At 39.9% G+C, this 55,543-nt stretch overlaps 4 protein-coding genes across 6 annotated transcripts in view; all 4 read left to right on the forward strand.

Annotated features, from left to right (window-relative positions):
• LOC114574043 (zinc finger protein 665-like) overlaps positions 1-2,162 on the forward strand; it is an 88,766-nt gene extending 86,604 nt beyond the window's left edge. For all 3 annotated transcript variants that reach the window (XM_028606334.1, XM_028606332.1, XM_028606333.1), the window contains one exon: positions 1-2,162. This exon is cut by the window's left edge and continues 261 nt beyond it. In XM_028606334.1, the coding sequence (XP_028462135.1) occupies positions 1-1,266 (1,266 nt within the window). In that variant the 3' untranslated portion in view covers positions 1,267-2,162.
• Positions 2,163-6,358: 4,196 nt separating this feature from the next.
• LOC114574086 (low affinity immunoglobulin gamma Fc region receptor II-like) lies at positions 6,359-9,151 on the forward strand. Its single transcript, XM_028606400.1, has 6 exons — positions 6,359-6,669; positions 6,926-6,961; positions 7,406-7,669; positions 7,749-7,991; positions 8,064-8,264; positions 8,394-9,151. Exons 1-6 carry the CDS (start codon positions 6,639-6,641, stop codon positions 8,501-8,503), a joined length of 885 nt encoding a protein of 294 aa, XP_028462201.1. The 5' UTR covers positions 6,359-6,638; the 3' UTR covers positions 8,504-9,151.
• Positions 9,152-15,551: 6,400 nt separating this feature from the next.
• On the forward strand, positions 15,552-26,899 carry LOC114545235 (hepatitis A virus cellular receptor 1-like). Its single transcript, XM_028563518.1, has 3 exons — positions 15,552-15,709; positions 25,791-26,168; positions 26,453-26,899. The coding sequence occupies exons 1-3, from the start codon at positions 15,664-15,666 to the stop codon at positions 26,662-26,664; spliced, it is 636 nt and encodes a 211-aa protein (XP_028419319.1). The 5' UTR covers positions 15,552-15,663; the 3' UTR covers positions 26,665-26,899.
• A 6,394-nt stretch (positions 26,900-33,293) lies between these two features.
• LOC114574081 (tyrosine-protein kinase-like otk) lies at positions 33,294-38,225 on the forward strand. Its single transcript, XM_028606395.1, has 4 exons — positions 33,294-33,473; positions 35,620-35,949; positions 37,323-37,679; positions 37,791-38,225. Exons 1-4 carry the CDS (start codon positions 33,425-33,427, stop codon positions 37,991-37,993), a joined length of 939 nt encoding a protein of 312 aa, XP_028462196.1. The 5' UTR covers positions 33,294-33,424; the 3' UTR covers positions 37,994-38,225.
• Positions 38,226-55,543: the final 17,318 nt, after the last annotated feature.

Below are 55,543 nucleotides of genomic sequence, written 5' to 3' on the forward strand. Positions count from 1 at the left end.
GAGAAGCCTTACAGCTGTGATCAATGTGGGGCAGCTTTCACACGACAGGATATCCTAAGACAACATCAACGCCTTCACACTGGAGAGAAACCTTACAGCTGTAATCAATGTGGGGCAGCTTTTACACAACGGAGTAGCCTAAAAAGCCATCAATGCATTCACACTGGACATAAGCCGTACATATGTGATCAATGTGGGGCAGCTTTCACACAACAGAGTCACCTAAAATTACATCAACCCGTTCACTCTGGAAATAAACCGTACAGCTGTGATCAGTGTGGGGCAGCTTTCACACAACAGGGTACCCTAAACAGACATCAACGCATTCACAAGGGAGAGATGTACAGATGTGATCAATGTGGGGCAGCTTTCACACAACAAAGTACCCTAAAAAGCCATCAACGCATTCACATTGGAGAGAAGCCTTACAGCTGTGATCAATGTGGGGCAGCTTTCACACGACGGGATACCCTAAGAAAACATCAACGCCTTCACACTGGAGAGAAACCTTACAGCTGTGATCAATGTGGGGCAGCTTTTACACAACGGAGTAGCCTAAAAAGCCATCAATGCATTCACACTGGACAGAAGCCGTACAGATGTGATCAATGTGGGGCAGCTTTCACACAACAGAGTCACCTAAAATTACATCAACCCGTTCACTCTGGAAATAAACCGTACAGCTGTGATCAGTGTGGGGCAGCTTTCACACAACAGGGTACCCTAAACAGACATCAACGCATTCACAAGGGAGAGATGTACAGCTGTGATCAATGTGGGGCAGCTTTTACACAACAGAGTACCCTAAAAAGCCATCAACGCATTCACACTGGAGAGAAGCCTTACAGCTGTGATCAATGTGGGGCAGCTTTCACACGACAGGATACCCTAAGGAAACATCAACGCCTTCACACTGGAGCGAAACCTTACAGCTGTGATCAATGTGGGGCAGCTTTTACACAACGGAGTAGCCTAAAAAGCCATCAATGCATTCACACTGGACAGAAGCCGTACAGATGTGATCAATGTGGGGCAGCTTTCGCACGACAGGATACCCTAACAAAACATCAACGCCTTCACACTGGAGTGAAACCTTACAGCTGTGATCAATGTGGGGCAGCTTTTACACAACGGAGTAGCCTAAAAAGCCATCAATGCATTCACACTGGACAGAAGCCGTACAGATGTGATCAATGTGGGGCAGCTTTCGCACGACAGGATACCCTAACAAAACATCAACGCCTTCACACTGGAGAGAAACCTTAAAGAACAATGTGGAAAAACTTCTCACACCAGTAATCTTAAGACACCACCAGCGCCTTCACACTGCCTCCTTGTCAACATGTTTCCGAGCCAAGCTGTTTCCTCCTGCCTCCTCCTCATGCCCTGATAGCTGTGTTGTTATATTCTGATCTTCTCTCCACATTGAGGGCTGACCAGCTGTAACTTTATCTTCTGAACAGCATGTATGTTATCCTGGCTACAACTACATATTACGCTACCTCCCTTTGAAGGGATTAATTCCGGTCACAATTAGCTTTTATTTCTGTAATAAAATATTTTGAGTTCAGCGTTCAACTGCTCGGGCTATGTAACTAACGTTGCAACGAAGGAGTATGTGGCTATAGCACTATATACTATTTATACATATTGGCAGGTAAACAGCAGACTCTAATACCATTGTTTTCAATTCATTCATTTTAATTTGTCTTAATTAATGTGTAGTGCCCTATCCATAGTTGTTATTCACTTGACAAATCAGTAAAGCTTAACTATATGATACACAACATACAAGAGGTTAGTTAATAAATATATTTATGGAACACTTTGAAATGCTGAATCTGATCCTGGGCAGTTGCATGGTCCATGAACTGCTCCATATTATCTTGACTGGACGTGGTCATTTAACCAATAACGCACATGCAAGTCCAGTTGTTTGCTTTTGGTTGTCTGGTTCAATGTCTCGTTGAACATAATTACAAACACACCGCATTCAAGTCTTAAATTTAATTTTAGAAGTGGTCTTAAAAAGTCTTAAATTTAACTTGTTTATACCTGTAGCCACCTTGTGTTTACTGTATGCTCTTATTGTAATCTACCAGCAATACCGTAGTACCTGTATTTGAAATAAATACCCCGTACATTTACAGGGTTCAAACTGACACAATGGTGGTGTTTGATAAATTCTGGTTTATTTACTTTATTATATAAAATGATTATACTTCTCAAACAGATGGAATTAGAAATAAAGGCCTGCCTCTAATAAAAGCCTGCTTCAAATACAAGCCTGGTACCTTCTGCAGTTCAGTTTCAAACATTGTGTCATTTATTAATATGCATTCGTGTCTAAATGACATATAAAAATATTTTCCTATTCTATTTTGTCTGGAAACGCTTCCAACACGCTCGCGTGAAAAATAGACGTCGGTTCTATGTGTCTCAGGCAGGCAGTGTGAAAGCTCTGACCTGTTAACATGGGAGCCGAAATATAAACGGACACGCCTCGCGGTTGGCACGCTCGCGCGACGCGTCCAGTGTGTAACCGGCCTAAAGGTTTCCTAAATGCCATGTGTATACATTTGATGTCAGTTTAATTGCGCGTTTTGTGTATGTTTGGACTTTTCCACGTTTATTCCACTTTGTTTAAATGACGAAGCGGTAGAGGCCTAATTCACATGTTTGGAGCTGGATACACCGTGATCCTTTTTTGTGGATCTACTGATCGCTGTGGATTACTTTTTTTTTGTGTGTTATTGGATTACTACAAAATATGGATCTTTTTTCTTAACGCGCGTTAACGTTTTATGGTGTGATTGCGCTTTGTTTCTGCGTTTGGAGAGACATTTCAACAGGGTAGGTCCAACACTGATTTTTGACATTTACATTTTAGTTGAATTTAAGTGTCGGGCCATTCCGCCACCGTCTGTCTGTGGCGTATCCAAGACAGCCGTGCTTCAATTGGATTTCATAAGGGTAAATTGTTACAATGCAATTGTTATCTGCTTTAAGAATAAACATTTTTGTTTTATTTATTATGTTTGTTTTGTCCATATGTGCTCGTGCTGTGTTCCCCAAGTGGTAGACCCGGTCTCAGCTGCTTCAATGATTTTTTCTTTCTTTTCTTTTTTTGCCTCTGGCTGAATGTCAAACTCCGCCTATGCCTCTAGAGGGCACTAGCAAAGATTCTAGAGTGAATGTGATTTCTGGCGCCAATACATAGCATACTCTTCAAATATCCTTTCGGTCCCGGTGATTTGAAATTACCCAGTGTGCTTTGTTGAATGGTCTCAATGTTTTATTGTTTTATTTCAGGTGAATACTAGTTTACTAGAGGAGTAACTTAGTATTTGAAGTAATGCAGTAATGCAGGAAGTGTGCATTTAGTTTCCATGCTTATTGTGTTTCCACAACGTTAGTGAGTAAATCTACTGAAATGTCCACCACACCATAACAGAGGAGTGCAGTACAGTACTTGAGTAAATGTCCTCAGTTCCAGTCCACCACTAACTGATTAATGAACTGAATGTGGATCTGTTGATTCCCCTCCTGACCTCCAGGTGGCGGCGTTCTATCATTTTAAACTTTAAACTGAAAAACCCGGACTGGGAGGAACCAAAACGTACCAAAAGTCTCGTTGTTTTACTGTGATCTCAGGCTGGCGGTGGAATAGTTGTGTTGTTTGTTAGCTGCCGAGCTTATTGGTGCATTTTAGGGGAAGAGCTCCACGTAAACCCGCTAAGGCTGGGATACCTGACCCGAGCCCGACGGGTTCGGGCCGGGCTCGGACGGTCACATCAGCGCGGTAGCCTAAGGCATTGGACATTTAAAATTTAAAACAGCTTATTATGTAATGGGCCTGTTTCACAAATGTTCGTTTTTGTGATTTTAAAGTAAATTTAAAATATTAACCTAACAGAAACACGTGCACATCAGGCAGACTGCATGCCGCAGAGCATTGAGCGCTCCGAGCGCAACGATGGAAGATGTTAAAAAGAAGTTGGCCTCAGGAGATTTTAAAACCACCGAAAATGAAGGAAAGTCTACTGTGTGGAAGTATTTGCACATAGTCTAGGCATATGCTAATTTTATTTCAATTATATGATTGGGCCTCTTGTGTGCGCCTGTGTTAACGAGTGCTTGTTGCCCCGTGTGCGCGCTCACAGTGCTGATGATCTCACTGTGCTGATGACCTCATCTGTTGACATTTCTGAGTGCCTTCCTTACAGCTGCTTAAAAAAAGCTTTCCACACAAACGCACGTAGCGTACATGTGTCATTAGTATGAGAAAAACATGAGATTTTAACGGTGTCAGGCCGGGGCGGGCTCGGACATATATCTCTTGATGTCTGTCGGGCTCGTGCCGGGTTCGGTCACGGTGCTGTCGGACGGGGCTTGGACAGAAAAATTCGGCCCAATCCCACCCCTAAAACCCCGCACACACTCAGGTGAACACTAACTGCTTAATGCAGACCTGATTGATTCTTGATGTGTAGTTTGATAGCGTGCAGCTACACAGTGTGCGTTTCCCAATCTTGTGTTCTTCTATTGACTTGTGTTCTTGTGTCCCTGTGAAACGTCATCTCGTGTTACCAAAGTACTGTCCCAATACACAAGTTCCCATTTCGCCAAGAACAGTTAAAATTCCCGGATGTATTCTTGACACGCCCATTTACCGAGGATACATCGGTTGGTAACTTGTATGAACTTCGCAGCACCTGTATCCCAACATTCATTTCAGCATTCAGTGATGGTTGGATTTCCAGTACATAGACAGCCCAAAAATGGGACAATTTTAACAATTTTCACCATCTTATTCATCACTAAATTCACTTCTGACAACATTTTAGGCGAGAAATGAACGGTTTAGATTTCAAATATAGGTAGTCTTGTGAAAATCTTTGCCGAATTGACAATTTGCTCCAAAGTTTTCGGAGTTTTCTGAGCTCCATAAATTGACGCGGCCGCCAGCTTACGCCTGCCGGGGCCGCTTGCTCGGCGCCCGGACAGTCTCACTCGGAGACCCCGCTGTAGGACCCCGGAGGTCTTTTAGACCGGTCCCGTAAATAAGAGGCTTTTATTTCGCCGTTTAAGATCGTTTGTTTAAATATCACAACACATGTCCATCATAAGATTAACGGGAACCTGTGTTAACTGTCTTTTTGTAGTTAAACTCAACAAGCGCGCACACACACACACACACACACACACACACACACACACGAGAGATATACCATAGATAGACTGTATATTATTAGTCTATGAGATACACCCGTTTCTTTTCGGGAGACTTGTTTAAATTATGCCATATGCTATAGCCTACATTATATTTTGTATTTAGTTCATATTTTTGGTGTATTTGTTTTCTGATTTATTAGAAGTTAAGTTTCAGTCTGTATGATAAATGCACAGTTGTACATAAAGTGGTAACATGCTATGACATGTTATGTAGACTAAAGGGGAGACACCAACCTTTATAATTTGAATTTCTAATTTCCATCTCCCTGGGCATATACAGTGCACTACAATAATATAGAAATGATAATTCCACATAACACTAATAGGAACACATAGGACACACCAGTGCATATGCCTATTTATTTTTTTAATTTAAACTTACTTAAACTTATACACTAATAATAGTAGGGATCGCGTTCCACTCTTTTGAATAAGTAAGGGGTGTTTGAGCTAAACCATAAACAATAAAATTAAAGCTCAATTTGTTTTATTTTTCAATATTATTGCAATAGTTGTAGCATTATGAGGTTTTATGAGATTGTTTTAATACAAAGTGGTTATATTGTTGTGGTTTTTATTTCTAGCTGGTATTTCAGAGCCCTGCAGGTAGCCTCTGTGCTGGGGGTGTTGAGCAATAACAGGAAGAAGGCATCGTCTCAAACTGTTAACAGCGTTTTCTGTGCTTGTGAACTTGCGAGTTAATTCTTCCAAGAACAACCAGCAAGAACGTTCTCCCCAAGAACACAAGTCCGTAGTTTGTATTCTTGGTATTGAGAAACGCACAGTGTCTTTCTTTGAGTCTCTTTTTGACCACATTTCCATGGTTAAACAAAGGCGAGCTGTCAGAGATGTAGGTACAAACCCCCCCCCCCAACCCCCTCCCTGTTCACTTCCTCTCAATGAAACCACGGCCATCTACAGGAAGATACAGCTTGAACATCATCATCAAGTCATTTCCTAATGAATCTATGACTAATTCAAATCAACATTGTGTATCTTGTATGTGAAAAGGTAACTTTCACCTCAGGAATTAAAACAATGACCACACACACACACACACACACACACACACACACACACACACACACACACACACACACACACACACACACGTGTTGAATCGTATTCATGTTCTTTTACATTCAGGTGTGGGTCGTTGCTTATTTTTCCTCTCAACATTTAGTCTTTCGTCTATCTTCACTTCATGTTGTGCTTTAGTGCCTTGTTTTAAAACTTAATTTAAAAATTATTTAATCTGCTTTATTGCAACAAAAACAAAAAAACTTTTTCTCAAACTGTGTGGAGAGGAAACCACAACGCTGGGCCACAGTCACAGAGGAAAGGGGGGGGGTCGGGTGTTACTTTATAACACATTTCAATAAGTCAGGTGTCAAAGTGTCAGGATGGAGGAAACATCTCTACTGTGGCTGCTCTGTAAGTAAACTGTGTGAGTTTTTAAAAACTGCTGAAAGAAATATAAAATAAAAAATTATGTTTTTTACAGCAATTGTCTTAATAATGCTCCTGAACGTAAACCTAACGAGTTTATGAGAAGAAATTATGCAAGTAATTTTGAAAGGTTGTGTAAATGCGTTTGCTGCCAGTTTTTAGTGCTCTTTTCATTAATTATTTAAACTGTGAATGTCTTGTATCACCAAGTCAAACTAACCCAAGGTTTATTTCTCTTCAGTTCTGATGTCACTGCTGAGCTGCACAACAAACCAAGGTCAGTAAAGTTTTTTTTTAAGATAGAACAGTTACACCCTCGGCGTGTTTAAGTGGCGTGGGGCAGTTTGCCCTTGCCTTATTCAGGAGCAGCATGAGTTGAAAAAACTGGTGCTTCTGTTGTTGCCTAGCAAGACTAACAAAAAGACACAACTGATCTGATCTGGGGTGTCTTTAACAAAAAAGATGGTGCACTGTGCACAGAAACTCTCCCAGAATACAAAGATGGTTAACCACATCCAAACTGGCTGAAACTCTGAGTAGCTTAAGTGTATAGATACTTGTTTTATATTAAGGTAGAAAACGAGAAAGATGAAAACATTATATACAATAAGGTAAAGATACTGGAGTGTCCTGGGAGCAAGCATAAATTACTGCAAGTGGGAATTGAAAATGTAAAAGATCATTAATTAGTTTTTTAACCACCAAACCCTCCTCCCTCCAGCCTCTCTGACTGTGAGTCCCAGCAGATCTCAGATGTTTGAAGGACAGTCTGTCTCTCTGAGCTGTGAGGAGGACGACAGCTCTGCTGGATGGACTCTGAGGAGGAACACAAGTGATAAAACCGGGACTCAGTGTGGAGATGGCTGGGGAAGACCTGCTGGTTCTTCCTGTAAAATCAGCTACATGGACCCATTGGACAGTGGAGTTTACTGGTGTGAGTCCAGAGAGGGAGCAACCAGTAACAGCATCACCATCACTGTCACTGGTAAGATCAGACTGTGGAGTCAGTATTGATGAAGCTGTGTGTGAATGGATGACATGCTGTAGTTTGTCTCTGTGTTGAGGTGGACCAGTGATCCTGCAGAGTCCTGTCCTCCCTGTGATGGAGGGAGAAGACCTCACTCTGACCTGTAGAACAAAGAGGTCCTCCAACCTCCCAGCTGGTTTCTATAAAGATGGCTCCTTCATCAGGACTGAGCCTGCAGGTCACATGACCATCCACCATGTTTCCAGGTCTGATGAAGGCCTCTACAAGTGCAACATCAGCAGTGTTGGAGAGTCTCCACCCAGCTGGGTCTCTGTCACAGGTGAGGAGGTTACCTTTGATTTCAGGAGTTCATTCATCCAGATATTCACCTGACAGCTGATTCTCTCTACAGAGAAACCAAAGACCACAAGCCCTCCTACGACCACAGGCCCTCCTACGAGCTCGCCACCGGCCCCTGAAACAACCTCAGCTCCACCCCCGGCCTCAGACTCCCTCCACCTTGTGATCAGACTGGTCTGCCACCTGGTGGTGTTCTGTCCGTACTGCATCTCCACTTTCATCATGGTGTCTTTATATCGACACAGAGCCACAGGTAACTCTCTGACTCATTCACTGACCTTACGATCGATTAATCAATCAATCTCAGACCACCACTCTGGTGTTGACCAGTTAACATCTGATCAATTATCTACATTTTCTTTCTAACCTGTTCTGACTGTAGGAAATGACCTGCCTGTCTCCGTGGTGATGACCCCACCCAGCCAGGCTGAGGAGGGATTGGATGAAGACTATGATGTCATCACTGCTGTCACCACGGAGCATCACTTCTGAACTGATCTGAAAAGAAGCTCAAATGTTTCAAGTCCTCATAAATCAGAAACAGTGGAGGCCTCAGAACTCTTCCCTGTGGATCTCCACATGTTCTAGTTCGACCTGTAGATGGAGGATGTTAACCTAAGACCAGATCAGTCCAGAGATTTGTGATCAAACTATTTTTAACTTTTAGTTTGCAGCTGATTTGACTGTTCCAAAACCAGTCTCTGAAAACGTAACCAGCTGAGTCGCAGAGACACCATCAGCTGGTTTTAGTCGAGCTGAAACGGGCCGCTTCAGAAGTAAAGGTTTCTTCTCGTTGCGAACTTTGCTCTTAACTGGACTTTAGTAGCAGATAGTTGTTCAGGTTCTGCTGTAAGTCGTGTTGTTGTTCAGGTCTTAGATGCCAAGTTTTTAATCTCTTCAGATCAAATAAAATGATGATCATCTTTTCTCTCTGTCCTTTGTTCCAATGTGATCATAACTTCACTTCTCTCATATCCAACAGCCTGTTTCCTTGTGTAGTATCTGGACTTCTAACGGACCTTTTATAAACTTTGTCTTAAGTTTTTGGTAACAAAGAAACTCGTATGAACTTTAGCATACATTCGCTGGACACTTCTCTGGAAACATCTGGAAAGAATTCGGGATTCCCTTGTTGGCTTGGTTCCAAAAGGATGATAGCCATTGGTCAAAGTATTGTTTCCTCCCCCATCTATGTTACACACATTATAGAATATATACCATGTTAAAACAAAGAAAGTCAGAGGACCACTGGAGAATGGGGAAAACAGGTCCTCTCCGAGCTCTGCAGGGCTTGTCAAATGATGCTGATTTCTTTGATGTAAATAAACCTTTATAATCAAGAAACAGTGTCGGGGGATTCCTTTCCACACAGCAACGCAGCATCGCTACCAATTACACCACACTTGCAGCTGACATGTGACATAGTCGTATATAAAGAGGAGGCTTTTACTGGCTGTCCGACTGCTGTTGATCCTCATCAACTTCGACATCACAATCCAACATGGCTGCTACGAGCATCAACAGTAGCGAAAGCTGTGTGAAAATACTGTTTTGTTAGCCCTCTTCTTTATATCTTGGTTGGTTGGCGCCTTGTTGAGTTACATTTTGCAGGTTTCCCCGGTAGGTCTGTTCAGTAACCCATGGCCACTGTTTAAGTGTTTAAACATTAACATTCACAACTAATACTAGACTTTCCTCTGAAACAACCTTTAATATCTGCATTCATTCAAAGAGTTACACACAGCTACAGTATAAGTTTAACTTATAGTATGAAAGTAGTGAAGCCAGGAGCTCAGGAGTCCTTTCATGAACTTGTAACCTTGGAACTAACACAGAGACACTGCCAATATAAAACCTGTCCTTTTCACAAGCCGCCACAAGATGGCGCCCTGGTGTAATGGCAGGAACCTGACGTTACAAGTGGTACTCCAACAGTGGAAAAAGAAAATAATGTGCTCTGAATACAATATAAATGTAACCGAGGGTTTCTTATGTTGTCTAGACTCTGGGTTGGCTGTAAAATAGAGACTTCCAATACTGGAACCCAGACGGCACTGAACGTCTCACTTTATTCAACCACAACACAGACCAAACCAAACCCATGCCACACTGTATCCACTTCTGTTTTTCCCATCACAATAAAACCTCTATGTTTACTGTAACTTCCTATTAACCTTCAACTGAGAGGTTACACAATAAAATACCATACATAAATAAATAAAACCATTAGCATATAAAAGTAGTTCAGGATTCAAATGTAACAAAATATTTATTTTTCCCACAATATATACTATGAGTTTTAGGCACATTATTGTGTAGGTAAGTGATCACCTTCAATCATGTTTCTGTTCATTATTATATTACATTAAATACGTTGATTTATTTTATTCAACCAGCACACTCATTATCTTTGTGTGATGTCTTCCTATAAAGACGTGAGATTAGCATGTAGCAGCAGGTGGCTTTACTTTTCACCATGTTTGATGTACAACCGGTATCCCAGCATTCTTAGCGATCAGGTGCTACAGCAGAACTAAGTTGCAAAAATACTAGCTACTGCTTCAGAGCAAAGCGGCAAAAAGACTTGATTCCACTCATCAAAAACTATTTCATTTTACGAACAACTACACAATTTACATAGATTTCATTTTTATTTATACCCAGGAGGAATTAACAGAATCAATATATCAACAATCCACGCAACTAACTTTATGGATTGTGTGTGTGTGTGTGTGTGTGTGTGTGTGTGTGTGTGTGTGTGTGTGTGTGTGTGTGAGAGAGTGAGTACTAAAAGGTGGTACATAATCTTGGTAAGCAATTTGACATCATTGTAGTAAATATTTTCAGTGCATCACAAAGTGTGCTTGTTAAAGGTACAATATGTAACATTTCTGCATTAAAATGTCTAAAAATTACCATACCTATGTTAAATATTTCTTTTGAGTTGTGTTCTTACACTATCCCAAATGTTTCCACCAAATTTCAACCCTAGAGAAATCTGTTATTTTATTTTTGACACGGAGACGTTTCCTTTAGTCGCCTATCAGTGGCGTCATATAACCTTTCACTGTGTAGTTACTCATAACTTCCGTCAAAACACGGGCACCCAGATGTTTGAGAGTAATTGTAAATCTTACAATATCACAGAAGGAAATACTTGTAACCGTAATACTGCTTTTTTTGCCAAATGGCATCATTTTGTGATTAATTACAGGCCACTTTGAAACACAGTAATAGCCTACAGCAGAGACCTTTTTATTGATACATTTCAATATCGATCCAGCTTAATCTTACTACTGCTGGTCTACAAGTAGCTAACATTAATTCTAATGCTTGGTGGGTATCATTATAGTAGGGTGACCAGACATCCCGGTATGACCGGGACAGTCCCGATTCTGAGTTGCGTGTCCCAAGTCGGGACGCTAAAATGTCCACTTTACACCAACCACTATGACATTGTCCCGGTTGTCAGCAATTACATAGCCGACATCGTCTTATTATAGCCCGAACATTAACTAAACCCATGTAGTTGAAGCCTCCAGCGTATAATTTTAAAAATGTTTGTGTGTGTGTGTGTGTGTGTGTAAATTAATCGTAGCGGTCTGCTTCGCATAATCTGTGCAGCCAGCGTTACAATGTATACTGGTAAACATTGTTGCAATGCTTCTTTAAGTACATTAAACCATGTTAGGACTGATCAACCCACAGCCGCTTGGCTGCCCTGCTGAAAATGTGAAGCAGAAAAGCTTATTGTCAGATAATGTCCATAATAATTGGACTTTGGATTAGATTTTTTGACAGTTTTCAGTGGTTATGAGGAGCAATGTGAGAAATAAATTTGGTAATCATTGATCATTGTTTAGGTACTGTCAGGATCCGGCTGAGACTTATTGCCTTTGTGCCACTCTTGTGGCCTTTTCGTGTTTTTTGTTGTGCTTTGTACTTTGTTCCATGTTCTGTCTTATTGTGGTAGTCTTGTTTGTCTGTTTTGCTCTGTTCCCCGTTTTATTTTGAAAGTCTGGTTTTCTGTCTTGTCTGGTTTTACTTCCTGTCTTTTGGTTTTCCCGTCCTTGTGATTGTCTGATTTGTTTCACCTGTTGTGCCTCCTGTTCCTTGTTAGTCCTCATTACCCTGTGTATTTAGTCTCTCGGTTTCCTTTGTCTCTTGTCGGTTCGTCATTCCCTGTCTGTCCTGTGTGAGTCCTGGTTATTTGTAGTTTTGAGTTTGTTAGTTGTGTGAGTCAAAATAAAGAGTTTGTTCTGCACATTCGCTGGACGAGTCTTGCATTTGGGTCCACCTGCTGCAACCCTGACAGGTACATTAAACCACGTTAAGCTTTTTCCTCGCCATAGGTGCCATTGAAGAAGAAAACGTTAATGTGAGAACTTCTATAATCGTTGGATTTTAGTTTAGTTTTTTTGACCGGCTCAAGTGTTCATGACAAGATATGGCCATGGTCGTTGTTAAGGTACATTAAACCATGTTAAGCGTTTTATGTCCTGTGGAAATTTTTGCGCATTTCAAAAGCAGGGAGATTCTGTTCAAAAATGTAGGTTTCCTTTGTCAGTTCGCCTGCTGCAGTTCTGCTCTATCAAATGAGATTACATTTGTGTGTGTTGTTGGTTAGAATAACACTTTACAGTAAGGGTACATAAATTATCATGAATAATTGACATGTTATGCATTATGTAATTTATGGGTTACTGCATTGCTTAATATCCCATGAATCATCAGGAATTGACGTGTTCATAGTCTGTCATTCGTGACCTTACACATGAACAACACAACTAAAGCATTAGGCACATCAATATGAATTATGATTTATTAAGCATGATCATGATTATTTTTCTGCAAAGAAATGTCATCACTGCACAAATTCTGATTAGAACACAATTTGTGTACCCACCTTACCTAATGCTTTAGTTGATGTGGTGTTCATGGATGAGAATGAGAGGCTATGAACTCATGTCAATTCCTGATGATTCATAAGATATAAAGGAATGAAGTAATGCACAAATCATGAATTAATTCATGCAGAAATTCATAATTCATGTACCCTTACCGTAAAGTGATACCATAACTTTAGTTCAAGCCTGTGGCAGCAGTTCCAAATTTGTTTAATGCCATGCAACGAAAAATACCGTTTCACAAAGTTTTTCACAAGTTCATTGGGTGCATTTTCCAAAAGAATGCTTTAATTCTGAAAAATTAAGTTGGTCCCACATGAAATTCACTCAATGTCTTTTAATATTATTTCTTAATAATATTAAGAAGACATAAATATAATATAAAAAAACAACACATTATCTGTGTCTTTTCCGGTTGGTTGTCCTGCATATAACTCAAACACACACCTGTCCATGTGCTGTTTGGATGCTCCTATAAGAAAACAGCAGCAGATCTTTTGTTATTGTGGCCTCCATGTTTTCACACACTTGATGCTCTAGGATACAGCCAAGGGCGTAAGCTTCGCTTCAGAACTCAAACCTCCGATGGCGCCATTTTGATGCAACAAAGCGATCACCTCCCGTTAGCATCCCATTGACTCCCATTCATTTTTACGTCACTTTGACAGAGAATAACTTTACATCTGAAGCGTTTAAAGACTCTATTTGTCCGTTGTTTATTTATAAAGAAACACGACAATGTATAAAAGGCTCCATTACCTTGTAGCTCACGTTATGGCTCCGTAGCAGACGCTTTTATAAAAATAGGCTAACGATTGGGTCACATAGGGGAGGAATTACTGTATAGTACAGGAGAAGCTCAAAGGCAGTTTCGACTTACATGAGCTGTTTAGGTTTAATTACTAATGTTAACTAGCATGTTGGTGATCAATAGTGACTAATGTTAACTAGCATGTTAGTGATCAATAATTAGCCTGTGCCCATGTTATCTCCTTACATATACCTACACTCTCCGTATCTGTAAGATTGGGAATGATTGAGATTTCTCTCGGCACAGCTACCAGAAGACTTCACACTTTCAGACACGTTGCTCACGTCACATCTACGTTGTCTCAGTTGGAGGCTGCGCAGTAACGCTAGCGATCACCGGCTGCAGCCTGGAGCGTCCCGTGTCATGCCGTCTACAGCAAGGACATCAAAGTAAATGGGTTTCTACGTATTTTGTTTATTTTCCATGAATGAGCTGTGCTGAATGTTGTACACTGTCTTACTGTATTTCTGATGTTCAGGGTCTCCCAAGACAGGAAGATGGCAATGCCTGTGGGATCTTGATGTTAATGGTATTGTGTGTTGTCCTCAAATGTCACTTAATGGTGTTAAATATAATTTACCTGACAACATATTAGCTGTAGATCTCTTATTTTGTTTAAATACGAGGGGAATATAGCTTAGTATGTTTTTCCAAGACTAGTACAGACCAAAAGGTTTTCTTTTTTATTACAGTATGCTCTTTACATTGTGCTGGGGGCAGATTTTGACTTCACAACTGTAAGTACCCAGAAAGTCTACAGACATATTACTGTACTGTTTTTGTAGAACATGACTTCATTGTTTAAAATGTTGTATTTCTAGGGTGACATGGACACAATCAGGACATGGTGGTGCCTGTTGCTCCTGTCTGGTCATTCAGTTGTCAGGTGTGTCTGATTTCATTATCACATGTACAACTGTAACATAAAAATGTGTAACAAAGCCAAAATTTTACATATAGATCAAATTACTATTCTTCTTAATCTCTAACATGTAATTTAAGAAAATCTGTCTGTTTTAAAGGTTTGCACAGAAAAGGAAATATGAAGATCCCATCGTAAGAATCACATTTTGATAGTTGTTGACAATGTTGTGACCTGCATATTTTTTATTATATGATTTGATTCATTTTGGATCCAAACCTTCCACTTCATATGCATACTTTTTACTGAATTTTAAATATTTAAATATGTATTTGCACCCTGTGATGATTAAATAATTGTTGTCTGTGTACAGATAATAGCAGATAAGGATAAGGAGGAGAAGAGGCCCAGGACAATCCCTCCTCAACAGTCGGTTAGTGTGAATGAAGTAAACTTGATGCCTTACATACCTACTGTCAAAATACTACAAACTGTCTACTTAATGAATTCTCAAAATAAGTGTTAAATGTGTTCATTCAGGAACCTGTTGACCTGACCAAGGAGGGGATTCTGGAGGTCATCAATGTTTCTGAACTTATAATAAAATAAACATGTTACACTCTTTCCAAAACTGCCTTTTATTTTTATATTCTATTTTGCACCAAATATATTATTCATTAGCATGCTAGTCTGCATTTATCTTACTGTTTACTTAAATACCAAATATATTTTTAAGTATTTTATTCATTAGCATGATAGTCGACGCAAAAACGTATTTTTAATACGTATTTTATTCCGGACGGCACCAGCCGGGATTGCATGAGACGTCGTAACCACGGGGACTGTCCCGGTTATTCCCAGCTGGCCTGAACGCGCCATGAAGGCTGCTGGCAACTGTCCGAAGTGAGAGCGGATATTTGTCACCGCCCCCGGCTCGGCAGCATCAAAAATCCGCTCTCTTCCACTGTACAGGAGAGGCGCAGTGAATCTCGACCGAGCCTCGTTTCCCTGGTAGAGGCTTTATTTTCCTCTGTGAAGGATGTAACGGAGGATCTCCGCTCTCTCGGCTCTTATGGCTCCATTTCTGTTCCTGTTATTTCTATCTGGAGCAGCTTCAGGTAAATATCAGCTTTGATTGATAAGATTTATGTAACGTTAGACATTAAATGTTTTAACGTCATGGGCGTAGCTACATTTCGTCTAACACATTTCTCCAAGAGCAGTTATTGACTGGGACACAAATAATACAGCTGATGTTGTACTTGTATATGTTCTGTGTAGTTGGTGAACTCCAGTTAGTAGTCTGGAAATCTGTTTTATTCTCTCTAAACATCAGATGAAGTGATTCTTCTCTCTAATACAGATGATTCTGAACTGATCCTCAGCTAACTGAGTTAGCTATTTAGCCGTCCGGTGTTTCGGTTTAACTGGTGATAGAGGCAGATGTGGTGTAGGCGTGGCCTTACAGGACCCGTTCCCGACTAACCAGGAAATAAACACTTACAGCTTCGCCCATAGACAGTATATAATGGACCAATAGACCCCGTTGCTCTGGACGGAGATCAGTGAAGGCTATTAGAAGCACTTTTCCGGTGATGGCCAGCTTTACTGCGCAGCCTCCAACTGAGAGAATGTGACGTGAGCAACGTGTCTGAAAGTGTGAAGTCTTCTGGTAGCTGTGCCGAGAGAAATCTCAATCATTCCCAATCTCACAGAGACGGAGAGTGTAGGTATATGTAAGGAGATAACATGGGCACAGGCTAATTACTGATCACTAACATGCTAGTTAACATTAGTAATTAAACCTAAACAGATAATGGAAGTCCAAACTGCCTGTGAGCTTCTCCTGTACTATACGGTAATTCCTCCCCTATGTGACAGTAAGTCTCGTGGTTATGACCCAATCGTTAGCTTATTTTTACAAAATCGTCTGCTACGGAGCCATAACGTGAGGTACAAGTTAATGGAGCCTTTTATACATTGTCGTGTTTCTTTGGAACTAAACAACGGACAAATAGTCTTCAAACATTTCTGATGTAAAGTTATTCGCAGTCAAGTGACGTTAAAAAAAAATGGCGGTCAGCGGAATGCTAACAGGAGGTGATGGCCAGTTAGCAACAAAATGGCGCCATAGATGGCTCGAGTTCTGAAACGAAGCTTACCCTCTATTTTACATTCATTTGTCGGTGTTTTGTGAAACTTGACGATAGAAACGAGTTGCTGAGCATTAATTCTGGTCCCGACAGACATTCATGCTAACACTAGCCGTTGTCGTTGCGAAATATCATCCGTTGTCTGGTGACTGTGTCTTACTGCAAGCCACGGAGACACCCAGATCGACTTGTGAATTTACATTAAATAAACACTTCAACATTAAAACAACACTGTATCTAAAATGTAAGCAAACTGGGATATGATATATTGTAGGAAAAAATATATGTCTTAATGGAAGTAATTAGCTGGGGAAGTTTCATGTTAATCTGTTATTTATTTTTACCCTATCACATAATGTCATGCAAAATGTGTGGGGATTTGTAATCTTTAAAGGCTGTTTTCTCATACTAATAGAGTCAGAAAACTCAACTGCAGTAGCACTTACACATACATGTCCGTCTAAGCATTAGCCACACAAATATGACAAAAAAAAAATAAAACTAAAAAACGCTGGGATTCCAACCTTGGATGTCATGGACAAAAAAAGTTGATGGACTAACTTACACATGATCTATACCACAACACTACACACCACTGAAATGGGTTGGTGATTTCTATCAATATATTGGACTTTTAGTCTAAATTAACACAGGTTAACATATGAGAGAAATATACGCCCATGTCAACTGGTTATATCACAATTCAACATGGGCAAATGCAAACCTAGAAACTGTAAAGTATAGTTCATATTTGTCTCACATACCGAAAATTAACGGATTTACAACAAACTGGCATGACCCCACTTAACACTTTATTCCGTTTTGGGGGTAAAAAATGAAACATGCGTCGACTGATTATACTTGTGTTTAATTTATGTCTGTGTCGACCCAGAATCACTCTTTTTGTCTAATGGTAGCCTATACACTATTGTTATGACCATATGGCCATTGAATGTTTTGTAACAAAGTGCTGATCCTCGTTTTCTCTCGGGCGACTTATGTCTCGGTTAAGTTATGAAGTGAGTTACAGCAAAAGTCTAGTGATTTGAAGTGAAGAACATATGAAGCTCATTTTCTCAGTTTGACTTTTATTTATCCCACACATAATGTGTTGGCCTACTTTGACGACACACAATGGTCATTATGGTATATGATTATACAAAACTTTGATGTAGGCTACTCAAGATAGTTTGATAAGATTAGATGTTGCTGTTTCAGATTCCTAATATGGGTCTAATGAAATTAAACTATAATCAGTTGACTTGCGGCTCAGGTTGAAGAGATCGTTTGTGCTGAGATAGACCTACACATTAATAACAATGATAAATGATCACGTTTGCGCATTACTGACGTGTTTAATGCCTATATATATCACAAGTTAATCGAGCGGATTTTCAGTTCAGTTGGGTGTAAACACCTCAAATGTAGTTTATTTACTTACAGGCTGTATTTAAATATGAACAGATCTCAATACACTTAATCCATGCTGTACTGTTATTGAATTAACTTGTGATGCCGCTGCAAGAACGAAGACTGACAACATAGGTGGCCGTGTCGATGCCTGTTCACGATTGGCTACTGCCAACGTCAGTGTGTTATCCAAAACTTTTCCGTTATCAGAGTTATATTTGTAGCCTATGATTCCGTTATTAATCTGATTTCAAGTTGATTTGAGATTCTTTCATACAGGGATAAGTGAAACATACTTTCTGAGGTGTTCGCACGTAATGTTTGTGGCGATAGCAACGACTGATGCCAGATTCATTTGTGACACAACTTCTGTCCCGTTGATTGGGTTTTATAATGAATTCTACGGACGTGCATCATTCTCATCACTATGGTAGTCTACACTACACACTATTACTCATTCATCACATTTGGACAGCACTGTCAAACTCCCATTTTGTTACAATTTGGATATTAGGCGCAGGTGTGGAAAGGTGAAATATCAGGTTTGTGCTGGTGTCTTTGTTGTTAGCTTGTTTGTTGTAGGCCTACCTATGGTTTGGACACCGTTTTATAACTAACTACAGCGTGAATGTCACTAGATAATCCAAAAAAAATCGGTGTGTCCGTGGTTTACAGAGACAGTGGTAGAGACACACTCGCCAGACGTGTGATATTTTTTTTTCAAAAACTGCTCATTTGTTCATGTATATATGTCGGATCCAAATAAACTACTGTCCCAGCAACCCGTTCCTACTGTAATGTTTTCAAATCAATGTGAAAAAGAGGCAAATTGATCCAAATTGTTTACTGCAGCAACACATATCACCAGTTAATTCAAAAACCAGTTAAACTGAAACACTGGGCGGACACTAGATTAGTAAAAGTAAACAGTTTAACGTTTAATTTACACACTTCTCGTAGTGATGAAACCCATTGCCATCATCAGATGGGTGATGACTTTGTTCAGTTCATTTCCTGTCAACAGTGTGACGTTACTAATGTTAGCATTAAAGCACGGTGGGTGGAATTAGCAGGCAAGCTAGCAACCAAACAAGCTAGCTAGGTAACGTTATCATCACTAACATAGCGGACTCATGGAGAAATACATTGGTTACATTTTTTATACATGACTACTTTATTTACTGAGGATCATCTGTATTAAAGAAAATAATCAATGTATCTGATGTTTAAAGTAAATAAATAGCCATGCTGTCTATTTACTGAAGTTCCCCCGGAGTTACGTATGTCGGTGTATATACTGACACACCAGAGATGTTCACAAGTCATTTTTTGGAAGTCCAAGTCGAGTCTCAAGTCTTTTGCCACAAGTCCAAGTCACGTCTCAAATCTCTGACCATCTGATCTGTCCCTAACACTGTATTGTTAAATCTTATGAATTCAAAGCATGTCCTGTAGCACTGCGGTCAAGCCAGCCGGCACATCGTGAACGACAGTCAAGCCAGCCGACCCAGTTTTTCGCTGTACGTGATTATAGTAGCTTTACGGTAATAGCGTCTCAGAACTGGTTTCAAAATAAAAGCATTCGTCAGGTATATAGCTGTTTTTTTTTTGTTTTTTTATTGCAAAAAAACGGGTATAAGTCACATGTGAATAGCCAAAATGTACATAACATACAACAATGAAAACAATAAACAAAATATAAAACAGAATTGCTAGGGGAAGCTTATAGGTCATTATAAAGAGAAAGAGGACCATATGTTGACAGTTTTAACAGCCTTTTTGTTGTTTGAGGCAGAAATCAGATTAATATAATGTTCAACTTCATGGAGAAAAAGTACAAAACTAGGTTTTTTAGTGCTGAATTTACACTTATGAATGTGAAATTTTGCCAAAAGAATTAATAAATTCATAATGAATATATTTTCTTTACTATGACATTTATAAAAGCAAAAAATAACATCCTTCCACAATAAGGCAAAGTCTTTATAAATATGGTCAATGATGAATCTGCTGAGGTTTTGCCAAAATGTTCTAGTGTGTGAGCAATGCCAAAAGAGGTGCAGAACAGTCTCTGGGTGGTCTTCACAAAAAGAACAGTATGTGTTGATGTCTCTTTTAAATGTAATCATGTAATGATTAGCAGGGTAATATCTGTGAATTATTCTGAAAGATACTTCTTTCACCTTGTTTACTATCAAGTATTTGTGAGTAATCATCCAGACCTTTTTCCAATCAATGTCATTTTCAAATCTGTTCCAATTAAATGTAACATTCGGAATAGAAACAATCTCTTTCTGAAATAATGCACGAATGTTCTTATTATTATGAGGAAGTTGGGAAAAAACAGATTCTTCCAACTGGTGATTCAGCCACATCAGGGAGGGAGACAGAAGTAGGTGGAAGTCTGCCAGTATACTTAAAAAGCATGATTGTGCCTGATGGAATGGCATCAAATACATTTGCGAATTCTTTCGGTGTAACTGGAATGTTATAAGTTGATAAAAACTCGTCAGGTACATAGCGAAAGACAGTCAACGAAAAGCAAATACATCAAAGGAAGAGTACGGACTGTGATATCTACTTTCAAAATAGACAAAAATGTATGCTTAAGCCAATAGTTTTTTATTGGAATTTCCACACACTAATTTCACTTTAGGGTAATAGTAGACGTACACGGCCTCATATTGCCACCCAGGAAGTTTCAAGTCATTCTGGTGTGTAGTTTCAAAATAAAAGCCCGTCAAAGTGTCAAATATGAGACTAATTACATATGATTTTGAATTTAATTTAAAAGGAAACTCCCTGTTATCAAACAATAATTCCACTTCAGGGTTATAGTACACAACCCCATGGTGTGACCCATTAAGTATCAAGACATTCTGATGTGTAGTTTCAAACTAAAAGCCTGTCAAATATGAGACTAATTACATATGATTTTGAATTGAATTTAAAAGGAAACTCCCTGTTATCAAATAATTCCACTTCAGGGTTATAGTACACGACCCCATGGTGTGACCAATTAAGTATCAAGACATTCTGATGTATAGTTTCTAAATAAAAGCTTGTCAAAGTCTCAAACATGAGGCATATTTAGGCTAGTGACAAATGGTCAAAAAGGGCTTTAGTTTTTGAGATACCCCTACTGGAGGTAGAACTAAACCCAACAATGTTTTTCCTCATCCCTAGGGTCTCCCATATATGAAATTGATTCTTGGCTAAAAATATTTTACTGCTAAGACGTAGAAGTTAAATTAGCCTAACAGATATTGTTACACAACCCAAAACCAAAGAAGGACTAAAATATAGCCTGTCCGTATGGGAGTTAAGGCATCTAAACTAATGCAGATCAATCACACAAGCTCTGAGAGCTTTGAAACTTAGCATGTTTGTAGTCAGGAAGTTGCTTTACCTACTAGAAAATATAACATGACAAATCAGTGTGTTCTTTCACTCAATGTATGATGTGTCTAAAATGGAACACTGACATAATTTAGTCTCAAATCCAAAGCCCATTATCAGTGGTATCATATGGCACCTTGTACTATATAGTCCATATGGAAACAAAGATTGAAATCGAAAGATAACACCTTACCATAGCACAAACGGGAGACTAGGAGTCAGGATTGCAGTTTGACCTTAATGAGCCTTTTAATAAAATTATAACTTAATACAAATTAAATGACTGTCTTAAATAAAACAAATGGCAATCTAACAAAACAAACACTGTGATGGGGAATGAGCCCACTCCTCACTTCTTAGGCTGTTCTTTTCTAGCAGCAACCATTTGGAACATGAACTGCTTTTGGTAGCCATTCTGGGGGTTAGGCCATCCCCAGTGGCCACTTTGGGGAAGTCAGCCCACCGTGATGTTACCACTGCAACACACCACTGTCACTCATCCACATTGTCATCAGTGACAAAGTGGTTCATATTTGGACAGTCTGGGAAAGAGCAAGAGCAAAACTCTGTGCAGGTCAAGCCCACTGAAAGACACTGGCATTTGGTAGCATCGTTGCAGTTTCCGTCTTTACAGTATAGTAGTGGGTGATGTCTCTAACTTCTTTAGGTGCTGGTGTCTTCTGTAACATCACAGGTTCAATGCACCATCTTCTCTGAGCCTCTATCCTCTACCAACTGGGTTCCAGAGAAGAGGTTTGACCAGGTCGATGTGACGCCACATTGCTGTTTGGTACAAGGCTCTCAGCACTCGTTGGCCCAGTACTGGCGATGTAGGTGCTGACAAAGATACAAAGAGCAGCCTTGTTTACACTGATCTTAGGTATTTTCTGTAGTTTGGAACACGTGTTTGTCCTGTGATGAAATGTGTTTGTCTGCTGGTTTGAATGGTGCCTCTTCTTTGTCTTTCAAGATCTTTGACTGAGTGTTGGTGGTCATGTCTATCAAACACTATAACGACTATGATACAACTTGTACAGCTTGATGCAGAACTGGGACAGCACCATATTCATGTGACAGCAGTAGAGGTGTGAATCTTCACTGATCTCCCGATTCAATTCGATTACGATTATCATGTCAGCGATTCAATTCGATATCTTGAATTCAATTTGCATCACGATTCGTCAAATACCTTTTTACTATTAAAGCCATGTAGGATATTTAATTCATAGCTTTTCAAGCTTCAAAAACAAAACATCTGCAGTGCTCTAATACTAAATAAATTGGATACATAAAACTACAGCACTGAGCACATGGCACTTCTTGAATGTGCAAAATATAACAGAATATGTAAACAGAAAGGTGCAGGGAACATCTCTGATTGGCTCATGGAGGCACGTGATCAGACCATGGTTTATGGAGCGCTAGATTGGCTTTGCAAAAACTTTGGTAAGGAGCGTTATATGAACAGAATGACGCATTTTAGATATCGCTCGATCACGCATATTTGATCGTGGGAAGCCAAAATTGTGATTGTGATTAAAATTTGATTAATTCTACAGCCCTATTACATGATATGTGCAAAACTTCAAGGTTAAGAGCCTGTTCTCTGCATTGTTGTAGTATCATCAGGTATTAGGGCATTTAGCATTTACATTACTGTTAATCAGAAAGGCACTTAGAAACTGGGGGAAACTCTGACAGGAAGAGGTCTAGCAGACCCAAAGCCAGAACAGAATCAGAAGACAAGTTTCTGAGAGTCAACAGCTTGCGTGATAGGCGGCTCACAGGATAACAGCTTCAAGCTCAGCTTAATAGTGGTCGTAATAAGAAGTCTCAGTTTCAACTGGAAAGAGAAGACTTGGAGCTGCAGGTTTGATAGGTCGAGTTGCAGCAAGAAAGCCATTGCTAAGACGTCAGAATAAGAAAAAGAGGCTTGCCTTGGCCAAGAAACCTCGTCAATGGACTACTGAAGACTGGAAGAAGGTGCTATGGACTGATGAATCAAAATCTGAAGTCTTTGGGTTCATCACGCAGGATTTTTGTAAACCGTTGAGTAGGCGAAAGGATGGTTCCTCAGTGTGTGACATCAACTGTCAAACATGGAGGAGGAAACATGATGGTCTGGGGCTGTTTTGCTGGATCCAGGGTCAGTGATTTGTACAGAGTGAAAGGCACCCTGAACCAAAACGGCTACCACAGCATTTTGCAGCGCCATGCAGTACCCTCTGGTATGGGCCTAGTTGGTCAGGGGTTCATCCTACAGCAAGATAATGACCCAAAACATAAGTCCAAGCTATGCCAGAACTACATTAGCAAAAAAGAACAAGATGGTAAACTTAAAAACATGGAGTGGCCAGCACAGTCACCAGACTTAAACCCCACTGAGCTGGTTTGGGATGAACTGGACAGAAAAGTGAAAGCAAAACAACCTACAAGTGCCACACATTTATGGAAACTTCTGCAACAGAGTTGGGAAGAACTTTCTGAAGAATATTTGATTTCCATTGTAGAAAGAATGTCACGATTGTGTTCAACTGTTATATCTGCCAAAGGGGGCTACTTTGATGAGTCAAAAATTTAGAATACATTTTGGTTTATAAATTGATTTCTTTTTTAAAGGTCCCAGGACATGGTGCTCTTTGGATGCTTTTATATAGACCTTAGTGGTCCCCTAATACTGTATCTAAGTCTCTTTTATATAGACCTTAGTGGTCCCTAATACTGTATCTGAAGTCTCTTTTATATAGACCTTAGTGGTCCCCTAATACTGTATCTGAAGTCTCTTTTATATAGACCTTAGTGATCCCCTAATACTGTATCTGAAGTCTCTTTTATATAGACCTTAGTGGTCCCCTAATACTGTATCTGAAGTCTCTTTTATATAGACCTTAGTGGTCCCCTAATACTGTATCTGAAGTCTCTTTTATATAGACCTTAGTGGTCCCCTAATACTGTATCTGAAGTCTCTTTTATATAGGCCTTAGTGGTCCCCTACTGTATCTGAAGTCTCTTTTATATGGCCTTAGTGGTCCCCTAATACTGTATCTGAAGTCTCTTTTATATACACCTTAGTGGTCCCCTAATACTGTATCTGAAGTCTCTTTTATATAGGCCTTAGTGGTCCCCTTATACTGTATCTGAAGTCCCCTTAGTGGTCCCCTAATACTGTATCTGAAGTCTCTTTTATATAGACCTTAGTGGTCCCCTAATACTGTATCTGAAGTCTCTTTTATATAGACCTTAGTGGTCCCCTAATACTGTATCTGAAGTCTCTTTTATACAGACCTTAGTGGTCCCCTAATACTGTATCTGAAGTCTCTTTTATATAGACCTTAGTGGTCCCCTAATACTGTATCTGAAGTCTCTTTTATATAGGCCTTAGTGGTCCCCTAATACTGTATCTGAAGTCTCTTTTATATAGGCCTTAGTGGTCCCCTAATACTGTATCTGAAGTCTTTTTCCCGAAATTCAGCCTTGGTGCAGAATTACAGCCACTAGAGCCAGTCCCACAATGATCTTTCCTTAGGATGTACCATTTCTGTGTCTGTAGCTATTGAGGAGGAGAGAGAGGGGGGGCAAGGTGGAGGGTGGGGGTGTGGCCTTGACCAACTGCCACTTTGCTCGTTTGAAAGCCACGATGTCTCTCTCTCTCATGGGTGGGCCAAATTCTCTGGGCGGGCAAAGCAGAGAAAGGGGAGGTAACCTTGCTCCTTATGACCTCATAACAAGCAGATTCCAGAACGGCCCATCTGAGCTTTCATTTTCTCAAAGGCAGAGCAGGATACCCAGGGCTCGGTTTACACCTATCACCATTTTAAACCAATTGGGGACCATAGGCAGGCTGGGGGAACTCATATTAATGTTATAAAAACTCATAAAGTGAAATTTTCATGCCATGGGACCTTTAACTTAAATTGTTCATTTGTTCTATTCTTTCATTTCAGAGTACAATAAGACATTGAACTGCATGAATTTCAATAAAAACCTGGAAAAATTGGGGTGTTCTAAAACTTTTGACCAGTAGTGTGTGTATGTATGTATGTATGTATGTATATCAGATAAAGTGATTATTTTCCCTAATACAGATGGACTGAGCTCTTATGTTAGCTAACTAGCCGTCTGGGCATACACTAAGTTAGGAAATGTAACAGCGTAATGTGCAGGGACACACCTGTAGAGAACTATTGAAATAACATGACTTTTTAATCAATAATAGCAGTTTATTATTGTTTTTCAGACCAGACTGTGGTACCAGTGCACCCTGGAGATGATGTCACTCTGCCATGTCAGTCTGCTGGTTCCTCCATCAGTGTTGTAAAGTGGAGCAGAGCTGACCTGGAGCCACCAGAGTATGTCCTCTTATACAGCGATGGACACTTGAAGACCTACAACCAGCATCCATCCTTTAAGGACAGGGTGGACCTGGTGGACAGAGATCTGAAGGACGGAGACGTGTCTTTAACTCTGAAGAATGTGAGCAGACATGACGCTGGAATATACACGTGTGGAGTTATACACGGTGATTCAAGACGTAAAAAGAGAGACACCGACTCTGACCTAATCACACCAATCCCAACAATCCGAACCGTCTGTCTGCAGGTTACGGAGCCAGCAGGTGAGGTAGTCTCTCTGCGTGAGTGTTTCTGGGTATCAGGTTGTAGCTGCAGCTCCTCTAGGGTCTCCCACGATGAGTCAGACAGAGAGAGAATCAGCTCAAATCATCTTAACATTTACAAAATATTTTATTTGTGTAAAAGTACTGTAAGAAAAGTTACCTTAAACATAAAGTACTTTTTACTTTCAGTACACTTTCCTCAAGTAAAAACAAAATGACTCGATAATTGACTCTTGAAAAATGTGCGTCTGCAGGTGAGTGAGTCTCTGTGTGTTTTTCTGCAGTTTCAAACATCAGAGAGGATGAAGACCGCGATGGAAACTCCTCTCCTGTATGCCAATACCGTGGACTGGCTGCAGTTTCAGTTGCAGCAGGTGTTGTGCTTCTTGCTGCAGTGGTTGGTGTCCTGATATACAGAGGACATAAGAACAAGAGATCAGGACAACCTGCTGCTGCTGCTGATGAAGCATTGGCCGTTCAGTTCATCAACACCTGACTGTTTTCTCACGTGCTGTATTACTGCTGTGTGTGTGAGGTCATGTGCTGCGTCGTGTAGTCTGTTTCCCCCCCCCACCCCATCGTGGTGGAGGGGTCTGCATCTGAGTCTGTGATCTGTATCATCAGGAGCTCTGAGATCCTGTAGGGTCTTCATGATGAGATGGTCCAGAGGAGGGTCAGACAGAGAGTTAACTTTACCTTTAGAGAACTAGAATATTTACTTGAGTAAAGGTTGCTTCAAGGAAAAACAAATTTTACGTAACTCAAAGTACTTTTACTTTAAATACATTTTCCTCAAAGTAAAAAGTAAATGACTCCATATTTGATACTTCAAAGATGTGCTCAGATAAAATGTTGTTTAAGAGCAGAGAAAGTTTTGACTGAAGAACACAGAGATGTTCAGATAATATAAACTCAGCAGTAATACACTACATACTTTGCTCCATTAAACAGATTAAATGTGATACTTTTATGTATGTAACTGAATGTAACAATAACATACTCAACACTGAGCTGTATCTCAGCAAGCTTTTTTCAGAAAATGATGTTTCTTTAGTTGTAAATATCAGCAGACGGAGCACCCACCAGATATCTTCTAATCAGGTGGAGAGAGCTCTTCAACATGTCTTCTGTTTGGGTGTTTTTTATATTTTATATGGAGGGAATTTTAAATGATTGTTTTCTGCTGGGTAATATAAAGCCTCATGGTGCCTGATTTCTTCCAGCTAATGATATAATATCAACTAACCTTGAATGGTTTAAACGGAGGAGTTGATTAAATTGTGAATAATGTCGTTATTATAATTATAGAATCATCATGATGCAGCTCAGAATATCTCAGGGGGACATAGAGGACGAGTCTGTCTCTAAATAAGACCTTAAACTGGATTTAGGGCTGAAACGATTCCTCGAATAAGTTGAATAATTCGATTACAAAAAATCCTCGATGCAAAATGACTTTCCTCGAAGCTTCGTTAAAGTGTTACCAACGTTGGTGTTTCCGCACGGAGCATTATTACTGTCGCACAACGACAGAAAGTGTCCAAAGTTTGGAATCAGTTCAAACGTAATTAAAACTAAAACTCTGTACAGTATGTCTACTGCAAAATCAAACTAGCTTAGCACGATAATAGCATGACGTCAGTGCTTTAGCATCTCAACAGAAAACATGGAGTCTAACTTAATCATCCATTCCACAAAGAGGACCGACTAAAGTAAATCACAGAGTCTATGGACGGTGGAACTACACCAAACACAACAACTACCAAAATCAAAGACAAGAAAATACTGTTCTGAAAGTTAAGTTGCACAACTTAATGTAATATTTGTGTATGTTTAATGTATGCCTTAGTTTGAGGTTTATATCATTTGAAAAAGAATTCTTTAAAAATGTAGGCAATACAAATGTTGCTTTTTTCCCTAGTTTGGGTTGTTTAGAAACACAAAAAATGATCTGATTAATCGATAAAGTGCTAGATTAATCGATTACAAAAAGAATCGATAGCTGCAGCCTTAACTGTATTTATTATCTATGAAATAGAATTACATGATGTTTGCCAAAAGGAAATGTTATGAAATGTGAACTATACCAAAGTGATGATCCGTGAAATCAGTTGATCATTATTTACTATGAATGAATGGATGAACACTTTACAATAAGGTACACAAAAAATAGGTAGTTAATGATTAGTTACTGTTTTTGAAAGGGTAGTTACCCTTTTTCAGAAGGGTAGTAACACTTTTTCAAAAAAGTAGGTACCCTTTTTGAAAAGGGTAACTAACCATTCGTTACACTTCTGAAAAAGGGTAACTACCCTTTTCTAAAAGGGTAACTACCCTTTCCAAAATGGGTAACTACCCTTTTGAAAAAGGGTAAAAAGGGTAACTACCCTTCTGATAAAGGGTAACTACCCTTTCAAAAACAGTAACTAATCATTAACTACCTATTTTTTTGTTTACCTTATTGTAAAGTGTTCCCAATAATAATGATTGGAGACATGATGGAAGTTAATAACTCAGTTTTAACATTCAGATACCTTAATGTGCCTTAAACTGTTTTACTCTTTTATTTTATTCTGGTAAATACTCTATTTTTTGACATTTGGATCCTGAAGTTGTTACTTTTATATATTCATTTTTGTACACTTTTTTTACTTTGAACACAGCTGAAGCAGCTTAAAATATCCAACTTCATATTGAAGTTCTAGTTGACCTGATGTAAATGTGTACAGGAGGAAGTAATCCTGAGAGACTAAGATCTGAATCTTACAGAATCATTGGTGTCAGGCAGCTGAAGAGATCTTTGTCCAACATCTTTTTACAGTAATGCTGGTTTCTCATGTGTTTTATACTAACATACACTTGCCTTTTTATATATATATATATATATATATATATATATATATTGTGGAAAGCCAAACAGTTCAAATACACGTGCTTGTACGCAGATTGTTGTATGGCGGTGGTTGCGTCATGCCAAAAGATTTTACTCTCGTTGCATTGCAAGGGTTCTGAGCCCCGGTAGCAGACCTGCCAACCTGTACGCATTTTGACATCAAAATATGGTGATACGATTTGTTACCTTAAACTACGTGAGAATCAGGTGACTGCTTTGAGTTTACTCGTTGACGTGCAGTAGCCATCTCAGTCTAACTCTTGATGGCAATAGGCTAAAGCCACGAACATGCTGAAAAAACTAAAGAAGAAGAGTTCGACCAATCACAGCGTCGGGTTCCTTCCTCTTAAATGTGAAGCGGGCTATCGGCTACTGATAGTAAAACAAAACCATCAAATGCAAGTGTTATTCCTCTCTCATTCCTGTTTAGTTTGGTTGGTTTCCCCTAAGGGAGGACGGTGCTTGCAAAGGTAAACAGGTTTGATGTAGAAAGGTGAAATTGTGAAATTAATAAATTTACCTTTCAACTTTGGAGAAATATTTATATTATTATTAATAAAACCTTGCAAAGCCTGGGTGAAAGTTGTACAGGGGGGAGGAGGCGAAATGGCTCCGAGATGTCTCCTGTGTTTTTAGATTGTCTTTATCATCTGTCAGATTGCCTGTGAGAAATGAAGAGTCATGTTAAGCCAAGTGCATGTGTGCTGTCACTCTGAAGATGTATTTAAACTCATTGTTCCTGTTCACTCATTGAAGAGACATTTTCCACACTGGGCTGTCGTGCCCTTTGTGAAACCTGTGTTACGCCTATATTCTTGCAAGTTTATAATAAAATACAAAAACCTAACTTGGTTTAGTTTGCAATTGTCTTATTTGTTTCACTTCTTTAACTTTCTAAAATCCACATCATCCAGAAATCCAAGACGTGGATGTCCGACGACCGGCCTTAAACCAAGATGTGATAAAGGGAATTGGGTCGAAACTCTACAATGGGGGTCCATTAATGTCCAGAAAAAGGAGTGATGAGAGGCTGTTTTCACGCAACCTATTGTGTGTCTTGCTGTCAGTATCATTGACGGCAGAAAATCCCCTCTCACGCTCAGCTGAAGTAGGAAGGTATGTTCTCCCCGCTGTACAAATCTTTTCCAGCTTTGTGCCTGGTGCCCTGTCTTGCCCTGTCCTCTGTGGCTGGTTCCCCAAGCATTAAAGCAAGGGCACGTACTTAGTTTTCTCCGTACAGGATCAAAGCATTCCGATCCTGTGGCCAGTAGCGCTTGTCCAGGGGTTTGAGCATTTGTAGGAGGTCTGATTCTGGCATTCGCCTTGTGAGATTGTCGATCACAGATTGATAAAGCTGATTACGGTTCATCTTGTCTGTGCCCTCAACTAGTTGAACATCTTTAAACAGCCCCAGGGACGTGCGCTCTTTGGCCTTCCGTGTAGATTTCCCTCCACTCACTTTCATTGCTTTCAGTACATCAATAGTCTGCAGAATGTCACACCTGCTGCTGTTAGCTAGTTAGCTTGGTTAGCTGTACAGCTGACTCTGAGGTCTGACTGAGGTGAGCCGACAGGGGAGAATCCAAGTTGTTACGTGACTGGAGGCGGACAGGCAGGGATGAGTACTCAGATGGTTTCCAAAGGTGGAGGATCAGGCTGGGCGGTGAGACTGGAAGCATGCAGGCACAGCAGAGGAAGCAGCAGGTCTGAGCGGTAACTAGACAAAGACACACAGGGTAAGTATGAGCACAAAATCACACGGAGAAAACTAGAGAACAGCTAGAACTCAGAGCCAAGTTACCACATAGCTTGTGTTAAGAAATTCTAAAAGCGACGTGATCGTTTGATTTCTGAGGAGGAAGGAGAGGCTGGGGTCGAATGGAAAGTTAAGCAAAAGGTTTAATTAACACATGATGAAAACGACATGACAAAAACAATCAAACATAAAACATTAGAAACACTGCCAGCAGCGGACTGAAATGACACGCTTCCTCTTCCCTCCTCTTCCTCTTCAGGAATTACATCAACCAGCCCTGTGACATGAGAAGACCATACACTGTAAACAGCGGACTGCAGAACCTGCTTCCCTTGTCGGGTCACATATTTGCAGCCCTGAAATCACCTCCGTCTCTGAATTATATTCCTGTGGAACTGTGGGTCTCTCAGGATAAGGACACACCTCTGAATTCAGGTTTACTCCATCACAGACAAAGGTTGTTTATCATGGTAGTGCCAATTCTATTCAACTTTACAGAGATAGGCTCCCCCCACTATGATATCCCTTCTCCCCAAAGGCAGATTCTGGCCAATATACAGTACAGTACACCCACTATAATAGCCTACATTAGACTACACTGGTCACTTTCCCATCAGTCAGGACCAAGATCTGACCATAATTACACTTTTGCTTTCCATGAACTGTCATGCCATGCTTTAGCTATTTATTTCAGTTGAAACCCTGGCAGTGGTAAGCACTCATGAGAGAAAATAAAAAAATATGAAAACATAATTCTAACCGATGTGTGTATTTGGCAACACACGGCTGAAGAAGCCGACAAATAATGTCCCTCCTCTTAAAATCTATATATTTCATAAAAATACCCATCAGTGAATGTTAACGGGGTTGTCGGTCTCTAAATGTTTTAACTTTTATGAGCGCACCTCTCTCTCCCTCTCTCTCTCTCCCCCTCTCACTATCTCTCTCTCCCTCTCTCCTTCCCTCTCTCTCTCTCTCTCTCTCCCCCTCTCCCTCTCTCTCTCTCTCTCTCCGCCCACCGAGCTCCGCCTGATCTTCTATGAGATAATAAGAATAAGGTGACGCTGTTATCAGTCGAGTTAACTTATTAACTTATTCTAAGTTTAGTTACGTACGTAACCTACTTCACTAACGTCACGTTCGAAACAATCACAAATGTAGGCCTACTTAATTAAACCAAAATCAAATCTTATCCTGAACCTAAGCCATTAGTTTTGCCTCCCAATCCTAATGCTGCCCTGCATGTTGAAAAAGACGGTAAACAGGTTTTAACCGAGTGGTCTCTGCATGAGCTGGATGAAAGAAGGTGATCATGCTGATATGTCTATATTGTGCTGATAAAAGAGGGTTTCATTGAACATAAGATTCTCAAGATTCTTCCATTGAGATATTACACAGTTGTTGAGTTTCTATTACTTAATCAAACTGGGGTCTATGTCCAGCAGTGATGGTTCTTCACATTAGACAGGCAGACATCTAACTAAACAGATTGGTCCTAGACAGCTGGTTAAAGAGTCTGGAGGAGAACAGTTAGAGTCCCTCTGAGTCCAGCAGAGGGCCATGTGGACCGGGGAGCAGCAGCAGATCTGTTCTCAGGGTGGAGGAGGAGGAGCCAACAGTAGTCTCTCTGATCAGCAGTAAGCACAGTGGGTCAACACTCTGTAACCTGTTTATACCTTGTGTGTAACCTTCATAATCCCCTGCAGCACTCAGTGTCCAGATTATTAGGTACAGCTAGAATGAAGTCTCATACAACTGCATCCTCGAACATTATAACTTTCATGAATAATGTTCAGTTTGTGTTAATTTAACTGTGTAATAGTTTTGGAGGGGTGTTTGGTATTATAAGCCCCCACCCTCGCCTTCCAGGCAGCGCTGCCTTGCATGCTTGGAAGTCGACATTGGGGGCTCAAAACACCATCGAGCTTTTGGAGGATGTAGTATGTGTGGCTGTTTAGCTGTATTGTGTTACAGTGAAAGGTCTTTCTCTCTATCAACGCCATTTATACCAATGAGGTAAATAACTTGTAATAACACGTGTATCATTTTTAATAAACTGAATTGCAATGTGTATTTGAAAGTGTTTTTTTCTAATGAGTATCTTATGTCAACATTAAGTTGACCCTCTGTTACTGCTCTTGCTAAATGTATTCCAGCCTTCAGAGTGCCACATCAGTCCTAAAGTAGACCCACTATAAGGTGCTGCAGCTACAGGTGTACTTGTAGTAATGCGTATATTTTTTTTAAGAGCCTGAATTTCATATCATGTGTATTTCAGAAGTTATTACTAATAACCATCTTATGTTAATAAGTTAACCTTCTGTTGCTGCTCTTATAAAATATATTCAAGTATTAAGAGTGCCAAGTCAGTCCTAAAGTACTTCAGCTTTCGATTCTCCTTCAGATTCAGCTCCTCCTGTAACCCGCGCTGTTAAGTCCCACCCTCTCGTTTAAATACAAACCAGACTGCCTACCAACCCCTCCCTAGAGCACAGCCACCAACTGCTCCCTTGTTCTAGTGTTGAGGAAATGATCTAAAGATATACTGCCAGAGCGAACAGTGTCGGGAGGCAAAGACAACAGCAGATCGCCTCTCTCTCAGCTCTCATGGCTCCATTTCTGCTCCTGTTGTTCCTCCTGTCTGAAGCAGCTTCTGGTAAATATCAGCTTTTATAAAGTATTATCTTCATGATCATCTGTTTATCTTACAGTCAAGTTCAGTTTTTTTGTAAGTAAACGTTTGACTAAAAATAATTCTCAAATTTAGCCTTGTATGTATTTGTATTTAAGTATGAATAGTGAACATTTAATGGTATTGTCTTACACAGTAATGGGTTTGTGATTCATAATTGTTGTGTTCAACTTTGTCAGTAACTTAAAATATAAGAGGGTGATTGTGCAGTTTCAGACTGAGAGAGAGAGGAAGGAAGGGAGGGACCATAGACTCTAGGGAGGGTGTGACATGGATGGTTTGTGCAGTGTTGTGATTGGCTGAATTAATATAACCTCACCAGGTGCGTACAATAACAAATTCAAAAAATACACATACACCCGGGGTTAGGAGGTACATTAAATATGAAAGAGTGAAAAAACAAAAACATGCAATTAAGAAATTTACAAATATCAAGAGTCTTTAAGGCTTTAGGGTTTGTAGAGTGCTGAATAGTTGTGTTTCAGCATTTCATTCATAAAGAATTTTATATAGAGGTTTTCTGTTAGAAAATTGAATTTATGAATGTGAAATTTTGCCAAGATAACAACAAGATTGATGATATAATACTGTTTTTGTTCTAGACATCATAAAACGTATTTGTACAGCAGAGGAAAGTTGACAGAAATGTTACAGCAGATATAGTCTCTCTTTTGCCAGACCTTCCTCCAGGAACATTGTGGATATAGACTACTGCACTACTGCAGATATATGGGGAAAAAACATTGGTTGTCAGAAAAGATAGTATTTCAATTTAGCATGTTTCCTTAATATCTGATGACACATTGGGGTCATTTTTGTTTATTTATTACAGTAAATATATTACATATTGGACCTTTATGTATAAGGACAGCTCCAAAATAAGTGTGTGGTTGTTTCTCGATGAACTCCACAGAAAGAGCAGTCAATGTCATTTTTTAGTCTTTGCTAATAATGTTTTGCTGGATAGCACCAATGGAGATGTTTAAAACAGACATCTCAAGGTTTGTTTGTGATTAAATATCTTGAAGGTAAGGTCCAAACTTTGAAGTAACTGAAGTAATGGATTACATGCTATATGGGATGGTGACAATGTCCTTTTGAAAGAGGGACCTTTGCCTTCTGTTTTGGTTTGTAGGGCTCGATAAAAGACGTATTTCCCTAGCATTGTGTCATTCACTGACAACAGACGAGGAGAAGGAAGCGGTTCAGTTTACCTCTAAATAATATCGTCACACCTTTGGGAATGGCATCCATTACAAAGCAAACTATTTTGGGGTGACAGGAATGTTATAGAAGGACACAAATTCATAGCAATTCATTAGAAGACCATCTGCATTGAATAACTTTTGACAAATAGAATTTTATTGTTAAAACAACTTTGGAAAAATAAGGATTTTTTTTTTGACTGATATGTCATTTAAACATGTAATATGTCATTTTCTGCCGCTAGATGTAATTTTCATTGTTTAACATATTTGCCGATTGAAATATATCTGTTGACGGATAGGTTTATCCATTACAGTTTTATACTTGTAATGTTTAGTAGTGTTTATTCATGTCATTATGATAAAATAGCTGCAGTTTCCCCCATATAATTACGTTTTCTTGATGCGATTTGTGGTAGCTAGCTAGCTATTTGACTAGTTAGCAAGCAAGCAAGCTAACATTAGCCAGCAGCTAAAACCACAATATCACAATATATTTCACGTCAGTGTAACTTTTGGATGTTTTCAGTACTGGGGGGGAAAGGGTTTGGTTGTTTTTAGACATTTTAATGCAGAAATGTTACATATTGTACCTTTAAGGCTGATTTATGGTTCTGTGGAGGGGGAATGCAACGCTACCAAGCCACGGCTGAGCGCCGTAACGTGTTGTTACATTTTTTAAGAGGTGATGTCAGGCTCGGTATCTCCACGAACCTCCGTACGTAGCCACGGAGTAGATTTAATCATGTCAACACGTATGTCAGTGAGGAGCTTCTTCATGTGTTGACCTCGTGGTAATAAAGTCCTCTGATAATTAACATCCCTTCTGCTGTGTTACACCTGATGGAGGTCTTTAGAAATATCATGACTGTTATTGATTACTATTGTTTATTATTGTTTTTCAGACCTGATTGAGGTACCAGTGCACCATGGAGATGATGTTATTCTACCATGTCGGACTGCTGATCCCTCCATCAGTGTTGTAAAGTGGACCAGACCTGACCTGGTGCCAGATATCGTCGTCTATTACAGCGATGGACACTTGACTCCAGAAGAACAGAATCCATCCTTTAAGGACAGGGTGGAGCTGGTGGACAGATATCTGAAGGACGGAGACACGTCTTTAATTCTGAAGAATGTGAGAAGCATCGATGCTGGAACGTACGAGTGTCGAGTTAAAACCAATGATACTGAGCCAATCAGACTCATCAGCACCGTCCGTCTGCAGGTTCCAGGTGAGGTAGTCCCTCTCAGTGAGTGTTTCTGAGTATCAGGTTGTAGCTGCAGCTCCTCTAGAGTCTCCCATGATGAGTTGGTCCCAGAGAGTCAGACAGAGAGACAATCAGTTCAGATCATCTCAACATTTAGAGAATATTTTACTCCTGTAAAAGAACTGTAAGAAAAGTTACCTTAAACTTAAAGTCCTCAAGTAACAACAAAATGACTCAATAATTTACACTTGTAAAATGTGCTTAGATAAAAGTAAAAAATAAGTCATAATTTTTAAATCGATTAGTATTTCAGATATCCAAAACGTAATTATTCCTTTCCAGAAACATTTTAGAAAACAGAATTGTTACGAAGAACTTCCATTTCAGCTACAGTTTAGTTGTTGCTAGTCATAATTATAATTTCAGATATCCAGAATGTTATTTTAAATATCTGATATACATTTTGACAAATGTAAAATTAGATAACTACAATATAATAATGACTAAGATAAGAAAGACTTTATTAATCCCAAACTGGGGAAATTCCTACAGCAGCTCAAAATAAAAAATGTAAACATATCAGAATAACACAAATACACATTAAATAGACATGAGAGAAACATATACAGAAAGTATTATAAGAAATAGAATTAGTAGAATTAGTTATAATAATAATAATAGTAATAACAAAAAAAATGTAAACACCCTTATATAAACATACAGTATAAAGTACACAAATATACAGATGAGTAAGGTTGTTGTTAAGGAGAAACAGAAATCTACAAATCATTTGTGGATATAAGATTTCTTTTTTTGGACATCTGAAATTGAAAGTCATGAATAACAAAAGGAAGAATGATGATATGTTCTTTTTGACTAAGAAGAATTGAAATACGGATATCTGCTATATGTATATATATATATATATTGAATACCTATACTATATATATATATATTACTATATATATATATATATATATATATATATATATATATATATATATATAGTATAGGTATTCAATTTTAAAACAGCTTGCCTGTTGTGTGCATTGTGTTGTGATTGGTGAATTCAAACAATAGGAAACAGATGTTTTAAACCACCACGGTGCTGCAGTCACACACACATATATACCAGTTTTATATCTATGAGAGCAGCAACACATTTCCTACATCAGGACCCCTGGAGTCTGTTGTTCTGTTTTAGCGACTCTGACTGAGGAAGAGATCAGATCAGCTGTTCTAATCTAAGGAGATGATAAGACCTGAACTATTAATTAGAAGTTGATCAGCTTCATGTGTCTCAACAACAGCTGTTGACCTCGTGGTAATAAAGTCCTGTGAAATCTCTGCAGGGACACACTTCTTATTATTAATAGTAGTTTATTATTGTTTTTCAGACCTACCTGTGGTAGTGCGCCCTGGAGATGATGTCATTCTGCCATGTCAGTCTGCTGATCCCTCCATCAGAGCTGTAAAGTGGAGCAGAGCTGACCTGAAGCACCCAGAGTACGTCCTCTTAAACATTGATGGACAATTGAATACAACCCACCAGAATCCATCCTTTAAGGGAAGAGTAGAACTGGTGTACAGAAAGCTGAAGAATGGAGACGTGTCTTTAATTCTGAAGAATGTGAACATAAACGACAATGGAACATATGAGTGTCGTTTTGCATCAGGTGGTCTCAGACGTAAAAAGAGATCCAACATTGACTCTGAGCCAATCAGAATCATCCATCTGCAGGTTAGAGACTCAGGTGAGTCTTTTTCTGAGTATCAGGTTGTAGCTGCAGTTTCAAACATCAGAGAGGATGAAAGCTGCTCCACTATCCACACATTTACTGACTCATATGTTTTATTATCTTCAGGTTATAAGGATGGAAACTCCTCTCCTGTAGGTCAATACTTTGGACTGGCTGCAGTTTCAGTTGCAGCAGGTGTTGTGCTTCTTGCTGCAGTGGTTGGTGTCCTGATATACAGAAGACATAAGAACAAGAGATCAGGACAACCTGCTGCTGCTGATAATGAAGCATCAGCAGATAAGTTCATCAACAACTCCCAGAGCTCTTAACACCTGACTGCTTTCTCATGTGCTGTATATACAACATGATTATCATTACTGCTGTGGGTGGGAGGTCATGTGCAGATCTGCTATTTGGTCTGTTTGCCCCCCATCATGGTGGTGGATCTGAGTCTGGGATCTGTATCATCTGGAGCTCTGAGATCCTCTAGGGTCTCCATGATGAGTTGGTCCAGAGGAGGGTCAGACTGTGAGTTAACTTTACCTTTAGAGAACTAGAAAATGTACACACAAAAAGTTGCTTCAATGAAAAACTAATTTTACTTAAAGGAACACGCCGACTTATTGGGAATTTAGCTTATTCACCGTAACCCCCAGAGTTAGACAAGTCCATACATACCCTTCTCATCTCTTATTGGGACTTTATCTTATTCACTGTAACCCCCAGAGTTAGACTAGTCCATACATACCCTTCTCATCTCTTATTGGGACTTTATCTTATTCACTGTAACCCCCAGAGTTAGACTAGTCCATACATACCCTTCTCATCTCTGTGTGTGCTGTAATACTGTCTGACGGCTCCAGCGGCATCAGGCCAGCACAGAACCTGCAGGTGAATGGTTCCAGTAATCCTACTGCTCCCAATAAGTGACAAAATAACGCCAACATGTTCCTATTTACATGTTGTGATTTATAGAGTCACAGCGTGTACAAAAAACAACGTAACATGAGACACAGCCACCTTGTATCCCTAAACAAACCGGGAACTATATTCTCAGGCGGAAGAATATATTACTTGGGCGGAGTGATATGCTCGCAGCAAGCCTGTCTGAGAATATAGTTCCCGGTTTGTTTACAGTTAGAAGACGGCTGTGTCTCATGTTACGTTGTTTTTTGTACACGCTGTGACTCTATAAATCACAACATGTAAATAGGAACATGTTGGTGTTATTTTGTCACTATTGGGAGCAGTAGGCTAGCTGGAACCAGTTACCTGCAGGATCTGTGCTAGGCTAGGCTAGTTGGAACCAGTTACCTGCAGGATCTGTGCTAGGCTAAGCTAATGCTGGAGCCGTCAGACAGCGTTACAGCACGCACGGAGATGAGAAGGGTATGTATGGACTAGTCTAACTCTGGGGGTTACGGTGAATAAGCTAAAGTCCCAATAAGTCGGCGTGTTCCTTTAACTCAAAGTAAAAACTAAATGACATATTTGATACTTCAAAGATGTGCTCAGATAAAATGTTGTTTAAGAGCAAAGAAAGTTTTGACTGAAGAACACAGAGATGTTCAGATAATATATACTCAGCAGTAATACACTAAACACTTTGCTCCATTAAACAGATTAAATGTGATAATATTATGTATGTAACTAAATGTAACAATAATATACTCAACACTGAGCTGTATCTCTGCAAACTTTTAACAGGAAATGTTTCTTTAGTTGTAAATATCAGGAGCAACCCACCAGATATCTTCTAATCAGGTGGAGAGAGTGTTACGAGGGGAGCAGAACGGATTCAAGTGCAGAGCTCACAACAAAAAGGTTAAAGTTATGAGACATTTATTAATGACCGGGAATTAAGGGAAAAAGGGGAAGTGGGGAGGCTGATGCCGGGAATGGGGGAGCAGGTGAGGGAAGGAACTGGAGGGTGGAGGTATTCAGGGGAGCCGCGGGAGAGGCACTGGGGCTGGGTACTCCGGGGAGCCCGGAGCAAGCTGTAGCCGAGGAGCCGAGGAGCCGAGGCTGGCACTGGAGAGCAGAGGGAGCGAGGAGAGGCTGGAGCAGGGTCAGGGTGCCGAGGGAGGGGGTCCATGTGGTGGAGCCAGCTGACTGGAGACAACGGTCGGAGATGTAGATGGTGGATGGGGAAGAGAGAGAGACAACAGGTAAGTGAGCGTTCAGGTAACAGACAGGGAAAAAAAACCAATGACAGTCTCAGAGAGGTTTAGCTTTGTGTTTCACCAGCATGACTGGAGCAACGATCAAGCGGAGATGGTCTGTTGAGCCGGGGTAGAAATACTGGTCTTGATTGTAGATGAGAGGCAGGTGTGTGCAGCGGGAGACGGTGATGATGGGACGGTAACCAGGTGCGCTCAATCAGCTGGCAGCAGCAGTGGGAGGGGGAGAGCAGAGTAGGTACAGAGAGAGGCAGGCAACCAGGACAACACAGGAGAGGAGAAAACCAACCGAGAAACAAACCAGAGAATAGTAAACAAAACAGCCAGCCGACCCCAACCATCACAGAGAGCTCTTCAACATGTCATCTGTTTGGTGTTTTGGTAATAATACATTTTATATGGAGGGAATTTTAAATGATTGTTTTCTGCTCGGCAATATAAAGCCTCGTAGTGCCTTCTAAGAATGTTATATTTTCAGCTAATGATTTAAAATCAACTAACATTGAATGGTTTAAACTGAGGAGATGGTTACATTGTGAATATTGTTGTTATTGTAATTATAAAATCATCTGATGCAGCTCAGAATATCTTAGGGGAACATAGAGGATGAATCTGTCTCTAAATAAGACCTTAAACTGGATTTATTATCTATAAACATGATATTTGCCAAAGGAAATGATATAAAATGTGAACTATAGTAAAGTGATGATCTGTGAAATCAGTTGATAATTGTTTAATATGAATCAATGGATGAAATAATAATGATCAGAGACATGAAGGAAGTTGATAACTCAGTTTTAATATTCAGATACCTTAAAGCCCCAGTGTGTAACGTTTGTAGTTGTTCATTGTCAAAATCTGTATTGCCCTTCACCAACTTGTCCTTTCTCGTGAATATTGACCACCATCATCAATTCCAAGTATTCCTATTGGCTTGGAATTTGACATTTGCATGAACTGGGGTGGACGCTCCATAATGATGCGCCATCTTGAAATACATTAGCCGGTAAGGGACATACAGGACATACTGCTCTGCCTTTCGCGTTTTTGACTCACAGCTGCTGCTAATGCTGCTAATGGGTATCGTAGCTTCCCGGCCCCGGCAAGTTTGAAGAAGGAAACGTGAAGGACCACACGTATATAAAAAACCAATGGATGTACTAAGAGAACGTATGGACTCATGGGTGTACTAAGAGAACGTATGGACTCATGGGTGTACTAAGAGAACGTATGGACTCATGGGTGTACTAAGAGAACGTATGAACTCAGGGTGTACTAAGAGAACATATGAACTCATGGATGTACTAAGAGAACGTATGGACTCATGGATGTACTAAGAGAACGTATGGACTCATGGGTGTACTAAGAGAACGTATGGACTCATGGGTGTACTAAGAGAACGTATGAACTCAGGGTGTACTAAGAGAACGTATGAACTCAGGGTGTACTAAGAGAACATATGAACTCATGGATGTACTAAGAGAACGTATGGACTCATGGATGTACTAAGAGAACGTATGGACTCCAACAATGACGGCTGATAGACGGCCTTTTGTACACCTTTACTTTTTGAAGCGTGAAGGCTACCGTAGCTGCAATACTGCGTGGCGAGAGAGAGAGTTGATGGCGATATATGATCTCAACGCTAGATGGGAATAATTCTTACACAATGTAACTTTAATGCACTTTAAACTGTTTTACTCTTTCATGTTATTCTGATAAATACTTTATTTTTCTACATTTGGATTCAGAATTGTTACTTTTATAAATGTATGTGTTTTTTATTCTTTTAACACAAATAAAGCCGGTCCAAATATCAATCTCATGTTGTGTGTGTGTTTCATATTAATATATGAATATGTTAAATGAGTAGAGGAGGATCAGAGACTGGGGGGAGGATGTGATCCTGAGAGACTAAGACCTGAATCTGATGGAGGGTCTCTGGTCTCAGCTGAAGACACCTTTGTCCAACATGTCTCCAGGATTTAGAGAAACTCTCTCACGCTTGTTTCATGCTCCTTGTAGTCAGCGTTGTCGGGCCGATGAGGTCGGGGCGATGCTGATGGCGTTATATCCCAACTGTAAGGAGCATGAAACACGACACGTTTAACTGTTACTCAGCTCTCCAAACTGACCTTTAAAAACCAATCTGGGGATGTTTTGTGACTTATAAACCAATATGTGTTATTATAGGGTTAGGTGCAGTAAGCTGTTGACTCATGCCTGTGCTCCAGGTAACGGCTGCAGGTGAGAAACACAAAGACACTGAGGACTGGACACCACCGGACGGGGTTTAATCCTCTGTGTCTTTGTGTTTCTCACCTCAAATCAGTTCAGTTCAGTTACTTTATTATCCCAGGTGGGAAAACTGATCTACAGTCAGGCACACAAGATAAAAACCACATACAGCAAAAAACGTACAAATAACAAAAAGACAACAAAACAAAGACATAAAGTGCAAGAATGTTTCCTATACATACAATATACGCAAAACAATTTCACACCATACTACCGGAGAAATCTCTAAAGGAAAATCTACGTTAGATGGGCTATGTTATTGCACATTGAACAAAGGATTTTTACTCCTATTGTTATTGAACCTGCAGCATCGCATTACCATTTTCCTCTTTAAGGCCTTTGTTAAAAACAGGGAGCTCCCATTACAGTTAGTTTCTCTGATAACATTCAAAAGTTAAAGAAAAGGTGATTTAATATCATTTATTCTGAGATTTTTACAGTGCAAAGGATGAAGGAAACATGCAATCAACAACTGAAGAACTGATCATTTAGGTTTGTAGAGTCAAACAGCTTGTAATGTAATGATTATTTATATGAAGGAATAGAAGAGTGTCTTTACAGTATGCAGTGTAGTAGAGGGTGGTACAGTGTAGTAGATGATGGTACAGTGTAGTAGAGGGTAGTACTGTAGGCCTTTGCTTCAGTTAGAGTTCTGCTGAGGAGGGAAATGAAGTCTGTACGGTGCTACAAAGCCTGTCTGGGCCTGTTCCTGTAATAAGAGAACACAATGGAGGACACTTAGTGGGTGGAGCGCGTGGTATCAAAAGGCTTAAAGCACATTTTAAATGTGCACCTGCCCCACACTCTCATCTGTGTCAGGATGTGGTGCCAGTTCCTCTTTAATGTTGGTAGAGAGAATCTGCAGCTCTTTATCAGACAGTATGTCTGAACAGACTGGTGAAGAGGGGGTACAGTGTACAGTGGTACAGTGTAGAGGGTGGTACAGTGTAGTAGAGGGTGGTACAGTGTAGTAGAGGGTGGTACAGTGTAGTAGAGGTGTGGTGGTACAGTGTAGTAGATGGTGGTACAGTGTAGTAGAGGGTGGTGTAGTACAGTGTAGTAGAGGGTGGTACAGTGTAGTAGAGGGTGGTACAGTGTAGTAGAGGGTGGTACAGTGTAGTAGAGGATGGTACAGTGTAGTAGAGGTAGTAGTGTAGTAGGGGTGGTACAGTGTAGTAGAGGGGGTACAGTGTAGTAGAGGGTGGTAAAGTGTAGTAGAGGGTGGTACAAAGGAGAACACAATGTAGTAGGGGGTGGTACAAAGTGTAGTAGTAAAGTGTAGTAGAGGGTGGTACAGTGTAGTAGAGGGTGGTACAGTGTAGTAGAGGGTGGTACAGTGTAGTAGATTATCAGACAGTATGTCTGAACAGACTGGTGAAGTTTCACAGCAAACAACTACATTTACACTTCAGTTACTGTCAGATGGCTAACTGAACTCAACACTAAATACGATCTATAGAAGCAGATATTATGGCTATGATTCTCTTCTTTGTGCCTGTGGTTAACGCAACACAAGTTCTCCCATGACACTAAAGTAAATTAGTCATTACTACTAAAATAAAATATTCCACTGATGATTTTCCAGAAGAGGATGGAGACAATGAGCAACCAAGAACAACCTCCTATATGATCTTAATTATTAATGTCCTGATCAATTACCAATTAGATCGCTGTGTCTGTGTTCAATCAACACAAACACAGCATCTGTTAATATGTCTCTCATTCCACAATCAGCTGAGTCACCGTGCAACAGCTGTATGGAGACTGGGGGTCTGACCATCAGTCTGAGGAGGCAGTGGAGTCGTCTCACATCTAGACTACTGGGCTAAACTAGGCTACTCCCTCAGTATATCCTTCACCAATACGTATAATTTCCTAAAAAATAAGGTGACTGTGAGCCATGTACAGAGCATAGTAAAGACACGTGTTTCAGTTCAGTTAAGCCAGCAAAAATGGCCGTCATGTGGTGACACAACTTAAATGACCAGTTAAGATTATAAAAATGAGGGTGGTTTGGGTTAAAACACTCCCGCGACACAAACACGTTTCATTTCTTGTGTTCTCCTTAACTTCTTTTTTTTTTTCCTGTTTTTGGACCCAAACATCCCCCCCGACCTCCTCCCTACGAGGATCTTTACGCTCTTATGAAGTAATAACAGTAATAAATATGTGGAATACATAAATATGTGGAATATATACCAATTACAGAGCTTTACTTTTGACAGATATTTGTACCAAAGCTTCTTGCCTTTGCCAGGTTTGACTTTGTGGTGTTTTCCTCCGATGCATTTGCTTCAGTTGTGTTTGACTCCACTGTTTGCCTCCGCTGTGTTTGACTCAGCTGTGTTTGCCTCAGCTGTGTTTTTCTTTTGGGTGAGGCTATTTGCACCCCTGGTACAATTAGCAGTGTATGCTATTTGTACCCTGGTGCAATTAGAAGTGCTATTTGTACCCTGGTGCAATTAGAAATGAATGCTATTAGTACCCCGCACACAGCAATGTGTTCTATTAATACCCGTCTGGTACAAATATCAATGTATGCTATTTGCAGCCCTGTGCATTTACAGTACCTTGGCATATATTTACACACAGTTATCCATACTACTCATGTATTACACCTTTTGGAATATTATCGCCCTGACATTTGCCCTAACCATAACCAATCCCACTCCTCTTGCCTAAACCTAAGTTTGACAACCAGAGCAGGCATATTCATGAGTCTTCCCCTACCACCCTACAAAAAAAAAAAAAAAAAAAAAAAAAAAAAAAAAATTGCATCCAGCAGGTCCTGACTTGTGCAATTGCATGCAAATTATCCAATCAAATTGAATTCCACCTCACAGCTGAATCAAACTCCAAACTCCCATACCAAAGGTAAGCATACTAACCACTCACCTAGCAGTTCTTTCAGGAAGTTGAACAACTGTTTACCACTTGGTTTCTTCAAGCCTCGGTTGCTAGGTAACCATACTGTATACAATAAAATAGGTACTAACTAACAAACCAATGGTTGTATGCTTTCACTGAAGACAGAAAGCGCAACTGTAGTATCCATTTTCTAGAAATTCAATTGTTATAAACTTTAGAGACATAACTTCCCTAATATGCCAGTTTCTGCTGTCATGGAAGATGAGCGTCCGCCATGATTTGCCTCAGTTTGCACTCGAGCAACGTGTTTTTGTTGTTCGTCTGTAAGCTCAGCTGTGTGGCCGAGGCTATTTTGCTGTGGTGCAAATAGACATTCCGTTTTCTTTTTTCTAGCTATTTATTGCAGATGCTTTTGCATCTCGGGTCGGTAGCGAGAACCGTGTTCTGAATAAACTGTTACGTGACACCGACGTCTGTGCTGCCTTTTCTATCCAAGACAGAAACAGGTGACTTTGGAGTTGGGCTTGATTTCTGTGCGGCGCCACAACATTTTTTAAAGCTTTAGTGCGTAGTTTCTGTCGCCCCCATGAGGAATTCTGAGTAATAACAACAACAATGTCAGAGCGTCCACATGATACAAGCCTTCCGTGATGGCACAGGGGGGAGACTGGCTGACTGGCTGACATTCCCTAATCATTTTATCTGTTTATCATATAAACAATGTTTCAAAGGCCACTGGTTCTTGCTGACTGTCCTTGTTTCAGTGTCAGTCCAGTTTGTTGTAGAAACAAAAGTCATTGAGCTGAATCACAAGCTTGGAATTCTTTTTGTCCTGTAAGCTGTATTCATGCTTTAAAAAATATCCATGGAAATGGCATAACAATCACCCAGAGCACAAAGGGACACCTTCACAATTTAATACACGTAACGAAGCAAAAAGTACAGAGTATTTCCCTCTGAGTAGAAGTAGAAAATGGAATGAAAAGAACAAATGTACATAACATTAATTGAGTACTTGTACAACACATTGTGATCTCTTACAGTCTGTCTGGGGGTTTTCCAGGAAGCTTTCTGTAATGGTTTCTTGATGAGCTGCTGAGAATAGTGATTGAAACAGAGGAAGTGGTATGTTTAGGGGGGACAAAAACCGACAAACAGCATCTGTATCACAGTCACAGTATCTCAGTTTAGACACATAAGGTACTTTATTCCATGTGAGTCAAATATGAACTAATTAACTTATAAATATCTGTCCAGTGCAACAGTTTGAACTCTTAACTATATGTTTAATGTGTGTCAGCAGCAGCTGCACCATAAACTCCCTCTCTCTCACTGATAAACGCTGCTTATCTTTTTCCTGTAACTCTGATAAAACCGTTTTAACTTCTAAATATTGAGGCAAAGTATTTCAACCCTAAACTCAGATCTGATCAAGAGATTCAAATACTGACTGTGTCGTTGCTTTAAGAAAAGGAAATGTGATGTTGTTCAACCTTTACTCTCCTGCTTTAGGGGTTAGTTACACAAAACTCAGTTTGGTCTCTGTAAAATGAAACAAGCTGCATTAGTAATCTCACTGGGATGATTAACAGAAAAGTTAAAAGGTGTTTTAGTTGAGGGGGGTTCACCAGAAGTCATTCTGCAGTTTGAATAAAAACTGTGACTATAAAGAAGGTGGAGCAGGAAAGAGGAAACAGCAGCCATCTTTACTGATCAGACACACACACACACACACACACACACACAGCTCTGACTGACCTCAGTCTACTTTATTAACTCTTCTCTCTCTGCACCGTCACACTATTTATACTCTCGTTACGTTACAGAAACACTTGGACCTGTTTGTTCACTTGTTTGGTCTTTGTTACTTTTTAAATATTTTATAGATGCAGCTATATTTGGTTTATAATACTTGCTTCCTGTAAAGTTGTGTGTGTGTGTGTGTGTGTGTGTGTGTTCCGTCAGTCGGGTCAGCTGAGGTAAGGCCTGGTATTTCTCCGCTTTAGACTCAGGAGAACTAGTCTTGTGTTTTTATTTCAAAGTTTACATCTGTCTGAACTCATCAGCTGAGCTGCTCTGCTGCACACAGAGATAAGACTTCTGCAAAAAAAATAGGGCTGTCAAACAATTATTTTTTATTAATCGCGGAATTTCTATACTTAATCGCAATTAATCGCATGTTTTATCACATGATTAAAATTCAGCATTTCAGAACTGTTTTTAAGTACATATTAACAATGGAAAGAAATTCTTACCAGTGTTTCTTGATTGGAAATCAAATGAATGCAAAGAAAGTGACTTTATGAACTCGACTTTAAGATTTGTACAGGCTGTGTCCGTCCCCCTCGACGGCAATGTATAAGACAGGTCAGAACATGCCAACCGTAGTACGTCGTTAAGACCTGAGTCTTGTACGATGCTGACAGGTCTGCAGCTAGTTGCCACCCATTTTGCAAGAGCTGTAGTATTTTTTTTGGACTCTCCAAAACAGTGCTTTGCCTGAGCCCAGCATCAACCTGAGTCACGTTAATTAGCTTTGGGGTTAGTTAGCTCAACATTTGGTCGTGTAAAATGAAACAATATTTTAATTCAGATTTACACAATGTGCATGTGGCTTTCAACTTGTCTTCTGAGCCGAGTTTTGGAAAATGGGACGGAGGGGGGGACAGACTAAACAAAATATAAAATTTAAATAATAATATATAATTAATATATTATATCTATCTGTATCTCTGCCACATGGCGAGTAAATGTTTGTACCAAAATAGTTAATAGCTAATTCATTAGCTAGTAAGTGGTGAATTTTGGCAGCCAGCCTTCCAAAAGCTAGAACAATGAAATGAAATGTTAACCGATCATTACACACTTTCCACACTCTGACAGCTGTAGGCCTGTTGATGTTCTGTGCATTTCGGTTGCAACCACTTTCCTGAAAGCGGCTCTCTGCACCAAGTCCACAGCCGCCCGTGGCGTTTATGTCTGAGCCTGTCTCCAGCGCCTCCACCTGCAGGTTGTCAACACTGTGGTTTGGAATGAAAGGGAGGAAACAGGACGATGAGTAACACGGCAGATATCGCTCATACATACACTATATATGTTTGTTTTTTGACGACGACAGCAGGCGCGTCTTGCTGTCTTCAGTATCAGTGCTGCGGGAAACCCTGCGAGTGAAGTGAAAATAAATTAATAAATGGCGCATGCGATTAAACAAAATGAACACGTTATGCTCGGCCCTTAATTGCATCGCAATTAACGCGCTAATGCTGACAGCCCTAAAAAATACTGCCAACATCCAATCAAATCCTTCATAATAAAAACCTGACCAACGTGTTTTGGGTTAGGACACTATTTGACAGTTTACTCTGACTTTAGTCATCAGTGACCCTCGGCAGAGCAATCAGACCAGACCTGTCTCTGAGCAGCAGCAGCAGCATGATAATCTCCTCCCTCTCCGATAAACACTGCAGGTCCTCTCCCTGGAACATGATAACAGGACTGAGTCATTGGAATTTCATATGTTGAGGCAAAAATTTCATATATAGAATACAGAATACGATTCTCGCTAATTTCATATGTTGAGAGTTTGATCTCAGATCTGATCAGAAGATTACAACATAGACAGTCTGGTTGCTGTAACACGTGATGTTGTTCAGAGTTTACTTTGTTACTCTAGGGCTGTCTCTGGCTGTGAGCCAAGTTACACAACGCTAAACAAAGACACGAGTTGTATAAGTAAACAAAACTGAAAGTGTGTTTTAGTTCAGGACCTTCAGTTACAAATTATTTTATTTTAGGGGGTATTTTACTCAAAGTTATTCTGAAGTCTGAATAAAAACTGTGAAGGTGCAGCAGGAAAGAGGAAGCAGCAGCCATCTTTACTGATCAGACAAACACACACACACACACACACACACAGAGAACTCTGACTGACCTCAGTCTACTTTATTAACTCTTCTCTCTCTGCACCATCACACTATTTATACTCTTGTTAGGTTACAGAAACACTTTGACCTGTTTAATGGTCATTGTTATATATTTATTATATATACAGCTATATTTGGGTCCTAATAGTTAAATGTGTATGTAGATCTCTCTGTTTTCAGCTTTATGTCTGATTCTGTCTTCCTGTAGGATGGTGAAGACATGTCCCGCCTTACTCTGCCTCTGATTGGTTTACCCTGGTATGTTTACCCTAACCCTAACCAATCTCACTCCTCATGCCTGAATCTAACCAATCCAACCAATGAAGTACCAGCGAATCAGAGGCCCAGTGGGGCGGGACATTCCTTAACCGTCCTAGGAAACATTTTTGCTTTCTGTAAAGTGTTCTGTGTGTGAGTCAGAGTTGTTGTAAGATGTGGGTTCACATGTTTTAAAAAGAATCTAGTCTCAGTGACTCACTCTGAAAGCATGCAGTCGTGACCTTCATGACTTCAGTCTCCTCTTCTCTCTCTGTGGACCATCTGGACCAAACACAGTTGGAATCAACTCTCAGATCATCTTTATTTTATTTCTTTATCATGAAGCTGAAGACCGTATTATGTATATATGTGTGTGAATGTGTGTGTGTTTTAGTTTTATGTATTTGTCTTGTTAGAACCAGTTCAGCTTCATGGGTGTGTCTTTGGCAGAAGAACCTAAATGTGACGTTACATGTTTTGCATTCAGACAGAATGACTTGTTGGAAGTGATGCAAGAAACACAGAAACATGTTTACTTGCAGAGAAACTGCTAATCGGACAGGAAACAGATGCACAAAACTGTATGTAACATATAAATGAACTCTTTTCACATATTGATGCATTAATGCAGTTCTGTTTCTGTCTGTCCACTGGGCCTTTTGTCCCTCTAGTGGTGGAGCTGATTTGATTACCCTGCTGACTTCCCGTAAATGAAAGCCTTTCCAGTGAAATGCTCCTCTGGAGAACAGGGTGAAAGCTGCCTCCTGCTGGCTGTCTGACTGCATTACATCATGCTTTCTTTCTTCTCAGATTCAAATTCCTTTCATTGTCATTGTAAAACAATATAAGGAAATTCCAATGCACCAAGTGAGGACGGATCTCAAGCAATAAAACTATAAATAACATTTGTACATTCCACTTCCACACACTATCAGCAGGTACATGGCCAACATATTCTGTAAACATAAATAGATACAATTCATTGCACAATCCCAGTTAGCTGGATCATTTCATGGTAGTGTTCAGTGTAGTGATGGCCTCTGGGTAAAAACTGTTCAACCATCTAGTGGTGTGTGTTTGAAGTGTTCTGTATCGTCTGCCTGAGGGCAGAAGGTCAAAGAGATGGTGGGCAGGGAGGGAAGAGTCATTCAGTGAAGTTGTTGTTTTTTGGAGGCAGCGGGAGGTAAAGATGTCTTCCAAAGCAGGTAGGTGTGTGTTGGTTATTTTCTGAACAGCTTTTCTCAGCACAAGATCGGCTCAATGTCTGCATCATCAGTTTATCTTTATTAACACTGGACACTTTTTATATATGTGTTTATGTGAGAGAATGACTGTCCCATGGCTGAAAAGTTAACATCTACCTTAACCCTTCTGTTATCCTCAAATGTACTAACATCTGTTATCAAGGATGCCAGGTGAGTTAATTAGCTAAGGCCCCACCCACCCAGCACGCTAGGTGACGCACTGTGCCATACAGAGGTAACAGTGAAACTAATAGTCATAGTATGTTTGCCATATGTGGTTGCTGAACATGGATCAATTAGGCTATTTACTTTCTCAGGTGGGTGTCCCAGATCATCAGGACACTGTGTCTGCCTGCTCAGAGAGCGCTTTGGGGGGTACACTTTTGAGTTTTTTTTTACCAGTTGTAATGCAGATGGTGAGAGTGTGTGAACGAGTGGCTGTGATTGAAGTGTCTGTAATGACTTGCTAATGGTGGTGGTCTGAACATGAGACACAAGTCCTTAAAGTGCTCATTTCAACAATGACTCATTTGATTAAATTGCTATGGTGTTAAACTCAGCAGGAAGAGGAACTTCTTCCTCCCCCCGAGGCCTGTACTACGAAGAAAGATTTGGCGTTAACGAGGTAACTTCAGGTTCAACCCAGGATTTTCTGTACCACGACGGTGGATCACTTGTTACCGGGTTCAATCGCTGTGGTAACTTATGCTGAACACCTAACCTGGTCGGGAGCAGGTTAAGTTGGAGAGTAGAGATCAACCGGTGTTAAAGCCCCGCCTACTGACCAATCAATACTCGACTGATAACGGTGTCACCGTTCTTATAGAAGATCAGGCGGAGCTCGGTGCTCAGAGAGAGAGAGAGAGGTGCGCTCATAAAAGTTTAAACATTTAGAGACCGACAACTCCATTAACATTCCCTGATAGGTATTTTTATGAAATATATATATTTTAATGGGAAGGAATTACATATAGGGTTTCAACTGAAATAAAAAGCTAAAGCAACGACAGTTCATGCAAAGCAAAAGTGTAATTATGGTCAGATCGTGAGACCTGACTGATGGGAAAGTGACCAGTGTAGTCTAATGTAGGCTATTATAGTGGGTGTACTGTACTGTATATTGGCCAGAATCTGCCTTTGGGGGGGTCATATCATAGTGGGGAAGTTTTAAGCATCAACAACTTAATTTCCTGGATTCCGATACACTTTTATGCAATTTACGGTAAAAAAAAAACCAACCTTTTATTCACCCTATAGATGTTAAGAAAAAAGCACGGATGACGATTCAAAATGTATCAAAAATATAATAGAAAGTATGTTTTTACGTGTCATTGGGCATTCTAAGTGGGTATATAGAAATCTTACTATCACGTAGGATACACATGGAAGTGATATCGATAGGCGTGATTTATGCAAGACAGCGTCAGCTTTTTTTGCCAGCTTTCCTTCCTGCATTTTCCCTGTAAAACCGTGTCTGTGTTCTTCATATTTATGTAGAATTATAGTTTGCTCTTCTTATATAAAACATGCGGCTCTGGTAGATGTTTGTGATTGGTCGTGGTGTGCAAACACTGCCTCTTTTATGTGGATTGGGAAACCCTGAGTTGATTGAACTAGTTGATAACCAGCGTCGTGACACAGGTTATGCAGGACTGCGATTGTTAGGTTAGATGAAGCCGGATTACTGAAAGAAATCCAGGCCATGTTGATCTGGATTCGTAGTCCAGGGCCCTATTTCAGGAAGAAGGTTTAACAACAAACTCTGAGTCTATGCCTGATGTCTGAGTTGATTTACCCTGAGAGGGAAACTCTGAGTTTTCAGTTTCAGAACAGCTGATATGAGTTGGTTCAATCAACTCAGAGTAGGTTCACGCACCACCACAATAAAAAGGCAGCATGAATGGTGCTATGATTCTACAATTCACCATGGTAACAACCACAAACAAACTGGTCGGCGGAAATACTCATGGGCACAAACAGAGAGTTAAAACAACAACACAGCGGCTGCTGCAAAAGAGAATTTGCGTGGGAGAAAATCGCTGCTAGAGTAAATGTGTATATTCCAATATAGTGTATATCATATTTAATCATGAGTATAGCCTAATATTACTGGTGAAATGGTATTGAACCTATAATCTATTTCATTTAGGTGCAATCCTGCGGGCGAATAAATCCTAGTCCTACTAATCCCATTCTGAGGCTGCAGCACCATCATTATCAGAATTATAATTCATAATCTTTTATTTCAAAGGGTTTACCTCATTCACCTGCAGTACTGTTTAAAAACGCGTTTCAGAGCGAGTCTCACTCTTCTGACGGATCCAGACTGAATGAATGAATGAGGAGATGATGGGTGAGAGTGATGTGTCAGAGGGAGGATAGACTGGGAAGTTATCTGAAAATGTAAATGTTGGGGTTCAATATCCTCCCGCTCCCCTGTGAGGTAAAGAGCAGGTTAGGTTGTTTTGAGAAATGAAACATAGGCTCATGGTTTCCATAATTTTGTTTATTCATGACTCTGAAAATGCGGATCCAGACTGAATGAATGAATAGGAGATGAGAGAGCCATAGAGGGAGGAGACTAACCTGCTCCCGACCAGGTTAGGTGAGGTGAAGTTACCATAGTAACTCTTTCTGAACTGGAAAACCCAGAGTTACCCTCATCTCAGGGTTAACAAACTCAGAGTTTTCACTAAACCTGCTTTCTGAAATAGGGCCTTGAATAATCTCAAAGGTACTCTATGCTCAAAAAGATGCTGAAAGCATAATATGGCAAATTTAAGCCCATCAAACTGTTCTTGTTTTACCTTTGCCAATGTTCTCATTCCCCTGACAATTGAGCTACCAATTTCATTATAAGATCTATTTTCTGTCTTTTCTTATCCATAAATGGATATGTCAGAGCAGCAAGAACTTGTAAAGTTCTAAAAAAACAAACAATAAATAGTATGAAAGTCCCAAAAACATGGTCAAGTCTCAGAGAAAGCAAAACGTATGGTGCATTCAGGCGAGTCAATCATTTCCAAGTTTATCAAATGGCTCCCAAAATTTCAATACCAGCTGGTAAACTGAGGCTACGTCTTCAATGTGATGTGGAAATAGTGCACCAAGTTAATAGTAAATATATCAATATGACTTCTACTTATCTGTAACACCTTGTAGATAACACGTCCAGGCTAATATCAAGAACAAACAGTGGTGGGGTTTATATTGTTTATATATCTGTGTTGATGCCATGCGTCTTAATAATATTAATAATAATGTTATTATGTCAGCGTGTTGTCGTTGTCATTGTAGTAGAACTGTGTGAGTTTGGTCTCTGTTGTGTTTTCTGGTTCTGAAATGAATGAACTGTTGGTTTGGACACTCTGGTGTGTGATGTCATGTGTCTGTTGTCATGGTGATGATCTTTATTTTGTAGCCTAAATGTTCCTCTACAGTGACAGTGACGGTAGAATTAAAGAGCTGTGAAACTCCAACTGATCAGTTAAAGAGAAGGTGCTGTGAGCTGATGCCTCATCCAGAGAGAGGTTTACTGAAAATGTGTAAAGAAAGATATAAAGGGTCTGATATGATGCTCTCATCCAGAGAGAGGTTTACTGTCTTATTGAAAATGAAAGAAGATGGATATAAAGGGTCTGATGATGCTCTCATCCAGAGAGAGGTTTACTATCAGCAGCTTATTGAAAATGATAAGAAGATGGATATCAAGGGTCTGATATGAATGTGTACATTAGAGCAGGAATGTGTAGTTATTGTCCAGGGGTATAAAAACTATGTAAACAGTTTAAATCCAAACATATGTGTAGTAGTGAAGATAGTAAGGATGGGGGGGGTCTTCAGATGGAGGTAGAACTAACAGACTTGTTGCTGCCCTTCAGCTCTCACAGTTGGCTTTGACTTCATGTATTAACTTCTAGCTGTGTTCTCATCAACGTCACCATCTGCTAGAAGAATTGGGATGGATCCATGGAAGTTACCATAGTAACTGACTCTTTGACTTCATGTATTAACTTCTAGCTGTGTTCTCATCAACGTCACCATCTGCTAGAAGAATTGGGATGGATCCATGGAAGTTACCATAGTAACTGACTCTTTGACTTCATGTATTAACTTCTAGCTGGGTTCTCATCAACGTCACCATCTTGTGAGTTTGTGCGCCTCCCAACAAAGATGGAACAGAAGTGTGATGTCTCACTCTGTAGCTAAAACAGAGAGCTCAATACACAGGGTGAAAAGAGGAGCTGCAGCAATGTGCAGTACAACAAAAATATGGTGTTTTTGAAAATTAAACCATGCAAACCTATTCTGATACAACCTCTAGATACAATGATGAACCTGAAAATGAGTATATAATAACACTTTAAGTATAAAAGTCCACTGTTTAAGAGGAAGTAAAACTTTTTTTCTTTTCTTGTTGTTGCTGATGTCAGGGCTAAAATGGAAACCCAGCTCATGTGAAATGGACTTCACACTAACATAGCTAACAGATTATAGTAAGATAAGCATGTTGACTGCAGGAGGAACAAGTCACGATCTCTCTCTCTCTCTCTCTCTCTCTGTCTCTATCTGTCTCCTTTCTCTTTGTCTCTCTCCCTCTCTCAATTAAATTCAATTCAATTAAATTCAATTTTGCTTTATTGGCATGAACAAAGAAAACATATTGTTGCAAAAGCAGTTTACAGAAAATGCATATATATAGTACATATTATATATTAAATACATACAGTAGGTGTCACATATATTCTATACTACACTGATAGTTAAAACACATATTACAACTCTCCCTCTCTCTCTCTCCCTCTCTCTCTCTCTCTATGTCTCTCTCTCTGTCTCCCTCTCTCTCTCCCTCTCTCTCTCTCTGTCACTCTCTGGGCATTTCCCAATCTGTGTTTTCTATTGACTTGTGTGCTTGTGTCCCTGTAAAACGTCATCTCGTGTTGCCAAAGTACTGTCCCAAGCAAGGGGGTAAGCTTCGCTTCAGAACGCGAACCTCCGATGGCGCCATTTTGTTGCTACAAAGCGATCACCTCCTGTTAGCATTACACTGACCGCCATTTTTTTTTTACGTCACTTTGTCAGCGAATAACTTTACATCTGAAGCGTTT

This window comes from Perca flavescens, chromosome 19 (assembly GCF_004354835.1).
Source record: "Perca flavescens isolate YP-PL-M2 chromosome 19, PFLA_1.0, whole genome shotgun sequence".
In the NCBI taxonomy this organism is placed as follows: Eukaryota; Metazoa; Chordata; class Actinopteri; order Perciformes; family Percidae; genus Perca; species Perca flavescens.

Excerpts from the sequence above, each read along its gene's own strand:
- LOC114574086 (XM_028606400.1), top strand. The coding sequence starts at position 6,639 with ATGGAGGAAACATCTCTACTGTGGCTGCTCT. Across the intron at positions 6,962-7,405 it reads GAGCTGCACAACAAACCAAG|CCTCTCTGACTGTGAGTCCC; the intron begins GTCAGTAAAGTT and ends TCCTCCCTCCAG. Across the intron at positions 8,265-8,393 it reads ATATCGACACAGAGCCACAG|GAAATGACCTGCCTGTCTCC; the intron begins GTAACTCTCTGA and ends TTCTGACTGTAG.
- LOC114545235 (XM_028563518.1), top strand. The coding sequence starts at position 15,664 with ATGGCTCCATTTCTGTTCCTGTTATTTCTATCTGGAGCAGCTTCAG. Across the intron at positions 15,710-25,790 it reads TCTATCTGGAGCAGCTTCAG|ACCAGACTGTGGTACCAGTG; the intron begins GTAAATATCAGC and ends ATTGTTTTTCAG. Across the intron at positions 26,169-26,452 it reads GCAGGTTACGGAGCCAGCAG|TTTCAAACATCAGAGAGGAT; the intron begins GTGAGGTAGTCT and ends GTTTTTCTGCAG.
- LOC114574081 (XM_028606395.1), top strand. The coding sequence starts at position 33,425 with ATGGCTCCATTTCTGCTCCTGTTGTTCCTCCTGTCTGAAGCAGCTTCT. Across the intron at positions 33,474-35,619 it reads CCTGTCTGAAGCAGCTTCTG|ACCTGATTGAGGTACCAGTG; the intron begins GTAAATATCAGC and ends ATTGTTTTTCAG. Across the intron at positions 35,950-37,322 it reads CGTCCGTCTGCAGGTTCCAG|ACCTACCTGTGGTAGTGCGC; the intron begins GTGAGGTAGTCC and ends ATTGTTTTTCAG.